The sequence below is a fragment of the Protopterus annectens genome, chromosome 2.part2 (assembly GCF_019279795.1).
Source record: "Protopterus annectens isolate FY-2018-M chromosome 2.part2, PAN1.0, whole genome shotgun sequence".
Lineage (NCBI taxonomy): Eukaryota > Metazoa > Chordata > Ceratodontiformes > Protopteridae > Protopterus > Protopterus annectens.
The window spans coordinates 536932719-537004807 of NC_056730.1; positions in this window are offsets into that span (position 1 = coordinate 536932719).

The window sequence follows — 72089 nt, forward strand, 5'->3', positions numbered from 1 at the left end:
TATGTAGAAGAAGTGTCACTGGTAATCAGGATATCTTTGTGAAAACACCAGTCATTCTCCAGAGCTGAGTTGGCCTAGTGGTGAATTGCACTGAACTATAGTTCAGAAAGTCCTGACTTCAATACTTGGGAGGGGTGTGTTTTTTCCTAAAGTTGCACTGTACTGCATGATATAGTTACAAAACACCAGTAAGTCCCCAGAGTTGAGCTGGCCTATTGGTGTATTGCACTAAACTATAGTCCAAAGGGCCCTGGGTTCACTACTTGGCAGAGATGTAACATTTTCCAAATGTTACATCACTGTACTCATAATATATTTACAAAAACACCAGTCACTCCCCAGAGCTGAGTTGGCTTAGTGGGCTAATGCATTATGCTATGGCTCATGGAGTCTGGGTTCAAGACTTGGCAGGATTGTTTATTTTATTGATTTGCAGAACAATGTCAGAAGGACAGAAGGTGATTAAAGCAGCTTTAAGTAGTTTTAAGTGGGTTTGCATGATGCACCGTAATGCTAAGTGGCACTTACTCTGGCTTAAACCCATGCTATTTCCAAAAAAAGAAAAGAAAAAAATGGGTGATGGGAAAGTGGTGAAATGGGGCAAGCAGGGGGAAAAACAATATGAAAGGCAGCTAGGGATGTGCTGAATGGGTGTGCGAAGGGACCATAGCTCTTCATTTCTTGTGTAGCAATAGCTGTGCATGATGTGTACAGGAAGTTGGAGCCTCACACTCCACAGGGAGAGGTCTGGGTGACATAACTTTGTTGATTAAATTGATGGGATGATTGATTCATTGGCAGTGCACGTGGGGGCTAAATGGAGAGCTATGTATGGGACAAATTGTTTTTTGGGACAGATGCCCATTTTTTTAAGGTGAGAGTGGGATGTTGGGGAAGGGTTGTATGTACTTTTGGGGAGGTAAGTTGGGTAGGAGAGGTTGCTTTTGCAAACAGACAAGACAGCAGACAGGGGCGGTGTATGACACATGAGGGGGATAAACACCTTGGACAGGGTGGATGGTTGGGAATCGGAAGAACAAGTGCCACCAGATGGCAACAGTGGGACTGAGATCCCCACCCATGGGCAGTCACCATTGCCCCTTCATGGCCCTGAAGGTGGCTGTGCTGGGGGCTGGGCACAGGGGCCAGCCTGCTCCTTGAGGTGTGCCAGTCTGCCCTCATCTGGTGCAGCCTATCATCCAAGCAATGTTGGATGATCTGTGCATCATACCTGAAGCCTGAGTCTGGGTGACAACCTTTTTTCTGCACTCGAGGTGGATGGGCCCTGTCCCCTGAGGTGGTTACACCCATGGGTGGTGCAGGACCAGTAGAAGGAGCAGCTCCAGGTTGGGTCCCAAATGTGCTGGGACCCAGTGCCATGGCCAGATGAGGTGGAATAGGCAAATCCACAAGAACCAGCCTACTCAATTGTGCTATGGTGTTGAGGTTTGCCAAGGTGTATAGGTTAGTCATGAACAGAACATTTAAACATTAGTTGTAACAGCATGCACAGGTGTTCCAATTAACCCAGAACAATATGGCATAAAGAACACAGGCATAATTGGAATAACAGTCAGTATTGTAACAGCATGCCAGTAACAGTTATGGCAGAAAGACAACAATAGTGGAATTTCAACAATGTTTGTTAATATGCAACCATTGTAATATATAACCAATAATACAACACAATGCCTAACATTAGTTTTTGAGAAAAAAACATATGTGGAAATGAAACCATACCCATAGTATAAGAATAAATATTTGTGATACAGATAAGGGGTGGGGGGAGAGAAAGATATTCCATTACCAATTGTATAGACTATATTTTCATAATAGTACTGATGAATACTCTACAGGTCTGCCCTTACTTTACATCTACTTGTGCACTATAGCTGGTGTAGCGTGTGCATACCTCTCAAGCTGTCCACATGGGATGGTATGGGCCAAGCTGTAAGAACTATAGGTAGATAACTACAGGGGACTATGACATGTCAGGGGAACATATATGACTAACAAGGTGTAGCCTGCACTGATGTTGTGTGAGTGTGCTACTGGCATATTTCAACTGGATTTATATATGTGTCCAAGATTATTGGCAACAGTGATCACTAGCTGGGACAGCGTGACACTTGAGCAACATGTATTGTGCACAGTGCAGGGGCGTTTATACCTATGCTGCTGCTATTTGTAGACATGGGGTTAGATATTCATCACACATTCACAGATGCACCAGGCATACAGCCATACCAATAGAAGAACATTTCAATTGTCTTATTCAGTTGGAATAGTAGTGTACTTTATGACATTTTATTTAATGGAGCCTTATCACCTGGATGAGCAATGCTGTTTACACACTAGTACATCTGGACACAGACATTAGTATACCCTTCATACAGCTACTACAGACATTTCTTTACCTGTAAGTCCTGTGTGGAGAATATCTGTTGACAATACATGACTGTTTCTATAAACAGTCAGTACTACTTGTCTCTTACTATAAATAAATCTTACTACTGGTCCCTGGATTCAAACCGTAGTCTGTGTGTGGAAAACCTGTCCCTGGATTCAAACTCTGGTCTGTGTGTGGCAAAAACATATGTATTGCTTATCACACTGAACTACTAGACCACTGCTGTTTGTTGGTTGACTGATATGTGCCTATAGCTCACCTGCTGACAAAGTCTGTCATGATAATATTGGTAGAATGTCACAGAAGACTGCTGTGACAGTTGAACATATATGCATGAGATTCAGGTATGACAGAGATAGTAGGTGAACTGTGTATTAATACTTGGAATGTAGGTGCACACAATTAACCCCTAGTCGATGCGAATATGTGTGATCTGTACAGACCATAGCAGGGTGCTGGGATGCATAACTGATTCACATACATTTGCAGATGATATATTTGCAGTCTACAGCTACTACTGTGTCATACTTGCCTGCATCAGTGTACCTACATTCAGGAATGCATATAGCTGAAATGCAAAGGTTAACACAAGACAATCCTGAGGGAATCACACTATAATACCTTACATATTACTATTCAAGGCTCACATGTAAGTGCATAACATATATCAAATTGCATTCTATCTTGTAGTACAGCTCCACATTTACACTTTAGCATAACAGTTCTTTAGCAGCCAGGCTTCAGTCACTTCATGGTATTATACCCATATTTGCTTTATAGCATCTGTAAAATTGGATTTTTTCAACAACAGACCAGACAACACTCAACATTTGACAGAATAAAGCTTTATTGAGGGTGACATGACACAGTCATTGGTATACATTTAACAAATGTTATTGTTCTCCAGTTTAAATAATGCATGCATTGAATGTATGCTGTTATTACAGAATCTATGAAATACTAACTTTATTTCCTTCACAATTCTGAATGCAGTTGTACTGTATTTCCTGTAGATCATGAATTAATGTCATTTATTCCTTCACATTTATAATGGCAGTACACTTTATTACCAGATCATCGGTATTAATACTGTATAGACATGTCATTCCTACACATCAATAATGTTATTGCAGTACACTCAGAACAGAATATAACTACTGGCAGTTACTACTGTACTCTTTCTTATTTATATGACTATATATTGCAAGATATATCTTTACTCACCACACTCTTGGCACATCCTCATCAGTTGCCCTGCATGGACCTCCAAGTTGAGAGCCCTCTCCTCTGCAGCTGTGGGAAGAGAAACACACCATTATGAATACCTGTCTATCAGATATTCATGCTAGAATTTGGTAAAGCAATGGTTTCTATACTTACAAACTTCTGGGGCATTACTACCCTGAGTGTCTTGGATACATTGGGCCAAGAGTTCCCCCTTCCTCTGCTTCAGGTGATCATAATAATGATGCACCTACTCACCAGTGCAGGGGATTCCAGTAGCATTGGTGAGGTCACATGCCAGATGGTCCTAGGCCTTGGACTTGTATTCAGAGCCCTGGTACCGGCCCTGCAGCAGTCTGTCAACATGGTCTTTGACAAGGAGCACAACCATGACCCTGGACTCCAACATGCCCCAACACTGTGCCTGAAAGTGTGCTCCCTCTCTAACTCCAGCCATAGCTCCTGCAGTGATTAAACTCCAATAGATTCTGGCTGTATACCCTTCTGTGCAGCTTCAATAAGGCTATTTTCACACCCTTTGCCACCATTGGACCATTTTTAAAAATGCTAAGCTCCACTTAGCAGTGCACAAACCCGCTAAGCTTAGTTGAGCAGAGTTTAAAGTGGCAAATGCTTAGCAATGTTTAGTGGTAGGCAAACCCGCTTATCTGAGCTGAGGACTGCTTAAACTTAGAGTGCTAAGCACTTCCCAAACCAGCTAAGCAGAGCTGTGCATTGCTAAGTACTACTAAACAGTTTCTGTTTGAGCATTGCTTGGTTTTGCTTTGTAGTGCTTAGCTACGGGCAAATCAGAGTTTAAAAAAAAAAACAATTAGTGAAAGTATTTGTTCATTAATGATAATTTATTATGTGTATCTATTTTACTTTATATCCCCTAAACATATGCCTTTCAGTACATTATCTGGTAGTGTAACTTTAATGCAATGGGCACTTGTGTGTAACTGGAGCTTTTATACTTGGGTCTTCCCTGACAAAGACCTTCTGGTTAAGCTGGACTAACCCGATTGACAAATTTCAATATATACATAAAAAAAATCACAACATTTCCCTATCGCATATAAAAAGCTGAATGGCCGGTACTTGAACTGTGCATCTACTGCAAATGAGGCCATCACTCTAACCATTCAGCTACCAAAGACAGGTATGTTTATCAGAGCTATACTGCTCTATATGGCTCTCAGTTACGTTTAAGCACTGCTGAGGTCTGTACCACATCATGCAAACCCAGTCAGCTATGCCTAAACTTGACCTTTTCTATTAAAATTAAAAGCATCCAGTTTCTATTTTTAGATGTCTGGCACAAGTTTCTTGCTAAGCACCATACCATGCAAACACAAAAATAGTAAATAAAAAATAAATACATAAATACATAAATAATAGGGGACACTACTTTTAAAATGTAATTTCACTGCCATACGGCACTCTGACAGTACACGGGGTGTGTTATGGACACTGTAACACACCCCCTACATATAACTTTTACAGCTGTCTGGGAAACACTTTTCAATTTAATATTTTAGTGCCATATGGCACTTTGACAGTGCAGGGTGTGTGTTACGGACACTGTAACACACTCTCTACATATCACTCTTACAACTGGCCTGGAAGACTTCAATTTAATATTTTAGTGCTGCCTGGTACTATGATAGTGCAGGGGGTGAGTTACACATCTCCAAGCACTGTAACCCACCCCTACATTGATTCAGTAATCATGTACATGGCTCTCCTTCAGTAGTGTGCCTTCATTAATATGAAAGGCATGCTGCTGAGGGGGAGCTGCAGACACGGCCATGGTACACTCTGTGTAGTGCTTGTACTATTCCTACATACAGTTTATTAAATCTGGGGGGTGACGTAGATGTAATTATAGTAGAAGACACAAGATTTTTAACAAATGAACAATTACAAACAGAGAAACTATTGGGAAGAAAGATAATCTGGAATTTGGGAAATGAGAGATGTTCTAGAATAGCTGTTTTCTGTAGAAATACAGTAAATATATTAGATGTAACTTTAGCAAAAATGGGAAGATTAATAATTATAGATTTAAAATTAAAAGAACAAGAATTATAACATGATATGCTTATACTAATTGTAAAGAAGGAGAAAACTTATTACATCAGATTTTAGACTATGTAGTGATAAATATGAATATTAGAATAACAGGACACGACTATTATAATAACAGGAGACTTTAACTGTGATTTAAGAGATAAGTTTAAAAAAAAGGACATGATAAGACAAATGTTACAAGTTGTAAGATAAGGTAAGTTAACACTTTGGGACAAAAATTCATGGACTTACAAAAGTGATAAATTATTTTATAGTATCAGAAGTTTTAGTTATAGGAAAAGAAAAGGTAGTGGAAACAGGATTTTCTGATCATTTTGCAATGTGGCTAACAATAAAGGAAAACAAGGAATATATAAAATGTAGGCACATGTATAAAAAGGATACACAAGAAAGCATGGAATGAAGAAGGAAGGAGATTAGTAATACAGTTATGGAAATATCATATTACTATGAGAAAATTTTACAAATTAATGGTGGATAATATTTAAAAAAATAAAAAAAAATGTTTTTTATAGTGGCAATATGATGTCAGAAAAGTAGAAAAAGAAAAATATAAAAGAATATGTTCCAATGCATTGGAAGATTTACATCATAATGATAGAAAGTGCTTTGACAAAGAAAACGTATTATATGAAAGAAATAAAAAAATACAAAAATTGTTATATAAGCAAATATTTTTTACAAGGAAAAAGAGAAGTATTGAATTAATTAAGAAGATTAGTAAAGGAAACTGTAGTGCAATAGGAGAAATAAAAATGTAAAAGATGAAATAGAAAGAATTCAGGAAAAGATTGTGAATAGTGTATAGTGTATATGTACAAGAAATGTTTAAAGAAAAAAAGAAAGTAGTGATAAAAACATGGAAAGTAAAAAGTTAACAGATAAAGAGAAGAAAGAGTTGGAAAATGAGATTTCTTTAAATTAGCTAGGTAGATAAAGTTTTAGGACAAGTAAATTTAGATTTGGTTTGATGACCAGATGGGATAGGGTATGAAATGTATAAAAATGTAAGGGACTGGCAATAAAAAAAAAAAAATATATATATATATATATATATATATATATATATATATAAAGATTTTGAATGAATGGTTAAATGAAGGTTCTATGTATAAAGAATTATGTAGTAGAGTACATAAATTCATATGGAAGAAGGAAGATAAAAGACAATTAAAAAACTGGAGACTGATAATATTGAATAATAATGATTATATGACTTTTATAAAAATAATACGAAAGAGATTTCAAACTAAAATGGAAAAAATATTATAGAAGATAGGATGTATAATATAAAGGGGAAGGGTTGTCAGGAATTATTAATGATAATTAGAAAAGTTGTTGATGATACGAAGAAATAAAAACCATGATTACAGAACTTAATAAGGCATTTGAAAAATTGGACATGAAATAGTATAGGTAATAATGAAAGAATGTAATATAAATGAGAAAGTTAAGCAATTATCATTGTCAGTGTATAGTAATAATAAAGTAAAAGTACTTATAAAGAACTGGTTAAGCTAAGAGGTACATATGAAGAGTGGTGTAAGACAAGGGTGTCCAGTGAGTTGTATACTCTTTGCATTAGTTATGAATGTCATAGTATGTGGAATAAATTATAAAATAAGAAGGCAGGGTATATAACACCTGAAGGGTTAAGCATTCCAGTTCTGTTAACATATGCAGATGACATTATAATAATTGCAAAAAAAAATGTGGATAAAGGAAGTAGTAAGGATGGCTTTAAATAAAAAGAAAGGTAAAGGTTTAGGTGATCAGGGGTATATAGGTTCATAGGTAGGTACTAGGCTATAAGCCCTAGGGCCTATATAAGCCTAGCCAAAAACGTACCCTGGCTTTCGCCATCCAAGAAAATTATTTTCCTGTGCCCCTGTCGAGCAGAGCCACAGAAGTGATCCCTGGGATGAATTTCCTATTTCTCATCCAATCATCAAGATTTTTCTTGAAGAGTGCTAATCAGCAGCTCTGTTTGACATAGATAGGTAGTCTGTTCCAGAGTATGGGAAGTCTCTGGGACAAGAATCTATCCCTCCAGCATGTTCTGTTTATTGTGTTGACAAGGTTTAGGTCCCTAGAGTGTGTAGCTTGCAGGGCTTGGGATTTCTTTAAGTGGAGCATGTCCAACAGCTCTGGGTTTGACATAGCTTTGTATGTCAGGCAGAGATCGCCTCAGAGTAGGCGATATGCGACGGAGTAAAGCTGGAGTTTTTTGAGACAGTCTGCATAGGGCATCTGTTTGAGGCCAGTAATCCTCTTTGTGAGGTATTTCTGTGGCCTTTCCAGTTGTTGTAGATGTCTTGTGAGGTACATATCAAAAGGGGCGTTGTACTCTATAATGGGTCTAATGAGTGATGAGTAGAGGGGAACAATGACCTCTTTTTTTCTGGATGAGAAACCTTTTGTGATGAGGTGAGCCATATAGAAGGATTTTCTGACCACTGTGGTGATGTGATTATCAAAGGAGAGACTACTGTCAACCTGTGTCCCAAGGTCTCTTATCACACTTTCAGTGTTAAGTAGACTACCACTTATGTGGTAGTTCATGGGTACAGAGTTTTTACCAAAGGGGATGACAATACACTTTTTGGCATTGAGCTTCAGGCCATGGCTTTGACACCAGGCATCTGTCTCAGTGAGGCCCTTTTGTAGTATGTCCACATTGTTAGAGTTTCGATTATGGCTTCTAGTTTTCAGTCATCTGCAAACTTTGTTAGCCAAAGACCTTCTGTGTTAGCCTGTACTTCAGAGACGTAGATACCAAACAGGAGAGTACCCAGGACTGAACCCTGTGGTACTCCACTTATCACTGGTCTGAAGTCAGATTTGGAGTCTGCTACTTTCACAGTGTGGGTTCTGTCTGTGAGCCAGTTGGCAACCCATCTTGTGACACAGGGATTTATATCTAGTTTAGTGAGCTTATCTATAATTCCAGAGTGGGGGATGGTGTTGAAAGCCTTGGTGAGATCTAGATAAGCTGTGTGAACCACCTTACCCTCATCTATGGCTTTGGTGACTGCTTCAAATAAGTCAGTCAGGTTTAGGAGACATGATCTGCCTTTTACAAACCCGAACTGGGTAGGGTCCAGAGTTTGGAGATTACCAATGTCTTTGTTTATGAGTTCCATGATGATACGTTCCATGGCCTTGCAGACCAGGCTCGTCAGGCTAATGGGGTGGTAGTTTCCAGGGTCTGTCGTGGCTCCCCCTTTGTGGAGTGGGATAACTGTCGCGGTGCGCCATTCAGTGGGAAGAAAGCCTGAGGTGAGGCTATGACTGAACATGGTACTTAGGTAGGGTGCCAGTTCATATTTTTTAATGAATGAAATTTATCTGTTAGTTATCAAATTTGGCAATAATGATGTAAGCATAATTTAATGGGATAAACAATAGAAGAAATAAAACAAACATCTTTTTCTGGAGAGCATAGAAATTATCATTCAGAAAAATTGTTTAATTGATAAATTCAGTTCTAATGGGAAAATAGAATGCTTAGCAAGTGTATTTATGTTGCCAACAGTACTTAAAAAGGAATTATTGTAGATATGTTTTATTTATGTGGGATTCTAGATTAAAACCAGTAAAAAGAGGAGTTTTGTATAAAGATGAAGGAGGTTTGGGGTTAATTATCCCAGTGGTATATGCTGCTTCATTAAATTTGAACAAAGTGTTAAAGTGAATAAATGAGAAAGATGAGAGATTATTAGTAAAACTGTATAAATATAAGTATGTTAAATTTTGGGGTATGGTAAAAAGAGTAAAGAAAAAAAAGTAGTGTATAAATGAGGAAAAATATTACCAAGAAAAATATTTTTGAGGAAATAAAAATTGATAATATAGAAAAAGATAGCAAAGTATGGTATAATAATGTAGTGATGAAACATTACTATGAAAAATCATGTGAAATCTAACAGGTGAAAAGAATTAAAGCTATAAAAATAAGCAAATGCTGTAATCAGAAAGCAGAATGTCAAGATTTTTTGTGGAGATAAATTAACAAAAAAGAAAAAAAAGCAAGAAATGTATAGTTATCCCTTTTGGGAAAAAACATGTACCCATGAATTACCACAAAGGTGGCAGTACACTAAACACCAAAATTGTGATGACAGACTTGGGGAAACAGGTGGACAGTGATCGCACCTTTGATAACCACATTGCCACAACAGTCAGGAAATCCTTCTATGTGGCACACCTCATCACTAAGGGCTTTTCATCCAGAAAAAAGGAGGTCATTGTCCCACTGTACTCATCCCTCACTAGACCCATTATAGAGTACAATGCCGCATTTGGTATGTACCTCACACGACATCTGCAACAGCTGGAAAGGCCACAGAAATACCTCAATAAAAGAATCACAGGCCTAAAACAGATGCCCTATGCTGACCATTTAAAAAAACTCCAGTTATACTCTGTGGCATATCGTCTACTCAGAGGTGATCTCTGCTTAACATACAATGCCATGTCAAACCCTGAGCTGTTGGACATGCCCCACTTAAAGAAATCCCAATCCCTCAGAGGCACATGCTCCAGGGATATAAACCTTGTCATCACAATGAACAAAACATGCTGGAGGGATAGGTGCCTAATCCAGAGATTCCCCATACTCTGGAAGAGACTGCCCATACCTGTCAAGCAGAGCACCTCCTTGGCCCTCTTCAAAAGGAACCTTGACGATTGGATGGGAGATAGGAAATTCACCCTGGGGATCACGTCAGTCGCCCTACTAGACAGGTGTCCAGGGAAGTAAATAATGTGGGAAGAAATATCCAGGGAATTGTTATGGCTAGGCTTGTATGGGCCCTAGAGCCGATAGCCTAGTACCAACCTATGAACTTATGAACCTATGAACCTATTAAAAGAAAACTCTTTAATCAGATAATGTGGTACCACATTATCCAATTAAAGAAGTTTCTTTTAAGCTGCTCTACTTTCTTTTTTGTTTGTGTTTAGTATCAGTTTTTAGTTAATTTATTTTTGTGGAGATAAATTGCCAGTAAAAGGAAATATGCTATATAAGAAGAAAAGTGCTAGAATATGTTTACATTGTCAAGAAGAAGAAACTACGGAATATGTGCTTTTGAAATGTAAAAGGGTAATACAGTTATGGAGAAAACTATGTAAAGAAGATTTTTTGAAGATATAAAAGAAGTGGATAAAATAAACATGGATATGAAGAGAAGTAAAGACTATATTAAAAGAATAGATAAAAAATAATTTTATGTTATATGAGTTATATGGAATGAAAGAATAAATGAAATTATTTTTATTGGTAAATGGATGTTAATTAAAATTAGATGGTTGTTATGGAAAAAGAAGTGTGTGGGGGGGGTGACAGGAATGAAAAATTAATATGATTGTGTAAACAGATTTGTGTGTGTGTGTGTGTGTGTGTGTGTGTGTGTGTGTGTGTGTGTGTGTGTGTGTGTATATATATATATATATATATATATATATATAGATAGGGTCTATATTATAAGATCAATGGTTAAAAACATTGAACAACATGGTCGACACCATATGGTCGGTGTCTTCAAATGTCGACCTTATAAAAAGACAACAAAAAAAATAAAAAAGTACCCTAATGGGTTTAAGCAGGGGGGGGGCAAGCCCCCCTGCACTCCCCACACCCCACCTGCTACTTAAATATATCAACTCCGAGACTGTACTACACTGCAGTAAATGGAAATCTCCCCTTACAGAGATTTCTGTTTACATGCTTGAGATTCTGACCATTTGATATTCTCGTATTGACAATGTCCGATTCGACATTGTCAGCTTTTGAGAATATAATATAGACCATACATATATATATATATATACACACACGCACACGTACATACATATTATACATTTATATATATATATATATATATATATGTGTGTGTGTGTGTGTGTGTGTGTGTGTGTGTGTGTGTGTATGTACATTTGTAAATATGTAAATACTTTGTAAACAAGAGTTATTTTTAAAGGACTCCAACTCTTTTCAATGGGTGCTGTGGGATCTTTTTCATCCTCCTGATGTATTGCCTACTCAAGCAGATAGTTCCTCAGTTTAGCATCTCATTTAAAGGAAGGCACTCTCAGGAGTACAGCACCCTTCTTATGCTGCACTGCAACGTCACTAATTCACCTACCTGGTGGGGAAACAGAACCCACAGCCTTCTGCATCAAAGGTGACTATGCTACCTATTGAGACACTGAGACAATTAAAACTGGCTCTTTAAAATGAATACTATTCTTTATAATAAGGTCCACTTGAGGAGTATGATGTGGTAGTCAGCAGCAGTGGAAACAGTACTTTACAGCACACCCCATCTGAAGTCATTTAATACCTCACTGGTATTTGAGGGTAGGACATAGCCTGTTAGCTTGCTCTTGCCTAATTATATATTTTTAACATACTACTGACTGCTCTCTTGAGTCTTCTGTCATCACCACAGTTGAGGCTGTCAAAATTTTACACTAGTGTAGCCTTACTGCCTGAAAGGTGTATTTTCTTCCCCTCCTACTTTCTTTGGGGGGACACTGCATACAACCCAGAATCTAAGGGAACTTACCTTCCAACATGTCATATGCAAGTTCCAAAATAAAAATTAAACAAACAAACAAACAAACAAAAAGAAAACAACCAATAATTAATGTAGCTTGAAATGGGCACTGCTAAACAGACATAACATTACCTTGGCTTCCTTACCATCACAGAATATTCATTAAACACAGAAATGTCCTTTCTCCTGCATCTCTTAGAAGGTAATTCATGCCTCAGAAAATGCACACCATATTCATAAATATGGAGTGTCTACTTCTTATTGTGCAATTCTTACCAGTCAGTGCAATCAGTGAATTTGCATTGATACTGCATCTTAAACCCATACAGAGTAATATATTCATGTATAACTGAACGACTACTGCATCTTCAACCCACACAGAGTAATATCTTCATGTATAACTGAACGACTAATGCATCTTCAACCCACATAGAGTAATATCTTCACGTATAACTGAGAAACTACTGCTTCTTAAACCCACACAGAGTAATGTCTTCATGTATAACTGAGAGACTACTCCATCTTAAACCCACACAGAGTAATGTCTTCATGTATAACTGAGACTACTATGTCTTAAACCCACACAGAGTAATGTCTTCATGTATAACCGAGAGACTAATACGTCTTAAACCCACACATAGTAATGTCTTCATGTATAACCAAGAGACTACTGCTTCTTAAACCCACACAGAGTAATGTCTTCATGTATAACTGAAAGACTACTGCATCTTAAACCCACCCAGAGTAACGTATTCATGTATAACTGAGTGACTACTGCTTCTCAAACCCACACAGTGCAATGTCTTCATGTATAACTGAGAGACTACTGCTTCTTAAACCAACACAGAGTAATGTATTCATGTATAACTGAGAGACTACTGCTTCTTAAACCCACACAGAGTAATGTCTTCATGCATAACTGAGAGACTACTGCTTCTTAAACCAACACAGAGTAATGTCTTCATGTATAACCAAGAGACTACTGTTTCTTAAACCCACACATATTAATGTCTTCATGTCTAACTGAGAGACTACTGCATCTTAAACCCACACAGAGTCATGTAGTCATGTATAACTGAGAGACTACTGCTTCTTAAACCCACACATAGTAATATCTTTATAGAGACCAAAGATGTGATCATGCTCTGAGGGCTAAAATGTGCAATCAGTGTACCTTAAATCTAACAGATTTAAGAGATTACCTGTTACACACATGTGCTTGCATAATTGCACAAACACAGACACACACACACACACACACACACACACACACACACACACACACACACACACACACACACACACACACACACATATCTATATTGTATCTATCTATCTATCTATCTATCTATCTATCTATCTATCTATCTATCTATCTGTCAATATGTCTATCTATCTAGCTAGGTATAGGTGATGGTAGATGCATTTGTGTGTGTGCGCGTGTGCGCGTGCACATGTGTGTGTGTGTGTGTGTGTGTGTGTGTGTGTGTGTGTGTGTGTGTAATCACTAAAAACTGTTCCTATATGTTCCTCTGCTTCAGATATGTTAGGAGACAGCTCTTTCAAGTAAATCTTCCAGTACAGTAGAAATAAAAGATATGTATATATGATGAACACAGGTTGACAGCAACCTCTCTTTTGACCACCACATTGCCACTGTGGCTCAGAAAGTCCTTCTATGTGGCACATCTCATTACTAAGGGTCTTGCATCCATGAAGAAAGAGGTCATTGTTTCCCTATAATCTTCCCTCATTTGGCCAATCATTGAGTACAATGCCCCATTTGGCACGTACCTCACTAAACACCTTCAACAACTGGAGAGGCTGCAAAAGTACCTCACAAAGAGGATCCTAGGCCTTAAACATTTGTCCTATATGGACAGACTCAAAATACTCCAACTATTCTCTATCTCATATTGCCTACTTAGAGGCGATCTCTGCTTGGCTTACAAAGCTATGTCTGACCCAGCCCTGTTAGAAATGCTGCATCTAAAGAAATCCCAGTCCCACCACACCACTCACTCCAGAGACCTCAACCTCATTACCACAATCAACAGAACATGCTGGAGGGACAGGTTCATAACCCAGAGACTACCCATGCTATGGAATAGACTTCCCATACATGTCAAGTAGAGCACCTCACTGGCCCTCTTCAAGAGAAATATTCATGAGTGGATGGGAAATAGAAAATTCACCCCAGGGATCACTCCAGTGACTTTACTTGACAGAGGCACTGGGAACTAAGGTCGGGTGGCACAATGCCAGGGTAATCCTATGGCTAGGCTTGTAAAGGCTCCAGGGCCATTAGCCTAGTACACACCTATGAACCTGTGAACCTATGACCACAACAAGTATTGGCTATCTAATCAGAATGGACAACTTAATAACACAACCTCACTCAGCCTATTACAAAACATATTAGACCTAACCTTGTGTCAGGAAAAAAAAAACACTATTAGATAATAAAACCACCAACATCCCAGACACGTTCCCTTAGATCAATACCCAAACAAAAGCACTTGGCTATCATTACTCCATTCTAGCTGTAGTAGAAGCTTATTAGTCTGATTTGCTCATTTACATGGTATACAAGTCATCAGATGAACGAGGCTAAAATAATGACCACACAGAAGGAGGTATGGCTAGTCAGACCCTAGAACCTGTCCTGATCTCCTTTGCATTCACTCTAAAGCTAAATGACATTCATAAGGATCCTCACCAGGACTTCTCCAGAATGAAGAAAACACTTTTTTTCGGTCTGAAAAATTTCTAGTGATTGTAGAATACATTTGTTGTAACCATAACTTGAAGACATTGTTTGATCTTTGCAATATTATTTTTTTTATTTTCAAGGAATGGCAGTCATGTTTTTATTTGTTTTGATACATCTATCTATATGTAAATGTGCACACACACACAACCATCATGCATTCATCTGTGATCTTTATTTATTTACTCACTCATTTACATATTTATTTATTTCCCTAGTCAGAAGAGAGCACTGAACCACTGGACCATTTTAAGGTTCAACGTAGAAGATGACAACCAGAAAAAAAGGTTCCCTATTAGCTGATCGAAGATGCATTCTTTTGAATGCATCTTGATCTAACTTTATAGCGCGAAATGGCAAAATACTGAAGTGGCATATAAGTGAATTCTTTCCCTGGGAAAGAAATCGCTTGGCCGCCTTCGGTATTTTGCCTTCTTTGTTACTGTACTGCAGTCTAGGAGTTGGTATATTTAAGTAGGGGGGTATGGGGAGCTTGGCCCCCCACATTAGAAATAGTTTGTGGTGTGTGTGTGCTGTGTGTGTGTTTCTTGGAAGAGTGATTTTTTTTCCTTGGAAAAAAGTTGCTTCTCTGAGTGTTCGAGATTGTAAGCTTTCGCTTACATGGGGTCAGTGAATCAGCGTTCACTTTTCTAAGCGTTCAGTGATTCAATATAGACCTGGAAAAAATACATAAAATGTCTTGGCAAACATAACAAACCAGTAAAGAGAGGTTTGCAGTTTAATACAGTAAATTATTATTTGCATTTACATTTTACAAATAGGTTAATTCTGTGAAAGGATATAATACAAAAAATATCTAAATGTTGAGAATGATATATATGCATTATTTAATTTATACTCAGATACTTTAAGCACTATAACCTTATGCTTCACATGTAAGGACGAGATAAGAATATGAAGTGACAAACATGTTTGATGAGTATACTAGGAGAACAGAAGGTGGAGGAGAGGGGAGAAAGTGGATGATGATAGCGCAGGAAAATACTACCAAGTACCTAAGGTTATTTTATTTCATGACTTTTGAACTTCACCCATGAAGCACAGGCTCCCTTCTCTAGCTCTGACTCTTATTCTATTTCTGTCATCCCTTACCTTCCTATTTTCCGGGAAAGGCTAGCATATTATCAGTTCTACCTTAATAAATATGTCTGTCTGTCATCAGCACAACATGGCTTTAGGGAAGCAGTGAGCACAATGGCCATCTAGCTGCTGACTGATGCAATCTTAATTACAGGGATGGTCTATCTAAAGGCACTTAATTCTGTTCATAACATCACTGTATTACAAACCTTAAAAGACTGTAATATGATAACTCATCAATTTCCTATTTCTTGTTTCACTTTTACTTTAAAGGATACAATGGTCAGAGTCAAGTTAGGCACCACTTTTTTTCAAAAGAAGCACCCATCCTTACAGGTTTGCCTCAAGGCTCTATTTTCATTAGGTCATTTCCCTGGGATCTTCCTAAATTAAAGCCTTACTACCCACTAATGCTATTTCTGATCTCTATCTCAGCTTCTTTCACTACCATCAGGACTGGCCTACAAAACTGCCTTGTAGCCCTCATTACCTGGTTCCTCTCTAAAGTCTTCTGCAAGAAAAAAAAATAAGACTTAAATTAGTATCTAGAGTGTTGGTCTCTTTAAGCATCATGTTCAGCAACACTTACTCATTCTTGTATTTCAGGATGTGGCTAAACTGTGAACCATATAAACCTCACAAAACTCAAGATTTTTATTTTCATCTTATTCTTCAGTCCCAGCAGTACACTGATTAATATTTATACCTCATGGCTCCACTCCCACATCTCACACACCTGGTTTATTCCCTTGACTGAGGCCCCACCCCCAGGAAGTGGAAAACCTGTGACTAGAGAACCCACATTCAATGGGCCAGGCAAGGAAGTGAGGGATGGATCTATTATGCATCATCCTTATCAGCTGCTGTGAGCTAGTCTTGCAATCCTCCCCCTGTTGGTCAGTAACTGTAGTACAATTCCTGTTCTACCAAGCCTAGAATAGCAGCATACCTGCATGTACCCACAATGTTAAACTGGAGTGTAAGCATTTTTGGATGGCCCACATGCATGAGTTATTTTCCATATAGTGTGCATTTCTTGGTTCTTATCATAGTGCTGCTGTGGTCTTAGCAAACACATTCCATCTGGGCTGTATGAGCTGGCATTGCCCTGTCTCTCCCAGCCATCTTGGCTGACTTTATTAGCATCCATACTACCACCAGAAGTGAGATTATCTGGTCTGCAGTATGGGGATTTTGCATTGTGTACCATAGAGCCAGCAAAGGACTGACCATAGTTGTCCTGGTGCCATAGGCAAAGAGCTCCACAGCACCCTCTGTTGCCTGCTACCTCTCCATATACATATCGTCCAGTGCCCCCATCCTGACTTTTCCATACGATCCAGGTTGCTTTTTTCTTCCTTTTCTCAGTTTGTCCACCTCTTCAGGTTTTTTCCTGCATTCATTCGTTCAACCCATTCTAACTAGCCAGGTCTGCAATTTGATAACTGTGGAGAAAATAGCTTTATTATTCTGTGAGATTTGGGGGGTTCTAGATGCTCTGAGGTCCATTTTGGAGTTTTATTTAACAGACAGTTAAGGAAAGAAATTCAGTCCCGTTCCTTATATTTCCTGTTGCCTCCACTAACCCACCAATACTTGCTATGTAAATTCTAAATTCTGGAGGTGCATTTTAGACCTTTTATTCCAAACTTTTGATCAACCATGGCCCAAACAAGAATCTTAAGGAAAGAACTTCAGTGTTATTCTTGGACTTTGCTTTTTCCTGTATCCTTTCAACAGACTCTAGGTGGCCAATGCTACACTTGCAGGAAATAATTGAATTAAGCTAGTTCCTAGATGCCCTGAGGTGCATTTCAGAGTGTTTTAACAACTTTTGACCCAATGATGGTCTGAACAATAGTTGTGAGAAAAGAAATTCAGTCTTATTTATTTATTTATGCATTTGTTTATTCATTCAAGTAAGAAGGAAGTTGCAATCAAAGCATAATGCTAAAAAATGACAAAATAGCAGTTGATAATAAATCAAAAAACAAATGTTTGTGAAGATACATAAATGATATTTGAGAATAGTCCCTGACTTCATACCCTCCACCCCCCCTAAAAAAAAAAACAATCACCTTCTGCGTTTCCCCTCTGGTGTTGGGCCTGGTTGAAAGTGCAGACACAGATAATGGCACTCATATATATTTCAACTTGTTGTGTCACATGTATAAACATATGCCTCCTTACATTCCCTGAAAAGATAGTCACCTGTACATGCATCTGGTGTTTGAGAGGAAAGTGGAAAGAAATTAATTAGTAATGCTTCTAGCTTGTTATTCTTAGCACACTGCTCCTATACATACTATAATGACCCTGTATGCATACCTCTGAACTTGGTGAGGAATGTTAAAGAAATAAAGGAATTGTCACCACCCCTACAGTAGACACTACAATGACCTTATGTTTACATCTCTGATCAGGGCTGGTTTTAGACAAGGTGAGGTTCAGGAAAGAAGACACTACTAATATTGTGTCAAATTTCACTCATTCACCCTTGAGTGCATGGGCCAAAAATGACCCCAGAGGCATAGAAGGTCTTGATGCACTGCAATGCATTTATTCCTTAGTTTTTACAAGATGGTTTAAACTGAACAAATCTCAAGTAGGTTGCTTAGTTTCACCCATACAGTCCCCACTCCCACAAAGCAGTTATAGCCACTTATGTGTACAATTCAGACATCTGACTATGATAGAAGAGGATATTTGTGTAATGTATTTCACCTTTTCTGCACATAGTTGCTACACATTAATGTATTCCAAGTTGCTTCAAACATTTCACATTAGTCATACAAAGTCAGAATAATGAGCAAGTAACAGCAGGCAGTGTGCAATTTTTCTTTACAGAGTGCCACAACAACTGTAGCTACCTTGTGCATCTCAGATGTTCAGTTAAATAGGCCATCTTACTTTGCAAAAATGTATACAGACCTTGAAAGCCAGATAGTGAATGTTTAAACTGCACAAAAAACAGAGATCAGTTGCTTTCAAAAGACAGCTCCAATCCTACTTAGAAGTTATAGCTACTTCTGTATGCACTTCAGACAATTGTGATAAAAATGGTGGCCATATATTATATTTCAGCTCTGTGAAATTCTACACAAACACTAGATACTCATTAAAAGTATTCCAAGTTGCTTCACATAAATCACATTAATCCAGCAAATTCATACTAGCCGTGCAAAGGTGGAGAGTGACTGCTTAAACAAACAAAAAAAAAACAACAACAAGGTCAGTTACTTTCTACAGACAGAACCCACCCCTAGACAGCAGTTACAGCTAAGGTGATGGTTGTGTATTGTATTTAAGCTTTGTTCCATGAATATAGTACTCACACATTAAAGTAATCCAAGTTGCTTCACATAAATCATAGTAATCCTGCAAATGCAAAGTACTCCTACAAAGCCAGATACTGACTGTTTAAAATGAGAAAACAAGAGAGTCAGTTACTTTAGCCAGACTGCTCATCAAAACGTACTTTAAACACTCCACAAGGTGAGTTGCAGCAAACTCCCCCCACCCTCTACTCAGTAATGCCTGCTCTTCCTTTTCCAGATGGACAGCATCAGGGGGTTGTTGATCACATGCACATCCCTACTACGGAAATTCAAGGATTTTAAAAGTGTGTTAATAACAGCTGATATATATATATATATATATATATATATATATATATATATATATATATATATATATATATATATATATATATACCCTCTTGCTGCATATAGGCATTCTTCTTTCACTGTCGGTCATTCAGATACATGCCCAAGTGTGGTGGAAATGGTGTACGATTTTTAAAGTAAGTCGTTACAATAGCTCCCTCTTTTACCTAACAGTTATAGCTACTTCTGTGTGCATTTCAGATGTTTGTGAAAAAAATGACAGCCATGAATTTTGTATCAGCTCTATTCCATGCAAAATGTAGCTACACATTAAATTATTCCAAGATGCTTGTACAAGTCACATTAATCCTGCAAATGTACACTAGTTCTGCAAATACAGCTACGGACTGTTTGAACTGAGAAAAACAGCAACAGGGACAGTTATTTTCAACAGAGAGTACCCATCTCCATCCAGTAGTCACAGCTAAAATGATAACTGTGTATTGCATTTCAGCTTTGTTCCATAGAAACATAAGCTACTCATTAAAGTACTTCAAGTTGCTTTACAGAAATCATAGTAATCGTATAAATGCACACCAGTTCTGCAAAGCCAGATAATGACTCTTTAAGACGAGAAAACAACAAGAGGGTTATTTACTTTCTGCATACAGGCCCTACTCTTTCACATCAGTTATTGCTAAAAAATTACAGCAATGGATTGTATTTCAGCTTTTCTCCTTGGAAGCAGCAGTCACACATTAAAATATTCCAAGTTACTTTATACAAATCACAGTAATCCTACAAGGTTAGAATAAAGACCAAAAATTAGGCCTTATTCATATTCACCCAAAGACAAGCCAGCATTTTTCTTGTTGTCAGTTTCATTTTTGTTACTAGAGCTGCAGGTTTTGCATCAACAAACATTGTCCGAAGTAAAAGAAGCAAATAATTCATGTGTCTTGCACTTTTGACTGACTGTGATACTCATTAGTTTACCAGGAAGTAAAAAAAAAAATGTGAGGGGAATACCTCAACCTCACAACATAAGAATATGGACAAAGTCAAAATTAACAGAGAGATAAAGGCTCAAAATCAGCGGCAGATTTTAACCATTGTTCTTATAAATTTGGCAAGTTTTTGAACAACACATTTTAGCATGCATTTTCTGAAGGATATGAACTCTCAAACTTAAATTTTGTCATTATTTAGTGACCTCAGTATTCAGCGATTTGTCAGAAAACTGCAAATTTTGTGGAACAGACCAAAAATACCAAGCAAAAATCCAGACAGTTGAGAGGTATGCCAAGCTGTGGCTAAGGACATGGTAAGCAAAATGCAGCACATTCTGCAAAACTGGGGACAGCTGGGGACTAGCAAAAAGATTTGGTTGTCTGCAAATAACTTTGTTTGAATTTGTTGATTTCTTGCTCAGCCTTACCTACTGTCTACCCAAATCATTCTCAAGGTGAAACATGAGTGGGACAAACAGACAGCCAACAGATCAAATGGCCAAATCTGAAGGACTTTCTCTCTTAGCTGCCACTTTCTTGTCTACTTTTGGGCTGCATTTTAGGTATTTATTTATTTTTATTAAATAAATGCCATTTTCCTTTACTATAAAAAATAAATAAATAAGACATGAAAAGTACCCCTACAGAGGTGCCTGCCCTAAGCAGTTGCCTAGTTGGTCGAAGGTTAAGGCCAGCCACAAGCCAGCACATTAATCAGCTGTGTTACTGCTGGAAATTACCTCAATTTTTTTTTTTTTGCTGTTAGAAGGTTAAAACTTGAACTGAATCCTGTGGCCATAAATACAATTTGTATTGCATTTACCAATAATTTGCAGAATCTACAAACTGCCCAAATGAATCTGTAGATTCATACTAGTTACTAGCCTCCAACAAAAAAGAAAAAAAAAACATTACTGCCTTTCTTTCTTTAAAAAACGATGGCTACTAGTAAACATGGGTGTAGAGTAACTTCTGTGCACACAACTTCAACGTTTGCATGCTAGTTCACTGTCCTATCCTTGTTCTTATGCTGACACTCAGTCACACTGCGTCCTAAAAGGAATTTCCAGTGTTAAAATCACTTCAGCTAAGCCAGTAGCTGGGCCATAAACCAAACTAATGTCTACTGTGATCGATTTTTCCATTCTCGGGCAGTAATTGTGGGTCACAGGCCATACTATATCAAAAATATTAACATCATAAAATAATTTCCAGTCAGCTGTAACATATAAACTGCAATCAACAGTGACATGGAATTAATTTGCAGTACCCACTATTCACATTAGACAAGCACAGTGGGTCATCCTCAGCACTGAGCTTTATAGTGGCCTTTGTGTGATCCTTGATTGTTTCTATTTGTGATAACACAAGATGCATCTTGTGCAGCATTCCATTCAGTCTCATCACCCAAAAGTATGCCATCACGTCCCACATTGATTTCTCATGGAGACTGTCATAAATGTTCTAGGAGAAATTGTAATGTGCGATTATAGAAACAATATTATAAGTAGTGGCACATCACCCAGACACTGGGATGCGACAGCTATTTGACAACTCTTCCTCTGAGCTCTAGTACTGTGAGATGACATCACTGAAAGCCACTTTCAGTGAACATGACATTTCCCCTTTTCTCCACAGTTGTGCTACATGAAGTTGGCAGATGACATATAAAAGTTAAGGGTTATTGGCAGTCACCCCTCACTTGTGATTGGCAGTCATCACTGACCCGCTCAAAACAGTTACAGCAGTAGAGATTAGACAATGTGATGGGAAAGGTGCCACAGTCATGGCATCTTTACCACAGAAATAGACACGGAATTCTCATTGCACAGGCCATTTATTTTTCTACAGTAATTATAGCCATGTTGTGCTTTAATGCTTCTTATGAATACACAGTGTCCTTTGAGTAAATTGGTGTGAAAAAAATCACATCTGCTGTTCTAAAGTGTCACTATAGCAAGCGTTTTAAAATGTAATGTCATGGTTTGTCCATGTAGACAGTATAGTCTGTATATAGAAATAATTTAACAGGTAGAGAGGTAGCTATGGTGGGGCAAAGTGGATGGCTGCCCTGGGTGCAAGGTGTCAGGGGACATGATTGGCAGATGTTAATGGTGCTGCAGTGTGATACTGGCATTTGGGGTCAGAACTGCAGTACTTTGTGTGTGACATTTAAACTGAGCTAGTGTCTAGCTAGGGTCTATATCAAAACATCAAAGTTTTAAAACTTTGAATGTTCTAATATCGACCCATTTTGAGTGAACGCTAAAAATAGCGAAGCTGCACAACACCAAATTCTTTCCTAGGGAAGGAATTCGGTTGAATAGTTCTGTGGCTTTGCTATTTTCAGCGCTGTGGTGGAAATTTATGGGTCGGGTTCAGGTAAGTGTGCGATTGTGTGGTCGTTAGGGTTAGGGCACAGATTAGGTGAGTTAGGGTTAGGGCATGGGTTAGGTGAGTTAGGGTTAGGGTGCAGGTTAGGTGAATTAGTGTTAGGGGCGGGTTAAGTGAGTTAGGGTTAGGGCATGGGTTAAGTGAGTGTGCGATAGTGATGGACCTTAGGATTAGGGATTGGGTTAAGGTAAGTGGATAGATAGTGTGTGTACAGTTTAGTGTAGGGTTAGTTGTACGATTACAAGTGTATGTGTGTGGATTGATGTTTTTTAAGTGTGCTTGTGTTGTGTGTATGTGTTTTGGAATAGCGAATTGTTTCCCAAGGAAAAAATTTGCTGTTCTGAATGTTTGATATTATGTGGTTTAGATATTTTAGGTTAGATGAAACAGAGTTCGCTATTTTCATCTTTCGATAGTGTGATAGAAACGCTCTTGTTACATTATAGCAAGGATTTCTTTTTTTTGTCTTCAACTTTGACAGGACTTTTTTTCTTTTGTTCTCAACTTTTAGAGGACCTTAAGGACCTTTTCTGTTTCTCAACTTACAGTTGAGGGGGAAGCAAGAGTGGGGAACTGCACATGGCACCACACAACGTAGCTACATTTCTGTCAACAGCCATCCCGACAGCAGTGAAGCATGTCTGTTATACTTTGCATGGCGGTATAACTGGAGGCCCTGTTGTTTGACTTGATCACTGACATAAGTGGCAAGTAACACTTGAGCTTATGGGTCTGACTGCGTCTGACTGCTCAGCACTGGCATCTCCTCCAAGAGGTTATAGACTAGTAACCAAACCCTGCATCTCATGTAACTGTTAAGGGCTAGTATTTGCATCTCTTTCCAAGTGTCATGGTAAACCACCCCCAAATGAGATGCGCTCTGCTATGTCATATAGAATACTGAGTTCTACCCATACCTCTCAGCCTGCTGACATTGAAAATAGGTTTAAAGGCCCTTGAAAAGTAGGTACATCCAGCCCAAAATCTAGATAACTAATTAGCATAAAATGTGAATATCAAATAGCACATAACTCTTCCCAATTCCAGTAAGAATGTGGGATACTTCTCAGAAACACATTTAAAAAACAGATAGTGTCAAAAATAATGGAAAAAATATACGCACATTAGCAAATAGGCAGTATAAAATCTATAGAATTTAAAGAACTGCATTACACAATTTTGTCACTCAAGGTTATTTATTTTTGCTTCTGAAAAAGGTAGATGCATGATATGTGCCCTCTTTCTTTAAAGTATTAGTTCGATGATATAAGCTTCCATTATGCGGAGTAATACAAGAAGTTCCCTGCAGGCAGAACCAGACCTCTCAACTGTCCCTGGTCATGTAGTGTAATTTTCTATACACTAGACATATTCAAAAATCACACGTGATGAGGGAATTCAGAAAATTTTGTGAAGGGGGTAAATTAATCCTGAAAATAATGAAATATCTCCACAGATAGGTACATCACATGCAGGGGGTAAATCAAGGCTGAAAAAAGCACATTCCTCCAAAATAGGGACACTTGAGAGGTCTGGTTCCACCTGCAGGGAACTTCCTGTATTACTCAGCATAGTGGAAGCTTATTCTCTGTTTGATTCTCATATCATAACCTTCTAGATCTGATTTCATGGTTACAATGAGGCAGACTTATAGGCAAGAGAAAATAAATTCAGCACATGTCAATTTTCATTTACAATGTCTTTTGGAATAAAATTTAGAATAGATGTATAGCAGTATACATGAGCCGGGTCTGCATCTGCAGGACTTTCACAACAGCTAAAGCATAGGTTCATAGCTTCATAGGTTTGGCCAAAAAGGTCCAGGCCTATTGGTCATAAAGGAAGATGATATCTTGGATTCAATGTTACAACTTGCAAGTATTCATGCATTTCACCCAGTTCCTTTATAGAAATTAATTGATGGCCTGGGGGGAGTTTATTCAGTTAATAGTTGGAGTTTTGAGATAGAGTATGAGTGATATTAATTTTTATCGAGAATGAACATTTTCTTGAGTTCAGGTCATTTGAAGCAAAGGGTTTCAAACAGAAATCATCATCAACCCCCTTTTTCCAATTTTTCTACATTGGGTTAGGGTGTTGTGTTAACTGTTGCCATCTCTTTCGATTCAATACTATACTCCTGCCTTCTTCAACACTCATGCCTGACTGTCACAGATCTTCTGTCGCACAATCCATCCACCTCTTTAATGGATCCCCTCATTTCCTCTTACCTTCTTCTTGTCTGTCCCAAATCTTCTTCACCAGATCGTGTTCTGCTTTTCTGCACATGTGCCCAAACTACCGTAATCTGTTCACGTTGATCTTTTCTGCAATTGGAGCTACTTTGGCTTCTGCTCTTATGTCCTCATTTCTTCATCTGGCCCACAGTGTGTAACCTACCACCCATCTCAGGCACTTCATTTCCATCACCTCCAGCTTCCTCATCTGCTCTGCCTTTACTGCCCAGGTTTCTGTACCATACACTGACAAACCACTGTTTTGTACACCTTACTTTTTAGATTTTTTGGCATTCTCATGTCATACACTACATCTGAGACTCTATGCCAGTTGGCTGAAGCCCCTCTGATTCTTGCTTTGACCTCTTCATTCTGACTTCTCTTCTCCTTTACCACCCCTTCCAGATACTTGAAGCTGTTAAACTGTTTCACTGTCTTCCCTTCTATCTCAATTCTCAGCTTCTGATTTCCCCAATTTGCTGCCATTACCTCTGTCTTATCTGTACTTTCATCCCATGTGCCATCAGTTTTGCATTGCATTCTCCCTATCTTTTGCTGAAGGTAGGTTTTGGCAATACATTTGTCTCTCCTGCATATTTTGTTTGTGTGCTGATGGAGTCTTAACAGAAAGAGGTCTTTTAATATGCAGTATGTCTCTCCTAAGAAAGTGCAAAGATACAGAGACATGAGAATGTTGCAACAGTCTTTGTCTATAAAACAATTGTGTTTCATGTTTGCAGTGACTGATGAGCAAACCCGTCGGCACTCTTCTCCTCAAGCCTCTCAGGACAATAGCTCACTGGTCTTTTTTAAAGCACAGAATATGGAATGCTTCTTGCTTGCGAGCTCTGAATGATGCTTTCCTGCAATGGATGCTGTCACTGCTAGTATTGACATTTATTTTATTTATTTAATATTTGCTGACTGGGAACATCCAACTAGGACAGAGCCCATTTTCAGCAGAGGCCCAGGGAGAAACACTCCAGATATATGTCTTTGGAATATGGGAGGAAACTGGAGTACCTGAAGAAAACCCATGCAAATGTTGGGAGGACATGCAGACTCAGCAGAGAAGGCACTGCAGTCACGAATCGAACTGGAGAACCTTTTGTTGTGAGGCGACGATGTTAACCACTTTACCACTGCACTACCCATTAGAATTGGCAGTATTTATTTTATTTATTTATTTTAAATTTGTTTACTGAGAAAGTCCAACTTGGAACAAAGCCAATTTTCAGTGGCGGCCTGGAGAGAAACACTCCAGACACATGCCATTGAAATGTGGGAGGAATGCCTTTGAAATGTGAGAGGAAACCAGAGCACCCAGAGGAAACCCACATGAGTGCAGAGAGGACAAGCAGACTCCACAGAGAAGGCACTCCAGCTGAGAATCAAACCAGAGAACCTCTTGCTGTATGTAATGATGATGATGATGATAACAATCATGAAATACGTGGGTCAGGTGTTATGAAGGTGATCCATAAACATATAATCTGTAATTTGCCTACTGGTGTATTTCATTTGTGATGTGTACCTTTCTACAATGAAGTTCTCAGGGACTCAGTTATACTGGTATCAGTAGCACTGTAGAGGTACAGATGGCAAGAAAAGAAAAATAATTTCTGCTAGGAACTTGATACTTTGTGGCACTAAGTTTTCTCTCAGAGTTTGTAGGCCAGCATCTGACATAAGGAAAAATTGGAAAGTGGCAACAGGTCCTTATCTAGCATCAGTGTAGTGACTCCAGTTATGCACTGAGCCTCAGAAATACTGTGGATCATGAAATACAAGGCAATAGAGATGTAAGAACATTTATGCCTTGCCGATACCCACCATTGTGTTGTACCCCCTTCTCAAGATGGGTAAAACAGGACAGTCCTGGAGTAAATTTATGGGTACCTAGTCATCATCCAGGTTTAAGTTTAAGGATGCTAGAATGTCACTTTGTTTAGCTTGCAGGAGAAATTTGCTCCAGAGGCATGGTAGGTGTTTGATAATAAATGTCTGTCCTGCATATTTTGTGTGTGTACTGATGGAGATTTAAGTCTCTCATTCTGGTATTAGTGGAGCTATTGGACTTGTATGATGCAGGAGATCAGGGAGGATGGGGTCCCTAATGGTAAACATAAAACATCGATACCATACAACAGCTTATTCAAAACCAAATAAAGGCATAACACTTCAAACTTTTCCTGGTACAGCAGGGAGTTTAGACCAACAATATTCATGGATTGAAACCTCTGAGGCCTTTCCAGTTGCATAATATTTCCAGAAAGGTACATCCTGAAGGGGACATTGTACTTTACAACTGGGCTGCATAAACAGGGATAATAAGTTCTTTTGACCTTGATGATACGCCTTTAGATATTAATTGTGCTAAATAGAAAGATTCTTCTCACTACTACTGTTACATGCTGATCAAAGGAAAGAGAATTATCAGACTAGGTTCCAAGATCCCTGACTACATTATAATTTTAAAGAGAGGTACTGGCTATACCGAACAATTTACCAAATGTAACAATACAAAACTTTTTCTCATTTAATTTTAGCCCCTTTTATGAGGAAGATTTAAACACTAATACCCAGTTTGTAGTCAAATTCATGATTCCAAGTTTGGAGATTGGGTTTACCAAAGTTCCTGATTCTTGATCTGAAGTACTAGGTTAACTAATCAACATTCCCAATTCCAGGTCTAGAGTTTGGGTTAACTAACCAGAGATCCCGATTCCTGGTCTGCACATCAGGTTAGCCAAAGTTCTTGATTCCTTCTCTAAAGCATTGTATTAACTAAACAAAGTTTCTAATTCATGTTCTGGAAAATATGGTAACTAACCAAATATCCTGATTCTTGGTCTGGATATTGGATTGATCAAAGTTCCTGATTCCTCTTTTGGAGTTTGAGTTAACCAAAGATCCTGACTTTTGGTCTCGAGAATGGGTTAATCGATGTTCCTGATTCTTGTTCTGCACATCAGGTTAACCAAACATTCTGATTCCAGGTCTGGAGATTGGGTCAGACAAAGTTCCTGATTCTTTGTCTGCAGATTGGGTTAACCAAAGGCCTTGATTCCTGGTCTAAAGATTAATTTGACCAACTGTTCTGATTCCAGGTCTGAAATTTGAGTTTACCAAAGTTCCTAACTCTTGGTCTGGAGAATAGGCTAACCAAAGTTCCCGATTCCTGGTCTGGTGTTTGGGTTAATCAAAGGTCCTGATTCCTGGTCTGGAGTTTGGGTTAACTAAAGGTCCTGAGTCTTGGTGTGGAGACTGTGAAAACTTTTGCATAACTGAAATTTGATGACTGTTAGGGATGTAAGATGTTTTGTAAGAATTTCCACATTTTGTAAGCAGTGTCATCAGAACAAGTGGGTGGTGATGTGAACTGAGTTCTGCAAATTACAGAAAGACTAGCCTACCTCTCCATAGTGGGTATAATGCTATAATTCCAAAGTGAAAAGAATCTAGATATTAATGAATTATATGTGCTTTGGCTTGAGAGTGGTACACTATCAACAGTAAATTACTCACTTGCCACATCGGCTTCCAACTGTGTAATATGTGTACCATGTTGTAAATAATTGTCCTTATTATTACATATTATGAGAAGAGGAGGAGGGTGTTAGAGGTTTGGCATAATGATTAAAATGTCTGCTTCCGAAACTCAAAGTACAGGGCTAGAACCTCACCTTTGAGGAAAATTAGCTATTTTTTTCTTTTGGTTTGGTTGTTGGCATAATGGTTACAGTATCTACCACACAATCTCAAGGTACAGGGTTTGATCCTCACCTTTTAGGGGAAATTGTCTAATCTTAAAATGGCCCTCAAGGGAAGCTATCCTAGTATTTACCAATGAACCTATATATTCCAGATAAAAATGAGACGTACATTTTAATCTCATCATTATGAGCATTTATCACTGGCTACATACATCAATCAATATAACTTAGCTCTGTTCATGTTAAAAATAAAAACACAATTTCACACACCATATACACCCTAAAACATCCCCAATTTCCTAAAACAACCCCTAGTGAAATCTAATACTTTTGAAATAGAAAAAGAAAAAAAAAAACAGAAAAGAAGTAAAATAAAAAAGAACCACATCTATCAGTTATAGAAAGTGCATTACTAGCAAATCAGAGCCAGTATAAATAAAATATACTAAATACATAAAAGTTAACTAAAAGACATAACTAAAGTCAGGTATCAAAGAGATTAACTCACACTAACAACAGCTATGCAAAAGCCATAAAAAGATAAAAAATTTACTCAGGATTACTCCAGAAATCCAACCATGAGAAAGTATTGATAAAAATATGTGAATAAACCCTAGTCAATAGAGAACTGCAAAATTATAAAATCTCATTAACATACATTTAAAATACTAAATAAAACTGAACAAAAAATGAATAAAATGAATGTGAGATGTCTGGTTTGTCTGATGGAAAATATCGTACACTGTAGGTTTTGAGAATTTAGTTGGTAATGAGTGCTTTTTAGGTTTGCCATTCATCACAACATTTATTCTCTAACTAAGGAGCACAAGATGTTTCAAATATCATACACAAGACCCCCATGTATTCCATACACATTGTATGGGAGTGGGAAGACAAGCTATCAAGGCTATTGTATTGTCCTAGTATAGCACCATGCTGATGGCATTACACTGAAGATACAGAAATCCTGCTACCAATACATAATATACTTAGACTAGACAGAAGTAAGAAAAGGCAGGTGGAGTTGCTGTACTTTACAGAAATGTCCTTGATCTTTACCCTTAGTATAACAACATCCCCACCTTCAGCAATATTGAACTTCTTAGCTCTCTTCACAAATTCAATAATCGCAAAACCTTGGCCATCATAACTCTATATATATATACCAGCGAGTAACACCATACCCATACTGGAAGATATCCTCTCCTGGGTCTCTGCCAACATATACCTAGAAACCATCATGATAGGGGATATCACTATGGACTGGTAAAAACAGCATCTGTTAACTCCACAAATGCAGTCCATCTTTATGGCTTCTCTCAATTGATCAGCACCTCAACTAGAACTAAGAAACCTACATGTAGAGAATCCATTCTAGGCCAGATTCTAACATCCACACCTAGCAATACTGCCACATGCAACACCTTACCTGATACCTTAAGTGACCATCGATTACGCTATATAATCAGACTACCCAAACAGGCCCTTAAAACCCATCAGTATAATGCAGTCAGGAATCTCAGTAACTTCAATAAAGATTCTTTTCTTCTAGCCTCCAGCAGATCAAATGGATTGTACCTAAAAATCTTCCACTTGATGAAGCTGTAGATAAATTCATCCCAATATTCCTAAAGAACCTAGCGGACCAGGCACAAGGGTAACAAGCAATCCAGACCCCTGGATAGCAAAAAAAAAAATACATCTTATGAAACTCAAAGATAAGACTTGGAAGTCCTGGTTACAAATTCTCTGTCATCCCTGCAACATCACAGTAAGCAATGCATAAAATCAGGACAAAAAAAATTCTATTATAGCAATATTCAGAACTCACCAACAAATGATCCAGAAACTTTCTGGAAATCCATTAATACAATACTCAGCCCTCGAAAATCAACCCAACCTAGAACTTTCCCTACAAATGACTGGGCAAGTATTGCTTCCCATTTCAATTCACATTTCATTAACGCAATTGCATCCTTAATACAAAAAACTACCATCAGTCCTGTTATTCCATCCCAGTTAATGAATCAACAACATACCTTTACACTCAGTTCAGTGCCCATAGCAGCAATTAAAAATACCTAAACAAGCTTAAGATAACAAGTACTGTCCCTATTCATCTTCTATCTGAATAGCTTAAAATAGCTGTAGATACTCTTGTAGCTATCCATCCATCCAACTATCCATCCAGTCACAACCCCATTTTCCCATTTTTGCACATGTTATCTTTATTATGATTGACTGCTCTATCCAGGAAAAATATCTCATTGTATTTTGGAAAAAAATCCTATATCATACTCCTCCACAAAGGCAGATCATAGATTCATAGGTTTATACTAGGTTAACGACCACCAGGGCCTTTATATGCCTAGCTGTGCAGTCCAAATGTGTCTCACAAATTATATATTTTAGACATTTATAAGGAGTGTGATTGCTGGTAATGACATGATTTACTGACTGCTTCAGTCCATCAGAGAGGCAAGTGCCAGTCCAGGAGTGAATTTTCGATTTTTTCACCCAATGGTTCAAGTTACACTTAAATAGAGCACACGCACTGTAGACCAATTGCCATTTTCTGTACCTTACCTAAACTCTTGGAAATATGTATTCACTCCCAGCTTACCACCTATATTACTACAAACAACCTTCTCTCTCTCTCTCTCTCTCTCTCTCTCTGACATAGCATGGCTTCAGGCCCAATCATAGTGTAATCACTGCCTTATTAAGTTTCACAGACATGATAAATTGCAACAGAAATTCAGGCCAATTAACTTCAGCACTGTTTTTGGATCTATCAAAAGTGTTTGACATAGTCAACCAACAAATTCTGTCACCCAAAAATTCTCCTGTTTTACCATATCAACCTCCACACTTAACTACTTTCTTAGTTAGCTCTTCACCTTCCTTCCTTACTTACTTCTTGTATCCATTTTAGTCTCACAAGGCTCCATTCTATGACCTCACCTGCTTGACCTGTTTATTAATGCCCACTAAATGAGGCCACTGTAGTACAGTACACAGACAAATCTATTCTAATTACTACTGCAAAGTTATTACCAACACTCAAAAACTCACCCAGATCTTATTCTCTATAGAAGTTTGAATGGATGACTCATAACTCCACCTCTATATATATTACTGTTCACTCCCAACTCTCTTTCCCCACAAAAAACAATAGTTTAATATCCTGCCATCTAGTAAGACCAAAATAGAAGTGGAATCCTACACCAAAATTACAATGCGTGGCTATAGAAATTCATATGAAATTTAACCCTCATCTTCAACAAGCTATAAAAAAGACAGACCAAAAGCTATGCTGTTTCTTTAGAGTAAAACCTTACCTCACTGACACAGTTTGGCACAAAATTGCTACAACTTTTCTGCTTTCCACATTATTATATGCCTCTCCTATATTTACCAATCTTAGCTCTACACTATCAGCCAAACTAGTACAATATTAAATTCATAGCCAGCCAGCAATATAGATCCAAGCTGTCCAGGTTTTGGAGGAACATTCCTACTTTTGGGCCTGATTTTCCTCTGCACATAATGTCCCTATTTTCAGGCTTGCTTTACTCCTTCACATCATTTTCTGAATCTTCCATCATCATTACATATAATTTTTGAAGTTGTCTGCTACACATGAAACCACACTACGTGATCAACATACTAATGGCAATAATAACTTAATTAAAGAGGACACACATCTTACGCCTCCCTTTTCTGAAGCAAAAATAATGACCTTGTGTGGAAGAATTTTTCAGTACAGTCCATTAATGTGTGCAGTTTTTTTTTTGCACTTTCTTTGGTAATGTGCTTATATTTTTCCATCATTTTTTGTCACTGTTTGTTTTAAATGTATTTCTGAGTAGTATCCCACAATCCTACTAGAAGCAGGAAATGTTATGAGGTAGTATCCCACATTAATATTGGAATCAGGAAGAGTTATGAACTATTTGGTATTCAAATATTATGCTAATTAGATGTCTAGATTTTTAGCTTGTTACAGTTTTCAGACTACTACACAACCCTGAAAAATTACCTTCCCTTAAATCCATCATTGATCCCTATGCTCCAGTGAGACCTCTAGGGTTTACTATCAACATATCGAAGTTCAGAACACTGAATGTTTGATACTGCAAAAATGACATCAGACTACTGGCATACTAAGTAGGATAAAATGTCGAATCTGTTGAATGCGATCAACAGATTTGACATTTATGTCGATATTTGACCATGATGGCAGTGTAGATGCAAATGTAAGTTAAACACCTACACTGTCACTCATGTTTTAGCAGGGGGGCAAGCCCCCATGCAACCCCCTGTGGAGAAATACGCCCCCCACACCCCCTGCAAATTAAATATTCTAACTCCCAGATCACACTACAGTGAGGAAAGGGATACATTTCCCTTTCCGCACTGTTCCACAACTCTACTCATGACATTGAGTGCATATCAGTGAATGCACACTTGCATTTACTGATATGTACTCTTGATCTCCTAATGTTCATCAACTTGGGAGTCGACTACCTGCTGTTCAGCTTCCCGCATTCGCCAGACCAGCATTCAGCTTATTGATAGTAAACTGACCTCTACATTCCACTGATAAATCCTTAATCCCCATTACAAAACTCAACAACAAAGTGCAACACTTCCTATATTCACACCGCATTGCCTGCTGCTGGAATAATATTCCTTCCACTACTGTCTGCAACTTGAATGACTTTAAACACTAGCTGGAGTAGCACCTGATGGACAAATGACTCTGCAGCTGTATCAACCCTGCTTAATTCGGCACCAGTATGGCAGTAAGAATACTGCCACATTCTGAGATTTAACCTCCCTGCTTCACAGAACTTATTGTCATTCCTCTTACTGTTTTACCCTCCTCCTTTATCTTATCTTCTACAGCTACCTTCTAACTTTTCTATATCTTTACTAATGCTGTGGCATTTGTTTCCCTTACCTGCTCAGGTCTTAGACCTTTAACAAGTCTGCTTGGTATCAGTGCTTAATGGAAAATCTGATATAATACATATACTGCTGGAATTGTATTGTATACATCTTAATGTAGTAATGTCTGCAGAAAACAAACATACAACCTCCACATTAGCATACAACTTATGCAACTGTCTGACAATGAAAACAGTATGATTTTTGAGATTCAAAGATGGCTGCCATTCTGTGAACACTGCTGAACTACATCTCTGTATATACCCTGCGGAAATCTAAACTTTAAATTGATACTAGGAACTTTTTAACACTAAATCTTTGATAAAACAACTACAACTTCATCTAACTACCTTGTAGGAAGAAGAAAATCTGAAAAATAATACATTATTCAACAGGATTATAATAGATTAGCTGGCTCTGACAAGGAAATCCAACAAAGGTACCATGTGCTCTATATACGTTATACTTCTGTACTGGACAAAGATGTCGAAAGAGGAAAAAAATATGGACACAACCACTACCAAAACAAAACTTTCAGAACTACGGTCACCGGAAAAAGATGTGATCTCTAAAAGGCAAAAAGTTACTAAACTACATGAACAACAAAAGCCAAAGACTAAAACTAAATTATATCAAGCACTAAATATGGAAGACATCAAAACTGCCTTATTACCCATTCAAGAGGCTCAGAAAGAATTAACTAGCCAAATACAAACATTTGGAAACTCTTGCAACCAACTACTTGAAAGAATGGAAAAATCTGAAGCTCGGATTTCTGAAAATGAAGACAAACTAAATCTACTAGCAAAGAAAACAAGTATACATGATTTGGATATTCAGGCTATTCAAAGCAAAATCACTGACTTAGAAGCAAGATCCAGGAGAAATAACATCATTATTAGAGGAATTCCAGAATCGGTGCAATATAATGACTTAATCCCATCTATAACACAAATATTTACAGTGATTTTAAATGACTCTGACATGGTAAAGCAAATCATTATTGAAAGGGCACACAGAGCTTTGAGAGAACAACAAGCTTCTAATACTCCAAGACCTGTATGTGTTAAAATACTCAACTACCAGGATGTTAACAGAATACTGGTAACTGTTAAAAAAAGTGGTGGAAGTATCATGTGGAAAAACAACAAAATCTCTCTGGGTCAAGATTTACCTGTGCAAATCAGACAAGCAAGACAGTCCTTATCTCCTTACTGCAGATTTCTCATTGATAAACAGGTTAAATTTCAAATGAAATATCCTAATTCATTAACATTCACAGTAGATGGGATTAAATATTCTGTTTCTGCAAAAAATGAAGCAAAAATTACTTTTCTGAAGGTTTTTAAATGTGTACCTGCTTCTGAGACTTGAACTGCATTTCCATTGGGACTATCAGGCTGCCTGAGGTCGGATTTGCTGATTAGTGTGGCTCGAGGTCTGGGTAATCCTTTGTCTTCTTTTGAAATGCTTTAGGCCTCTTCTGGATTAATAGGATTGCTGTTTTCAGCTGCCTGTGATCGTTTTCCAAAGTTTTATGGCTTCCATGAGCTGTCTGCGTTGATGAGAAGACAGGAAATGCCTTTAGGACTGTCAAGGGGGCAGATTTCGATGTGGCACTTCTGGAAGTCCATCTGTAATAGCGGTCCCCCATCACGAGTATTCTGCATGATTTCTAGACTTAGAAACCAGACAGGACTGTTTTTTAACCTTGTAAGGACATTGTAACATCAAGTAATGTCCTGTTTTGTTAATTTAAGTACATAGGGACATTTTTAAACACTGGTTAGTTAGTTACTAATATAAACCCTGTCATATATGGTAGATTAAAAGGCTGTATGCAGTACTGTTAAATACAGAGGTTTTAGTACATTTTGCAACTTTATAATATATAATTTAACCTTTATACTTTTACTCAGGGGTGATAGCTATATATTACATTATTTACATATTAGTTTATATGAGTAGAAAATAGCAATAGTTTATAATATATAAATAAGGAAAATGTTTATTTAAAGGTATGTGCATTTTTATATGTGGTTATAACTTAGCTTTTTTCTATAATAGAAGGAAAACTTGTCCATTTGTTAAACTTGTATTTTTTCAAATGTTATTTTATGAGTATATAGGTGAGGTTTAGTATGTATATATAGCGTGCTAATCATAATTACTAAAGTTTTGTTACAGTAATTTATATCTTTAATATGATTTCTTTTTTCAATAACAACTAATCCAAGATGTAGACTACAGTAGCGTTTGTTAGGGAATGTTTAGAATAGACTTTGTAATAGTTAGGTTAGTTAATATAGGTCTTTACTATAGGATGTGTTTAAGGTTTTATAAATTAAGATTTTTTTGTTTCTGTGTTTCTTTGACCCTTTCAGTCTTCTATGTTATGCAAGACCTATGTATGTCCTGGTCCAGGGTTAGAGTGGATAGGCACTGGTATAGGATGGGATGTCAAGAATGCTTCCAAATTATGTATGTTTTTCAAGCTATTTTACCTTTCCTTTTTGTTTTCCCTTTTAAGCTTTTACTTTATAACAACTATTTGAATGTGGGAGGTGGACTCATGGAACGTTATAGGACTCCAGAGCTTAAAGAAGAGGAAGTTAATTTTACACTTATTGTTGCAGGCTAAGGCAATGTTTATATTACTTCAAGAAATGCATTTAACTAATGATCAATGGGTTGATATCCAAAAAAGAAAATGGATTAGGGAAGTAATAGCCTCAGAAGGTAAAACTAACAGTGCTGGGGTAGCTATAATTATTAAAAATAATTATAAGGGAAATATTTTAGACTCTAAGGCAGATAAAGATGGAAGATGGTGTTATGTTGTTCTTTTAGCTACCCAGTTTGATAAACCTATTTTATTGTTAAATGTTTATGCACCCTGTAATGACCAGCATCTATTCATAACATCGTTATATCCAATTTTGACGCAATATGATAAATATTATATAATTATTGAAGGAGACTGGAATTCTTATCAGAATCCGAAGTTGGATAGATCTTGTCCACAAAGAGCATTTAATAAACAAGTGGTATCAGTATTAAGTAATGTTAAGGAAGACTTTCCAACTATATGATCCTACTCAGTATTTAAATACTGGTAATAGTATAAATAATTATACCTTTTATTCCACGTGTCATAAAATGTGGGCCAGAATAGATTTATTTTTGATTTCAAGAATAATGGTTAACCTGGGACCCTTAGTTGTTACACATGCATGTTACTTGTCAGATCATTCAAAAATGTCATTAAGTTTTGCTAAATATCCAATGGAGGCCCAGCGGCAAAGAGGTTTTAACTGGTCTCTTAACCCAAATTTGTTGAATAAGGAGGAAATACTGCATGAAATTATAGGTCATCTTAAAGAGTTATTAGATAGATTAATGAAACAACAAGGTGTACCTGACATTGATTGGGCGACAGTTAAAGCACAAATAAGAGGGATCTTTTTGCAAAAAGCTTCATACTATAAAAAAATACAAAATAGAGATATTCAAAAATTGGAAGCTAAAATTAAGACACTTGATCAAGAATTGATTCAAAATTTTAACACTCAAACAGAGGTGGAATTACTTAAATGTCAAAAAGATCTCTTCTTAATACAAAATAGCAGCTTGACATTTCAGGAACATAGGATGTTAGTGAGGTATGCCAATCATGTGCAAACACCATCAAGGGCATTAGCTAGGATAATTAATCAGTCGAGAACAGCAGTACAAATTTTGGAAATACATTTTAGAAATACAACTTATTTTAAAACTGAAGATATCATAAATGTTTTTGAGCAGATATATACTAGTATATATGGTGAGCACAGTGATTTATCCCCCTATAGAACTAGCAAGGAATTTTTACAAAATATTAAATTTCCGAGAATAGAGGACAGTATTCAAAGAGATTTGATTAAACCGATATCTGAAGAAGAAGTGATATATACAATTCAATATATGAAATTGCATAAGTCACCAGGTCCTGAAGGTATGACGGTGGAATTCTATAAGAAATTTGACAATATCTTTGGCAAAATACTCTCACGTGTATTTAATTATATAATGAAGAAAAAAATTAATGATCTCCATCTCAATGCTTCAAAAAATATTTTTATACCTAAACCTAATTCTGATTCTCAAAACCCTGACAATTATAGACCAATTTCATTAATAAATGTAGATATGAAAATGTTAACCTCTATTATAGCTAATAGATTAAAAAAAGTTATGCATCATATCGTACCTAGGGAACAGGCTGGTTTTATGGCAAATAGACAAACTAGTGATAATACACTTATATTACATACTTTAATAGCTTATGCTAAACAGAAGAACCTTAACATGTATGCACTTATAGTTGATGCACAGAAAGCTTTTGACAGGGTTGATATAGACTTTTTGTTTGAAATTTTACCATATTTTAATATATCTCATGAGTTTGTTGAAGTCTTAAAAATTCTATATAGTAATCCTTACACCACGTTGTATATAAATAGAAATTTCTCTGAAAGAATACCAATAAAAAATGGAACACTTCAGGGTTGTCCTCTGTCGCCTTTATTATTTAATATATACATCGAACCATTATTCCTATACATTAAACCGAATATATACCACAATGCCCCACTAGTTTACGGAACAAAAATATCAATGGCAGCATTCGCAGACGACCTGAATATTTATTGTACAACTCCAGTTTCAGACACTAAAAAGTTACTAAAAGCGATAGAGAATTTTTCAGAAGTTTCCAATTATAAAATTAATCTAAAAAAAAATAGTATTTTCCCATTGAGAACTCCCAAACCCTTTTCACTGTTGCCTCTGGTGGGACAAATAATGTGTAAAGATAATATTAAATACTTGGGTATTGGCTTCGCTACGGATGATAAGGATTTTTATGTTACCAATATTAAAACAGTTTGGGATCAAATAATATCTGATTTGGGGAGATGGAAGAATCTACGACTACCAGTATTATCAAAGGTATCAGTTATCAAAATGAATATATTACCACTATTATTATATATTTTCAGATCTGCTCAGGTAGTAATTTCAAAAACATTTTTTAAACAAATTCACAAAGAATTAGCTACATTTATTTGGAGCCGAAGAAAACAAGGATCTCATATGGAAAATTAATGACTCCAAAACATAGAGGTGGATTGGAGTTACCAAATTTTGAAACTTACTATTTTATAGTAAATTCAAACAGGCTTCTAAGAATCTCTAATTATAATATAACTAGCACTGAATGGATTCCTACCTGGGTAGTTCTGAATTATAAATATATTTTACATTTGAATATTAATCCTAAAGCCATACCCTTTTTAGTTAAAGAAACTTTGAAACTATATGGGTTAATGGATCATATTAAACTATATGTAACGTCCCTACAAACCTTATTTCAATCATTAGATCTTGCTCAATATATGATGGCTTATCAACCCTTTCATAGAAACCCTAACCTGAAATTAAATAATAAATTAATTGATCTTAAAGAATTCCCCTTAATAATCAATTTAACTTTAATAGATATTTATACACTTCTTAAACTCTCGGCTAATCAGATAAGAAAATAATTAAATTTACCTAAAAATTATCTCGTTATTGTAAGACAAATTAGGGAACTTTCTATAAGTTACTTTAAAAATTTTAAACCCAGAGAAGAGAATATAATTAAATGCTCGAATTTGTGGCAAGCTCTCCAACAAGATATTAAATTTATAACAGCAGCAAATAATTTAATAAAGGAGTTTAAATTCCAAGATAAAGTTCTTGTGCCAAAATATTGGAAAGAGAAAATGCCAGAGATAGAAGACAGTCATATGATAAAAGCAATCGACTTGACTATAAAATCTATTCTCTTCAAAAACTGATGTATACCCAGTTGATGATATGGAATAATGCGTATTACACACGCCTTAGCCTGAATAAATTTAATTCCAAAATTCACCAGTTTCTCCATACTGCAAGGATCAATCGGCTGATCTTCTTCATATGTTCTGGAGTTGCAAATGCATATACAAACTTTGGAACTCACTTAAGATACAACTTCAGAAGATGGGTTACCAAAGTTCAACATTGTCATGGGAATTCATGATTTTACATATTCCCCCAAAAGAACTTTCTAAATGTCAATGTATTGTATTAATCAATATTTTCTTGTTAATGAAGCTATACATAGCTACTAATTGGTTAGACCCATCTAAAACATCATGGAATCATTTTAGAGTATTAGCAATAAGGCATATAGTAGCTCACAAACTACTTTTGAACCAACATATTAAAAATATTAACAATCCAAAAATATGGGAACAAGTATTTAATATTGTATTAGCGTAACATCTTATATTTGAATTTAGCAAGAATTTCTACACTTTTAAGAGACTCTGTAAGAGCAACTTTTCATTACTCAAATTGATCTTAACCTCTTTTATACTCTTTGTGTATAATTCAATGTGTTACTTGGAAGCATTTATGTAAATATTGTATATATGTTATGGAGTTAGTGTTAGTTACATTAGTTGGTAGTTTTTTCTTAATTTTCTGTATTGTTTTAATTTTGTATGGAATATAAGAAAACTATAAAAATTATTATTGAAAACAAAGAAAACGGTATGATTTTATTGTAAAAGATGTAACTATGTACTTGATATTAATATGTCTGTACAATGATGAAAATATGTACTTGATGTTAATATATATGTACAATGGAGTTTTTCTCCTTGTGTCTCCACTGAAAAGGGGCACAGCCCATACTGACTTTCTTGGTAAACAAATGTCAATAAATAAACAAATAAATTATGAGTGAGAGAGAAACATGCTGATATGTCTAAAGTGTAACCATTTTAACCTTGAATGTATGCCACCAGACATTCCTGTTATTTACACAGAACATAGAATGATTAGCATTTGCATACCAGTTGATAGTTTTAGCATCACTGGGTAATGTTACTGAGCCAGCCCACAAATGTAGGTGAAAATCTGTCTGTAATACTCATGAAAAATATTCAGTTATCAAATTTGGTGCAGGAAAGTCAGCAGGGATAGAGGAGGACTGAGAAGTTCTTCTTAGCTGTCCATCTCTTGAGGGGGAAGAAGAAATCTCTCTGCTTGGTTGCAACATTTGGTGGAAGCCAGAGTTTCTACCGCAAGGAAAGTAATAGAACAATAATAATACAACAGGACTGTATGCAGATGTGTGCTAGCATCACATCTGATGCCCCTGAATAGCTTTAACATGACTGGATGCCCTGCTTGAGGGGAAAAGAAGGTAAAGGAAAATATACCTGCACCTGCCATCATCCTGGTCCCATACCAGGACACAATGGCAACCCTGATATTTTGTTTATCCACTCCCTTTGATGGTTGGGGAGGGAAGCCTGGTACTTACAAGGAGACACAGGAAGAGGAGTGGGACATAGCAGGTGTTAGGAGGGTCATCAAAAACAGAAGTGAAAAAAACATAAATGTACTGCAATATAAACCTCTATGACAGTCACAAAATAGACTTGATACCTAACCAATGTACATGTTAAAATGCCAAAGGTAAACAGTTTGTACAAGCTGTGATATACTGTGCTGACATCTGATTACGTTATATAATTTGTAACTGCATGATTAAGAATGAGTAACTCTCAGTATATTGATGTATTGAGGAATTTCACCTTAATCACTTGTAGATCAACTACAATTAATAAATAAAACCACCAATTTTCTTATACTCCTGAGTGCCTCTGTTCTTTGCATGCCGTGTCAGCCTCCTCCAAAATATGGGGGAGGTTGGCATAATCGTTAAGGTATTTACCTTGCAGACACAAATTGTTGATTCTCGCATGGGCTAATTTGATAGGCTTAAAATGCCCACAATGGCAGTTAGCCTAGTATTAACCTATGAACTGTATGTTTTTGGAGCAGAACTTCAGATTTGTGTCACATCTCTTTTTTTTAAAATGTGATCTTGAGCTGATGTAGAACTGCTATCTGTACTTAACTGTATGTTTTCTAACCAGGATTCAGGATCCCTGTCACAAATACTAGAAATGTCTACCCCATTTGTGATCCTGTGATTGTAATTTTTCTGCTTCATCAATATCTGCTTGCAACTGATCTGTATGTCATCATTATTTCTGAATTAAGTTAATGACTTACTTATTCTAATTATGATAAGTACCTTATTCGATAATCTTGGAAGGCACTGTGTAATGTAGCAGTCATTTTTTCCATTACTAATATTTAGTTTGTAGTATTTTGTTTCTATATCTAGTGTAAGCATGTCCAGTGGCACATTACAGGCATAGACTTTCAAACAGGACTAGATGGGACACTGCATGAAATATCAGACAGAAGTTATTTTTCTCAGTAACCTGTAAGAAACAGATTAAAGTGAAAATTTCTGAAGCCTTCTTCTGGAATAGACTGAGTTTTCAAGCTTTACAATTTTTCTAGTAAGGAATCAATGTTTTCAAGTTGTTTCTGGTGGATTGGTAGAAGGCTACAAAACATTGAAATATATTCAATAATTTTCAATGCTAATTAAGTTCAGTGAAGCATATAATGTAGTAATCTTATTGTAGTGAATAGTCAAGCCTTTTAGACTTAGGTGAGATGCATTCATATGCTTTCCTTATTTTGGCACATAAATGAGGATCAGAGTATAAATTGTAATTGATCATTGCCCAGGATGTTTAATGCTGCTGCACTTTTTAGGATCTGATTCCTTATTTTGCAATCATCATTTATATCATTTATGTTAAGTCTCATAATGTCACATTTATTGAAACTGAGCGAGATCATTACTGCACTAGACAAAGTATTTTATATAGCATTTTGGAGAATTTTTGGCATCTTTTATTAAATCAGTTATGTCATACAATTTGATTTGCAGTCATTAAGATATTTGGCTATCCGGATCCCATATCCTATCTTAACTTCTGAAAATAGTCTAAAAAGAAATGGACTTAGGACTGAGCCCTATGAGACACCACTTTTGACTTTCATTCAGACAACAATGTAATCCTCTACCCTGACATTTTTGTGTCTCATTGCTTAGTTAGTATTTTCCTTTCAAACTTCATATGAATTAATATTTAATACTCTTATTTTGTCGGTCTTCTATGTGAATGCTAAAGTAAATTGTAGGTAGAAACCATGAATTCTCAGTCCTTTATCCAGTGCTGGTGTTGCTTCTTCTAACAGTGTACAGGATCCCTAAAGTCAAATAACTCTTAACAAACCCATCATGATTCTAATAAAATAGGCCCAATGTGTCATTTTGTCTAAGTTATGTTGACTCTCTCTATGGATTTATATAGAATACCAGGCAGGTTGCTTGGTCTAAAATTGTTTTGGCCTAATCTCATCCTCTCCCTGTTGTGAACTGGTGCCACTATAGCCTATCATCATAGATTAGGGATATGCTCATATGTTACAACATTTTCTTTGACATGATTGCTCATTTACATTTTATCTTTATATAACATCACCAGGCATGTTGTCTGGTCCTACAGAACCCAATATCTTAATTTTATTTGTGGCAGCAGTTATCATATTCATAGTTATGTAAGGACTGTCTCTTCTTGTGTTTGTACCACTTTCTGGTATTTGTTTATACTCATGTTAGAGTCTGAACAATTTTTTTTTTTTATTTGCTGGGTGAGCTCTTCATTGGTCATTGGTAATGTTACATTCATATTTTTCCCTTGTAATTTTTTGATATAATTAAATATTAGTTATTATTATTTTCAACCTCTAATATCAAGCTGAGTCTACAGTTACAGCTGGAAGAATTGATAAGAAAATTAAACAATTTTGGTTCTTTATTTAATAAATAGACATGCTTTTATGACTAATGCAATATCTGTAAAGTAAGTAGTACGCTTTTCTGTTGCGCTTATTTATAATTTTGTGACTCCATCAAATATATTTTTGCTAAATGTGTCTGTATACTTTTGTATTAACAATTTGTGTTCTTACATTTATAAGCTGATAATTTAATAAAATGGATGGCTAGTATCCTCAGCAATTTTATTTTGTTGTTTGATAACAGTATCCAAGTCTGTTTTTATAAGTACGTAATTTATTGCTTTATAGTTTCTATTGATTGGTAGGAAGGATGACTTACTTATGAGTGAATTTCAAGTTAAAGATAATGAATGGTATCATTATCTGTGTTATTGCATAGGACAAAGTTTGAGTAGAAAGTACAAAGGTGGTAGGTATGATGCCTAAGATACTGACATCCCTGGTTGGATTTCAGAGTATTGTTGGAACTGTGCAATTTGCTCAGTCCATTCTAGACCATTGTTATTATCTTCTTTCATAGCTCTAAATGATCCACTTAAAATCACAGTGAAATAATATGTTAGGGCAAGATGATTGGAATAATTAGCATCTTCATACCTTGCATATGTTTAAAACAGAAACACTAGGTGGATTACTTATTATGTAATAGCAGCTGCAAATATGCAAAATCTTGAATTACACTCAATAACCCAGTTAACCACTGCTTTGCAGAGTGGTATTAATGCCTCTGAATGCCTAATAATGTTAACTGTAAGTATAAAAGAAAATGCCCAAAAGGACATGTCACGAAAGAAAATATTGCCAGCCCAGCTATTTGGAATTTTGTAAATAATTATATTTTGTAAATAATTATATGTCATTTGTGAATATCAACATGATTCATATGCTTGTGTTACAAATTATTTAAAACTGTATGTTATGTGTATTTCAAACTGCTGGTACAGAAGTATGTGTTGAAAAGGGTTTACAAAGTACTGAGCTTACAGGCATCTATATTATGTTGCTGAAGTAGCAAAACAGCGAATGCCATTTCAGTGACACATAAACAGCGAAATACCAATAATGCGAACGTCCAGGTCACCGATTTGTTTTCTTAGAGAATAAAATCGGTAGACCAACCAGACATGACACACCATCTAAATCATTACAAAGGTGAGCCCCCCACATCCTCCCTAACTAAATATACCAACTCCAAGATCGCACTACAGTGGTGTAAAGGACACTTTCATGGAAATGGCCAAATTATTTTTTTTCCTAGGAAAAAAATCGGTGATCTGGCTATTCGCATTAGTGGTATTTCACTGTTTATGTGTCGCTGAAATGGCATTCACTGTTTTCCTGTTTCAGCAACATAATATAGACCCAGCTTAAAGATATATCCATAGTGTACCCTATTGGTAAATAACAGAAATGTATATACACTATTGTAACTGTTTAAATGTATATATGTTAACAGGGGAAACTGAAAAACAAGAGGTTGACTTCAGAAAAATAGCTTAAATTAAATTACTTTATGATCACATAATAAAAGGATGTTACCTTTCAGTTTCAGTGCAGTAACAGACACAATGTCTAGAACTAGAATTTTTTGTATTGTCTTGGAAGTGTTTATTGTTTTATGACTTCCATGATCTGCCTTAGATCTAAGCAAAGCCCTCTCTTTGTATTTTTACAGGTAGATTCTAAATGCTACCAGCTGCATGAATGGGGGTTTTACCTGGGATAGAGTCAGGTGAGAAGAAGTGATGTCATTCTGCAAGCTATCCCAGCAGTAATATTTCAGATATTAATTTTAGAACTCTCTGAGAGATTGAGTATTCTGTAATCTGTCTTGGACCTGATCAGAAGACCCATTCACCACACATTTGCCTTGCTTGCTCTCTAAGTAAGTTAACTAGGATATAGTAGTTCTCTAGATATAGGGGGTAATTCATTAATACTTACACAGAGCTAATCTCCATGTAAGCATAGTGCTGCAGCCCAAACAGGGAGTTCGGAGGCAGAGAGATCCAGGAAGCAAGGCTGGGGACATGCACGAGCCTCCCAGCACTATGCTGCCACAGATGCGATCGTGGAATGTAAATCAACTCATTTGCTGGTGAAAAACATGCAAATGAGGTGATGTACCAATCCAGGAAGCAGATTCAGATCTGTGCAGCAGCTGTGCCTTCATTACAAATGTATGCAGACAGTAACCGTGTACAGGAGTGTAAAAAAATGGGGCTGTGACAACTAAAAGTAAAGCATGTATTAGGTGCATTACACATGCCACTTGCCAAAACTATGACCATTGGCATGTTTAACTGATGCAAAATGTAGAAAATCAAAAGTTTTTTTGGGTACATATGCCATATTTAAAGTAGAGTGCAGCTGCACCCAAACATGCGATCTTGCAAAGAATAAAATAAAATTAGTAAAAGGGGAGTAGTAAAGGTAAAGTGAATTTCCCCATTATACTGGCCAGCATGCAGACTCATACAATGGCAGGTTATAGTGGTTGCTAAGGACATGGGCTCTTGTGTAATGCTGTAACTAGGGTATACGGAATTAGGTGTATGCAAATTAGCTATGTTTACTGAATAGAAAAATGGGCCATCATGTCTGCAGGTACCTAACCATGTAGGGGGTACAACATGGTGGTGTAGCAGAAGAAGCAGCTGACATGAAAAGGGGGTATGTCATGCTTTGTGTAAGCACATTGGAGCTCCATGGCCTCTGCACTCAGTTTAGCAGGGGTGTGTGTCTGAGGCTGCTTAGCTGTGCTTAACTGGTGAGAGAAATGCTGAGCATGCTCGTGTATAGGGGATGGCCCTTTCTGCTCAACATTGTTTAAACTAGCTCCATGGGTTAAAACTGGAGAAAACTGGAAAAAAAATTAAAAAAAGGAAATAGCAGACAAAAGGCAATCAACTATAAATGACTAATAAGGCCTCTGCCACTCACAGTGGGCCATTCAAACCCCTCAATAATGTAACTGGCATGTAGAATATATCATAGTTAGCCAATCACACAGGCTACATCTGCAGCACACCAGTATAAAGTATGCATACACCCTTTAATCTGATTTTTCCCACATACTCAGCACCATTGGAGTGCGCACTTGGGAATTTTAACTGACAAAATTATAGGAGCTGCTGCTACTTTGCTACATCTCTATGTGATACAGACTGAGGGCGATGACGAGGGTGATGCTGACAGCTGGCCCAGACTGAGGAGGAGAAGAGTGTTCAGACCCATGGTAATCTTTCAGAGGCTATATGTGCTAGGGATAGAGCGCTACAGGGTGGACAGAGACATGCTATAGCAACTCACCAAGCTCTGCTGGCCTCTCCTCAGACCCAGAGCCAACAGAGGGGAACCTATCCCAGTGGAAACAAAGGTATATGTAGCATTAAGAATACTAGCTACAGGTACTTTCCAAAGACCTTCTGGGGACATCATGGGGATCTCACAGGCATCCACATCCAGGGTACTCTGCCAATTCCTGGATGTCATGCTAACACATGCCAGTGAGCACATTTATTTCCCCCACACCCCTGAGGAGAAGGCCACCAATATACATCTCTTCCACCATGTAGTACACTATGCAGGGGTACTGGGTGTGATAGACTGCACTCATGTGCACATCAAAGCAACACTCGGTGAGGAGAGTAGAATCTACATCAACCGCAAGAGATATCACTCCATCAACTGCCAGGTCATGTGCAATGCCCAGGGCATTATCATCAATATGTGTGCTGGCAGCCCTGGCAGTTATCAAGACTCGCACATGTGGCACTCCTCACAGTTGTACCAGGCATTTGCCAAGGGGGCTTCCTGTACGGCCATCTAGTGGGTGATGCTGGTTATGCACTGGAACTGTGGATGATTACACCCATCATAAATGCACACACACACACGCACACACACACACACACACACACACACACACACACACACACACACACACACACACACACACACACACACACACACACACACACACACACACACACACGCGCGCACACACACACACACTTTGAAGAATGCCATAATGAGGCACATGCACAAACTAGGAACATCGTAGAGCATGTGTTTGGGATGTTCAAGTCACGGCTTCGCTGCCTTGACATGTCTGGTGGAGCCCTGCAGTACTGACCAGATATATCTGCACACATGTTCATAGTATCTGTCATGCTACAGAATATGTTCCTGTGGAAACAGCTGCGGCAGGAACATCACAGGGAAGGGGGGTACAGCCCCCCACTATTGCCAAGGTCACCACAGGCACAGGGGGACTTTGGGGGATGATCTCCCTCAGCCTGTCCATGTAGAAAGAAGTAGGCATGCCCAGTATGCTCTGGCCTTGGCAAAGATGCAACGTATAGCACATACACTGACACCCTAGGGTCCCAGGGACTGATACTTCACTCTGACTTGCATACACAGTAAAAAGGATGCCACACATATCACACTACCTGTACCTTACCGTGTATAGGCTGTGTACTGAATGCATCCCACAGAGCCAGCCCTGAAGCACTGTCCTTCCAGCTGCTGCAGGCACAAAGTAAGTCACTCTTCTTAACAACAAATGAATGGAGTAGTAGACTGTGAGGCATATCCATAGTATTGCTGCATGTATGCAAGGGAATCGGGTGGGATACCAGGATAGCAGCAGACCACTGATAGTTATGTGGTACAACAGGAAATGTCCGCCAAATACTGGCTGCCCTAGAATATGCAGTAGTCCCCAAGGTGCCAAACGTCACTGCAGTATATGTGGGGGACTAAGACACTGCAGGGTCATAGGTCACATACATGGATGTGATTGTTGGAATCCCATACACATCTCTCAGCCTCTCACAGCAAGTGATCTGTACAAAGCCATAAATAAAAAATATGTGGCAAAGGCCCACAAATGGGGACAGTTATGAAATATTGCTCAGACAAACTTAGACAGTGATATTACAACAGGTTTTGCTGTTGCATTATGTGTTTGAAGGATAAGAAGTCTGAAACTCACAGTTCTGTCATTACTTTCTAACTTTGATCTGTAATGATATGCCAGCATTTTCCAAGTCAACCACAATACTGTGCTAAATGGAACCGAAATATGAAGCAAACATCTGGACAGTCTGTGGTAATTTGTACAAATGAGAGGTATGCCCCCCATCCCCTAACACACCTGTGTTCCCACAAAAATGCAGTAACATTTATGTTTGTAGGGTAATAGCAGCTGACCACACATTCCCATGGCTGTCCCAATTAACTTGCTATCTTGTTCCATGCCAACAATATGCAGAGGTCAATGTGTTATGTCTGTGCATGGTTAATACTATCAGGAAGTAGACAACACTTACTGTTGGCTATTGTGGTTTAGTGGTATAAGTACAGTACTGTGGTTGACAGGGTCTGTGGTTCCAGACTGGCCATGTCAGATACACCTATGGTAGGAGTTGTACACACTGTCCAGAAGGCAATATTTGTTACTGTAGGAAAGCCAGACAATGGAGGGACAGGGGGGCACACACACAACAGGGACAAGTCATAAATATTGCACCTACAAAACATAAAAAGTTGATAGAATAATGGCTTTTGCAATAGCATGAATTCTCTGAAGGTCAAGACATCTAAATCTCACATCTGTCATTACTTTCTAACTTCAGTCTGTAATGTATTCACCATTATTTGCCAGACCATCATAATATTATGACAAATGGGCCCAAATTATGAGCTAAACATTTGGACAGTCTGTGAAGATGTGTACCCTTGAGAGATATCCCCCCTCCCCTCAGCACACCTGTGTTAACATAGAACTGCAGTAACATCTTGTCTGTAAGGTGACAGCATCAAGCCACACATTGCCAGCACTGTCACAATCAACCTGATAACTTGTTCCATTTCTGCAATATGCAGAAGCCAATGTGCTATGTATGTTTGTGGTTAATAGTGTCAGAATGTCACCACCACTTACTGGTGGCTGTTGTGGCTTAGTGGTCTAAGTATAATACTGTAGTTATCATGGCTCATGGTTTGAGACTGACTGTGGCAGCTATTCTGCATGTCAGCTATGCCAATGGAAGGTGTTATACACACTGGCCAGAATCAATATTTTTTACTGCAGGAAAGCTGGACAATGGAGGGACAGTGGGCTACACATACAACAGGGAAAAGTTGTAAGTATTTCACTTCTAAACATAGAAAGTTGATAGAAGAACAGCTGTTGCAGTAACAGGTATTCTCTGAAGCTCAAGAAGTCTGGAACTTACATGCCTGTCATTACTTTTTAACTTCAAGTCTGTAATGAATTCACCAGTATTTGCCACACAACCACAGTATTATTACAAATGGGCCCAAATTATGAGCTAAGCATCTGCACAGTCTGTGAAGATGTGTACACTTGAGAGGTATGCCCCCCTCCCCTCAACACACCTGTGTTCATATAGAACTGCAGTAACATCTATGTCTGTAAGGTGATAGGAGCAGGCCACACATTGCCAGGGCTGTCACAATACACTTTATAACTTGCTCCATTTCTGCAATATGCAGGGGTCAATGTGCCATGTATGTTTGTAGTTAATAGTGTCAGCAAGTAGATGCCTCTTACTGGTGGCTGTTGTAGCTTAGTGATCTAAATATAGTACTGTAGTTGTTAGGGTCCATGGTTCAGGACTGGCCATGGCAACTCTTTTGCATGTCAGCTATGCCAAAGGTAGTAGTCCTACACACTGGCCAGAATCTAATATTTGTTACTGCAGAAAAGCTGGACAATGGAGGGACAGGGCACCACACATATGGACAGCACAGAGGTCTGAGTAACCTACACAGTGCCTACTACAACAGCAGGTTTTGACAAGTCAACTGCCAGGATATAAAGGGTGCCACATCACTGTGTCAGTACTGACAATAAGTAAGTGGGCAACATCCATACCTGTGGAATGATAGGGTGTCACAGAATGTCCACGTGTATGCTTCATATATCTGTTCTGCTTGTCATAACATTGCATTTGTCTGATAAACTGTTGGCAAACCAATAAAGGTTGATCTGACAACAGCAATGACAGATAGTAGAGATGCAGATGTCATCCGTAAAATTAATTGCAAGCTAATACAAAATTGTTCCACCAACTGTGTAAGTTTAGAAGAGCAATATTAAAAGTCTGCTCCCATGTCTGGGCCTGTGTCTGACTCTTATATATGGGCCTGTCCAGATGTCTGTCTGTAAGAGTCTGACAGCTATAGCCAACCTGTAGCCTGACAATAACAGTGCAACACAAACCATCTGAGGACCACAGCAGATCTATGGGGCACAATGATGCACAACCACTAAACACGTCCATGAGAGGTATGAGGTCTGTAACCCTGTGTGTGATGTTTCAACTTCTACTCCACTCACACCATAACTACAAATATATAACAGCAGCAACTGTGGACAAAGGCCGTGACTGCTCTACAGAAGGACAAAGAGACACATATTTATTTATTTATTTATTTATTTATTTCCAGTTTGATTACTGGGGAAGTCCACTGGGCCCTGAGACCCATTTTCAGTGGAGGCCCAGGGAGAAAAGCTCCAGATGTACAAATATAAAATACAGAAATATAAAATATGAATGATACATTGAGGTAATCAGTTTGTACAATAGAAACATTCATTATTGCAACAAAGTCAAATACTACTTCACTAAGGTTATTCTAAAAGGTTATACAATCATAAGCTGTTCTTATGGGGTAATTTAAGACAAAGCATTATTTGAGCACATGAGCACATTCTTAGAAGGTTATGCATTTGTAAAGGAATTCTTATAGAGTAGTTTGAGAAAATGCAATTATATAAGCACATAGAGAAGAGAGTTAAGAAATCTATTTACAATATTTACATGAAGCAGAATGAAGATAAGTCTTTGGGACATTTTGAGTGCAATGGAGCACTCCATGTGGTATGAATATGTACTTGGATAGTTTTTAGTTGAGGTGGACTAAAGGGCAGCCTCACCTTTTTGCACTCTAGGTAGGATATTTAAGAGTTTTTGAATAGTTTTAGGTAGGGTGAAAGCAGGTGCATTTCCATTTAGTGGACAGATGTTTGAAAAGCAGAGTTTTGAAATTTTCAGTGCTTGATATAGTTCTTAGAGAGGAAGGGAGAGAGTTCCAAGCCTTACCGATAGTGAAGGAGAGGAGAAGCTGGCCAGCAGGACTTTTAGGTTTGTAGATATCAATCATATTTTGATGTTCAGATCTGAGAGATCTCTTAGGGGTGTAGGGAGGAAGGATATTAGCTAGAGCAGGACAGCTAGATGGCTGAAATATAAGTTTGTGTGCTGTTGTGAGCTGCAGATAGGTTAGGTAGTTTGGTAGTTCTAGCCAATTTAGGGATTGAAGGGAAAGGCAATGGTGGGTGGAGTGTTTACAGTTTGACGCAAATTTAGAGATTTTGTTATAGCAGCTTTCTAGTTTGGAGCTGCTGGAGTATGACAAGTTGGTTAAGAGAGGGGCTCCATAAAGTAAAGAGGGCAAAAGGTAGGTAGTGGCCAGAGTGTGCCTTGTGGTGAGAGAGAGAAAGTGATTATTCCTGTATAGCATGCCTAGTTTTTGATGTTTTTTTTTAATGTTTTGTTGAATGTGTATGTCGAACTTTAGGAATTCGTCAATTGTAACACCGAGGAGTTTTGCAGAGGGAACAACTTCAATAGTGGATTTAGAGTTGCTAAGGACTTTGAAAGTATCTTTATTGAAGGAGTAAGATTTTCTAGGGGAGAAGAGGAGAATTTTGGATTTGTTAGCATTAAGGGAGAGGTGTTTTTTATGCATCCAGTTTTCAGTGGTTGAGAAGGCAGCTTTGGGTACCACTGGCCAGACAAGCATAGAATGTGCACACTAGAACAATTTCTGCTGTAACATAGTTCCCTGCAGTGTATGGGGTCAGTAAACAAATGTCTGTCAGTGCGCCCTCACATAACTCTATACTGATCTGCCACTCACATACCAGGAAATCACAGTGCTATGTAGAATATACCACACATATTATGGAAAACTCTGCTCAGTCCAATGCACTCTGTACCCACACCAGGATATGACTCAGTTAATAAGGATAGCACACAGCCAGGAGATTCCTCACACAGTATATCACTGAGGTGCTGGACTGTTTATATAGCTTCATCAACCATTCAACTTTAACACACAAAATCCTAGACTGGACTATAGCTACTTCTGGAATGGAGTCCAACTCTTACTATTGAAGGTCTTACTGGGCATGCTCTTACACTTTGAGAATTACAGCCCATGTAGAAACCCACATCTGACTATACAACTCTATTGTCCAGATATGTATTCACATGCAGACAGCTAGGCACACCTTAACTGTGTCTCATCACTCCATCAGACAGGATTACCTGCAACTACCTGGAGGTGGCATATATGTGATACATCTGCATCTGTTCAGTGTGATAGGCATACATGTATAAAAGTAACATGTACAAATATATCAATTATAGACAGGCAGAGACAGGGAGAGGGAGAGACAGACAGAGATGGATAGAAAGAGAGAGAGAGACAGACAGAGATAGAGGCATACAGAGAGAGACACTCTGAAAGGTATAGAATGATGTCCTCATGCAGGCAGTTGCACACTGATAACAACCACTGGCACATGCCAGTATGAAGGTGACTTCCATTGAGTAAGAGTAGTCAGGTAGGAGTTGTAATCTCATCTCACCTGCCTTGTGTGTGTTTGTGTGTGTGTGTGTGTGTGTGTGTGTGTGTGTGTGTGTGTGTGTGTGTGTGTGTGTGTGTGTGTGTGTGTGTGTGTATTTGTTTGTAGGTTAAATTATCTTGATGCCTTTTCCACCAAGTAGACTTTAAAACTGCCCTACTTTATAAGCCTTGCTGATATCATCCACCTTACAAGTACTTTTGGGCACTCTTTAGCCCTATAAGCTCTGTGGCACACGTTATAAATGCATAGTATTTAAGTGCAAATAAGTAGATAGGTAGGGGTACCAATCTCAGCACTGCCAAGTGTGTTTGTAGATTAAAGTATTTTACGGCCTTTTCTACACAGTAAACTTCAAAACCACTCTACTTTACAAAGCTTGCTGATGTCATCCACCTTAGAAGGACCTTTGGATACTCTTCAACCCGCTGAGCTCTGTGGCGCACGCAATTAATATGTAGTATTATAGTACATGTATCTAGATTGTCAGGGGTTCTAATCAGAGCAATGACAACTATGTGTGTGTTTGTATGTTAAAGTATTTTGAGGCCTTTTCCACCCAGTAAACTTTAAAACTGCCCTACTTTACAAGCCTTGCTGATGTCATCCACCATACAAGTACCTTTGGATACTCATGACCCCTGTAAGCTCTTTGGTGCTATGACAAATATGTTGCACTATATTACATATATCTAGGTAGATTGGGATTCTAATCCCAGCACTGGCAACTGTTTGTGTGGACGTGTTTTTTAGGTTAAAGAACTTAAGCCTTTCCCACTCAATACACTTCCCATTGCCCTATCTTACAAGGCCTGCTGATGTCATTCACCTTAGAAGTACCTTTGGACACTTTGCAGCCCTATAAGCTCTGTGGTGCATACAATTATGATATAGCACTATAGTACAAATAACTAAAAAGAGTTAGGGGTTCTAATCTCAGCACAGACAACTGTGTGTGTTGGTTATACCATTTTGAGGCCTGTTCCACCCTGGTGCCCCCTCCCATTGCATTACTTTACAAGGCCTGATAATGTCATCAACCTTAGCGCCACTGTTAGACACTTTCTAGATATATAAGCTCAGTGGCGCATGCGATAGTAGGCAGTACTATAGTATGTACAAGCAGGTAGGTAGGGGGTTTAATTTCAATATGGCCAACTATACTACTGTATGTGTTTGTGTGTGAAGCATATCCACTGTGGGTGTTGCTTATACCATTTTAAGGTGTGTTGACCCTCTCCCCATGTCAGTATGTGATGGACCTTCACTTAATACACATTGCACCCGTGTACACAGTACTAATGTACCCATGTATAGCACAGTGGCAACAGCTATATAACAGTATGTGCCAATATGTTACAGCTCCTCCGAATAGGCTCCTGTGATGACCAATGTGATGCATGGCAGTTAACCCACAGTACATGAACATGCACATATTGCAGTATGGCTAAATGTAACAGTTGTGTGCATGGAAAACTGGCTGCCCTCAACATGCCTAGGATATTGATGAGCCACAACAACACTGCTCCATACTCACTGGCTTCAGGTTGCTGTTCACCTGTCACACCAGATGACCTATGTAGTTGTGGGGAAGAGGTATTGTCAGCACATACACATATGGCATTGGTACAGGATAATATGTGCAATCATGAACATGTACAGTACAAGCTGTTATACTATCCAAATTACTGAAATTCACAATAGGTGTGCACTTTGTGCATTACAAACCCCCACCCTCAAATGCAGTTACAAAGGCTGCGACAATGAATGCTACAGTATTGCCGTGATTCACACTGGGGCCTTACTTACTTACTTGGCTGTTGAGTCTGTGCCACCCACCTCCATGACATATGTAGTGATGGTTTCCTGGGAGGTGGTGGTGCACCAAGGTTTGCGAGGAACTCCTGAAAGGCTGTGAGTGGTGCTTGAGTAGCAGGCCCTCCATCTTTGCCAGCATGATCCCTGGCCACAGCTGCAGTCCTTTGCTGTGCATTGTGTAACAGGTCTGTGGCATGGTGTTGGACCTGTTCGTAGGTCCTGTCCTGGTGTCTTACATTGTTGATTGTCACTACCAGTTCTGCCCACAGAGCAGTGAATTCCTTCAGGTTTTGCCAGCTCCTTCCCAACAGTACCCAGTGATGGAGTCTGAGAACATCGGTGATTGCCGCAGTCTCTGCGTCTGAGAAGGGTGGGTTCCATCTGAGGTACATCCCACCTGAAAGATATGAACAGGGGAACACATCACAGAACCACATACATTGGCTACCATTATGTACAGACCTTGCACATCCACGTTTGCTAGCACTATTCACCGCTAACACCCTCATCATACCCGTGCCACCATCTGTCAGTGCAGTATGTGTGGGTATTGTCAACATACTGGCATTACAGCATGCATTGCCCCCCCTGAGCCTGATGTTTCATGTACCCCCCAGTGAGGACCATTAATGTGCATAATCCTCCATTCATCATTCACATCACACAGCACATGCAGCAGCTAGGGACATAACAGAGGTTCCTCACCAGGGAATACCAGGCCAGCAAACATCTACCATACACCTATAGGCTATAAGGCTAACTATCTACCTGGTGTCATACATACCCTTCAGGAGTGACCTCACTGTGGCATGCAAGGCAGTCACGGACTCCACATTGCTGGGACTGCTGCAGAAGTGCAAGTCATGCTCCACTGTGTTAACATGCACACAAACACACACACACACACACACACACACACACACACACACACATGCATTCGTGCACACACACACACACACACACACATACAATCATGCGCACGTGCACACACACACACACACACACACACACACACACACACACACACACACACACACACACATACACACACACACACACGCACACACGCACACACACACACACACACACACACACACACACACACACACACACACACACACACACACACACACACACACACCCTCAACCTGGTGAGTGACCTGGACTGGCCTTGTTGGCAGCTCACATGTGTGTCACACACAGTCACCCTGTGGTGGAATGGGCAGTCTGTCTACATCAGGCAGGGTAGCTACCTAAACCTTTGCAGGCATAACCTGGTCAAATGGATGGTTAACAGCACATATACTCTTGGGATACCAACTGTGTCCCTGTTTGATGGGGACATCAACTGCTGCCTTGCATCACATGGGGTAACATGTGGCCTAGCCATATGACTGCTCAGGGCCCTTAGCCTAGTAACCCGGGATGGTACCAGGACTACCAGAAATGGCCTGACTGCTGTTACAGACTGTGTTGTTATGTGTCCATATACATCACTGCCATCGACTGCTGGGTGTCCCCTATGGGTAACATTACAGTACCATGTCATCCAGCCTACATTCAACAAATAGGTGGGGGCTACTACAGGTGCATGTGAATGTTCCAGGAACATCTGGGGTACACAATAACAGAGAGCGATGCATATGTGGTGTAGGGTGACCTCCTCATAGGTGTCTGACATCTGCAGTATCCAGATGTTTGCAGAATGGGTACATGTGCCAGATAGATGTAGACCCCCCCCCTGCCAGGCAAATGTGCACACCAGTTACACAATATGTGATGGTTGTCCACAGAGTTTGGGGAATGTGTCTATGACATGCCAGACCCCTGAGGACACAGTAATGGTACATGAATATCTGGTACTGTATCCATTCCCTTATGTTGGATGCTTAGTATGTATGCACTGATGCTGACCCTGAGCCAGCAGCCTCCCACTACTAGCATCTAAAACCTGCTGTCCTGCTGCAGGGGCACACCAGGTATGCTAGCCATAGGTATCAGGCAATCAGATACAGGTGTGGAGTATACACTGACCTAGCCAGAGTATGTCAGGAATGGTCAGGGAGATCTGGACAATCTGTGAAATAATCCTGTATGACATTGGCAGATGGAGAGGGGCTCAAGGATGGTACATGATGTGATATGCCAGCTGTATCCACCAGTATGTACTGTCAGTGTGATGCCCCTGCACTGGCTCAGTAATCAAGGAGCCTCAATCCTCACCACTACCACCAGTGAGGGACGTATACAATGGGAGGATGACAAGAACACACATAGTAAAGTACAATTATCTTTCAGAGCATACAGAGATCACAGTCAGTCTGGGGCTGGTTTCTCCATGTCTCTCCAGATCACCAATAAGACTCCCCACTGACACAGCCATATGGTTAACATCTCAGCAGAGTGCCCAAGCCAAAACATCCATCACCCTCTCTGTCCAACCACTGATTTGTGTCCCTGCCCAAGTAGCTGACACACATATTTTGAGATTTGATTCATGCATCACACACACACACTCCTTGGAAAGGCTGGCACAGGTTTACCATCTATGGCCCCTTTTGCCCACACTTACAGGTAGTTCTGACTGCCACAATCCAGCTCTTTATCAGCTACTGTAAGGCCCTTACCAAATGGTGACAAATCCTACTGTGTGATGTGCCTATTAGCCAAATGGTAAGTGTGATCAAGACTGAGACTATTGGAGTGGGCTATACAGTGTCACCGAATACATATGCAAGTACTCTAAGAGCTTACTAAGTTCTATACAGACCAGACACAATTACAAGGTTTACCTATATTTAATTCTTCTTCTTCTTTTGGCTGCTCCCATTAGGGGTCGCCACAGCAGATGAACTGTTTCCATTTCTTCCTGTCCTCTGCATCTTGCTCTGTCACACCAACCACCTGCATGTCCTCTCTCAACACATCCATAAACCTTATCTTAGGCCTTCCTCTTTTCTTGTTACCTGGCAGCTTCATCCTTAGCATCTTTTTCCCAATATACTCTGCATTCCTCCTCAGCACATGTCCAAACCAATGTAATCTTGCCTCTCTGGCTTTGTCTCCAAACCTTCCAACCTGGGCTGACCCTCTAATATACTTATTCCTAATCCTGTCCATCCTGGTCACACCCAGTGTGACCATTAACATCTTCAACTCTGCCGCATCAAGTTCTGACTCCTGCCTTTTGTTTATCTATATTTATTTATTTTATTTTATTTATTTATTTGCAGTTGTTTAACCAGGATAGTCCATTGGGCCTAAGGAACCCATTTTCAATGGAGTCCTGAGGAGAAAAGCTCCACATACAAATCATACAAAGATTCTATTCTACATACAGACTATACAAAGCTTATGTTACACACATAGTTTTCATGAGGATTAAAAAAAAAACATTGTAGAATTACAATTATAAGTTAGTCAAAAATGAAAACAAAAAAATTTTTTTTTTGCTAAAAGTTGCAGGGAACAAACAAGGAGTTGTATGTTAGAAGCAAGCATGAAGTTGCTAGCTGGGATTTGAGGAAAGGAAAGAGGAAAAGTGTTGGGAGAGGAGAGTAGGTTAGGAGGGATGTGCACAGGAGCATTCCCAGGAGGATGTTAAATGAGAGTGTAATGATTTTTTAAAGGATGTCAGGTTAGCAATAGTACGAATGAAGGGGGGAAGGGTGTTCCATAGGTGTGCTAGTGAGAAGGACAGGAGGTTTTGTCCGGAGGGTGTAGTGGTCTATAAACTTCTATGAGGTTTTGATTATTAGATCTTAGGAGTCTGTGAGTTTTATGCATTTTGACGGTATTTGAGAGAGAGGGACAGAAGGAAGGCTGGAAAATGAGTTTATGTGCATAGGTGAGCTGAGTTTTTAATAATAACTAATAAAGGAGCAAGAAAATACTGTATCAGTTCAGTAACTACAGAGTTCAGACTCACAGGGAATCATTTCAGACAACATTGCAGGACAGTATGAAATAAATACAGCAAACATCTACGGTAATAAGTTCATATGTTCATAGGATGATACTAGGATACTGACTTGGAGGCTCTTATAGGCCTAGCCAAGACTTTTTTCCATATTCCTTCAAAGTCAGCACCTGTTTCCCCTGCCCAGCAGTGACACAGGTGGGATCCCAGGGGTGTAGGTTTTGTTTCCCATCCAGTCATCTAGGTTCCTCTTAAAGAGGGCTAGAGAGGTACTCTTCCATGACATGGAGAGGGAGTCTATTCCACAGATGGCTGAGTCATTGGGACACAAATCTATCCATCCAACAAGTTCTATTCATGTCACAGACCAGGTTAAGGCTTTGCGTGTGGGTTGCGTGAGTTTAGATTGTCTTATAGGTATGCAGCAACTCCATCAAGGCTGGGTCAGATATGGTCTTGTATGCCAGACACGTCACCTCTGAGCAATCTGTATGAGACTGAGTAGAGGGACATGGATTTTAGCCTATCTGTATAGGATAGGTGTTTGAAACCCTGGATTTTCCTGATCAGGAACCTCTGTGGTCTCTCCAACTGCTGCATGTGCATGGCAAAGTGCATGCCAAAGGGGGCATTGTACTTGATAATGGGTCTGATAAGGGCGGAGTACATGGATGTTATAACCTTCTTGTTCCTAGATGACATACCCTGATTTATGAAATAGACCATGTAGACAGCCTTCTGTGCAATGGAGGCAACATGGTAGTCAAAAGTCAGGTTGCTATCAACCTGGGTGCCCATGACCCTCACGACTGATTGCATGCTTAGTATATTGTTATTAATGTTGTAAGTAGTGGGGATGGAAGTTTCCTCAAAGGGGATAATGATGCATTTTTTGGCATTTATTTTGAGGCCATGCTTCTGGCAGCAGTCATTAGTTTGGGTAAGGCCCTCTTGGAAGATGTTCACAACACTAGGGGAATTTAAGGCAGCTCCCAGCTTGCAGTCATCTGCAAACTTGGTCAGCCACAGACCACTAGTTGTGACTCACACCTCAGACAAGTATATGCCAAACAGTAGAGGCCCCAAGACTGATCCTTGGGGTACACTGCTCATTATGGGTCTACTACTAGAGAGGGCTTCCCCTACTTTAACTGAGTGGGTTTTATCAGTGAGCCAGTTAGTTACCCATCTGGTAACATATGGACTGATACCTAGCTGGGAGGGTTTATGTATTATGCCTGAGTGTGGAATAGTGTCAAAGACTTTGGCTAGGTCAAGGTAGGCACTGTGCACTGTCTTCTCCTCATCCATGGCTTTGGTGACTGTTTCGAAGAAGTCAACCACATTTAACAGGCATGATCTCTCTTTGACAAAACCAAACTGTGTGAGGTGCAGCATTTGGAGGTTGCTAATGTCCTTGTTTATAAGGTCCATGATAACGCATTCCATGGCCTTGCAGATCAGGCTAGTTAGGCTGATGGGCCTATAATTGCCTGGGTCAGTGGCTGCTCCACCTTTGTGTAGAAGGATGACAGTGGCTGTCCTCCATGCAGCTGGTATAAAGCCAGTGCTCAGGCTGTGGTTGAAGATGGTGTCTAATGAAGCTGAGAGCTCATGCCTGAGTTTATGTAGGATGCAGACCTGGATGTTATCAGGTCCCATGGAGACTTTTGTTTTTTGCCTTTGAGAGGGCATTAAGGACCTGCTCCATGGTGATGAGAAGAGGGGGACAGGTGCTGAAGATGTCCTGGTGTACTGATTGGGAGACAGGGTGGTAAAGTTTTCACTGAACCTGTCTAACGGCAAGTTGACTATATCTATGGTATTTGTGTATGTGGTGTTATTGGCCACCAGTTTCGAGCGGGTTTGTGTGTTGCCTTTGAGATTGCAGACATATGTGAAGAAGGTCTTGTAATTGTCCTTGGTGGATGTAGCCAATTTGGACTTGAAGATAGCCTTAGAGGATTTCACCAGTGGCCTTATTTGCTTGTTCAGACAAAGGAGAGATTGCTTCAAACTTGGTACTGCTCCTTCTTGACCCTGGACATCAATTTCCTCCTCCTATTATACACTTTGTTTATTGCTGCTGTCCACCAGACAGGTTTACTCTTCCTTGAGGAAGATGATTTGGTCCTGTCAGGTATTGCTGAGTCCATACAGTTATGTAGGTGCTCATATATTTTCCTGGTGTAGGTCTGGACATTAGTGCTAGTTCCAGCTGAAGGGACGGTGGCTGTGCACCTCCATATTCCTGCTCTGAGCAGACTGTAGTCAGCTTCAGGCATGTTTTTCATGTGACCCTGACGGGGGTGGGGGGAGGGGGCAGAGGAGTTGGTGACTTCAAAAGTGATCGCTTTATGGTCAGATCTTACCAAGGAGGATGACACTGTAGGAGTGCTACAGTGGCTACTCATTTTGGATAGGACCAGGTATAGGATATTTTCACCTCTCTTAGGGGTGTCAAACAGCTGATCCAATGTAATCTCTGACTGTTCATCTTTGGGCTAGAATAGATCTTGCACTCTATGGTTGGGTAGTTAAGGTCACCCAGGATCAGGTTGGAGGGTTGAATCTTGATGGATTGAAATAAATCCAGATAGGTGGAGTTGGTGTCCTGAGTCAAGGTTGAGAGTCTTTAGCTAGCTATGATTTGAATATTTGTTTTGTCAACAATTAACTGCACTTGCAGTGTCTCCTGTGCACCATACTGTTTGACAATCCCAGAGATGTGTATGTCTTTGATAAATATTGAAACTCCACCTCCTTTGGGTTTGTAGCCCTCCATTAGGTGTCTGAAAGTATGGCAGGATGAGTAACCTGGTAAGGTTGGGGTGCTCTCCACAACTTTGAACCAGGTTCCAGTGACTGCACAAATGTTAGCATCCTCCAGGGCAAGGAATGCTTGCAATGAGTGCAGTTTCATGCTAAAACTCCTAGCGTTTAGCAGCAGGACCTTTAATTTTGTTTATATGAATTATTCATGATGGTAATATTGTGCTCATGACTTTGCCTAAAAAAGCCACTATGGGGAAGGCAGGAGTCTTTGCCAGAAGCCTAAAGCCCAGGGGAGACAGATGAAGGCTATCTGTGGCAAAGCATCATGGCCTGTCAATCACGTACTGGCTTTTGACTGAGACAGCAAGAATCCTATGTTCTTATTGTGATTGCATCTCTCACATATTGTGTTCTTAGGTGGTAGTAGCAGAGGGTTGTCTGTGTACATAAGGCAGTTGCTACACTGTTTCACATTGTCCCTCCATGGTTATCAGAATCTGTGGAACAGAGGTCAGACACTGTAGAGTGTTTACTGAGGAGAGTACCTATAGATGTGAGTATGGCTGGATGAAATTAATACAGTAGCTGCAGGTGAGGGCCTCACTCACACAAGGTGTTCTGGTAAGGAGAAATAAATGCAACTGAGATACCTCACAAAGGGTTAAAACAGCACAGTGGCAGTGTACAACAGCCAAACAAGCACAGACCCACACAGATGCTGGGTTTAAATACCATAAAAACAAAGGGAAAATAGGGACACTGGAACTGACCAACCAACCCTTACTAACAAGCAGTAATGAAAGCAGCAGAATAAGTGCAATTGAGTACTTTTAAGAACAGGCAGCTAAAGCAAAATAAACTAATAAAGTAGGAAGCAACACAAATACAGTAGAATTATTTTTTACATTAAGTGGGAAGGGATGAAACATGATAATTTAAGTTTGGGAAACCAAGGTGGGGGGGGGGGGCTTCTCAAATGATCTCTCTCTACTCAGTAGAATAAGCTGATGGTATTATGGGACTGGGAGGAGTGTCCGAAAGGAGATATATATATATATATATATATATATATATATATATATATATATATAGTAGGGGTGGGCAACTCATAAGCCACCAAATTTCAGAACACAACAAGGACTGGGTGAGTGGGATGAGGAACTCTTAAATCTCCAACAGAACAGAAAACTTAAAACAAAGCAAATGTAATGCTAGAATAAGATACAAAATAGAAGTGATCAAATCTTAAATAAAGTGCTTCAAATCAACATTAAATATAGATACTTGATACTCAGAGCACTGCAGACCACACAAACATCAGATAGATATACTATATTCTCATCTGTATGTAAACTATTTTACATTTCCCTAGTTCCTTAGTATTAGCAAGACAAATGCAGATGGGTGGATGTTGTCAGATACACAGACACATACAACATGCAAAGGTTTTTCTCTGAGATAGGACTGAAAGTAATAATCAACATTAATGCTGGGTTAGGTCAGATTACATCAGTGTGTTTCATCTGCATTCACTTCCCAGGCTAACAGCAACTAACATTTATGTTTCAAGACTATACAAAAATCACTAGCTGTAGACATTTATGTCAGCTTGCTGCACTGATACGGAGATAACACATCCATAAAACAAGTTCAGCTTATTTACTTGAGGTTTTGCAACTTAGGTCTGTATGTTCAAGGCTTCCAACTTCTACTATTAATGCATACATTTGCACAGGTAATACTTTATATACATTTCTGTTCTTTGCCAGTAGAGTACATTGTGGTTACACTCCTGAAGCTCAGTCATACCTGTCAACCTCTTACAGCAAGACATCTGGGCAAAGGCAGAAATAAAGGAGGAACAAAGGCCAGAAAATAGTGACACTTTATAAATATTGCTGTTACACACTTAGGCAGTTGATGGGATACCAGGTTTTGCGTTTGCATGAATTTTCTAAAGGATATGACATCTGACATTCAAATGTGGGCTATTATTTTATGACCTCAGTCTTTAATGACTTTCCAGGGATTTGCCACACAAAACACAAATGTATGAGTACATGACTTAATATATGAGGCAAACATGTGGTCAGTCTGCAAAACTCTGGACAGTTAAGAGGTATGAGCTCAGTACATAAGATGCAGTTCAACACACACTTCTGCATGAGTTGTTTAATATCCACATAACATGTAGGTCCTTTACATTTGTAAGACAAGCATGTGTATCATATTAATATCCACAAATGACATGATTATTTACAACATTCTAGTTAACTGGGCTGGCAGTGTCACAGTCAGTATTGTACAACAGACAGTTCAGTAGTAGTCATATGTGAGCTGAGCCTTGTTGGGGTGACTCGGTGCCAGAGCTGTGATCTACGTCACTGCAGACAGAGCCATCAGGGATGGCCATAGGTGCTGGACAGCAGACCAACACCAACATGTCAGTCCAGGAAGTGTTGTCGAGACCTACTGTTTAAAATCCTATTTCCCATGACTGCATCCCGCCCCATCTGCATTCCATTACATGCTTAATTGCATGGCATACCTGGTATAGTGATGTACTCCTTTGTAATATGAAATCCACAAGTAGTGTTTTAATGAATCGCAGTCTGTCATCATGAAGAAAGTATCAGACCTGTTTAGCATAGGTAGCAGCTTGCCTTTTGAAGGTAATGCTCATGAACAGGTGATGGCTCGTGCACCAGTCTGTGTCTCCCACTTGCTAATTGCATCCAGAACAGCTGTGTTGCCTTTCCATTAGCCAATGGTATGGCAACACAGTGCTACAATTAAGGGCTTCATGTGGGCCTTGCCTCTTTTTCTGGCCTGTGAGGAGGACGTTATTGATATGTGTGGGAGCAACAGCATTACAGAGGGTAGGTGGAAATACTGTCCACTGTTTGAATTGATGTGCTATGTCCACAGTTTTGCATGCTATATCTGTATACCTCTCAACCTTTTAGCACAAGAAATCTGGACAAAGCATGACAAAATGGGGGATAAAGGGCCATAACTAGGGACAGATATTAAATATTACTTTTATAAACCTAGAAATTTGCTAGAGTAACAGGGTTTGTTTTGACATACATTTTCTTTTTTTTTTAAAACAAGTTTATTGTTTTTAACATACAAAATAAATATCATAACAATTTAATACAAGTAATTAAAATAGAAATGGTTATAACATTCAATAAAATAACCAAAGTATTTACAAAGACATCCACTACAATCAAATCAATTAATTAAACTAAAATACCATGCTATTGAAGCTAAGATTTTTTTAACAGATTTTGTAAAGTATCCCATATAATATAGTAAGATGTTTTTCTAGTAGTTCTTGATTCTATTGTCATCACTTCCATATGGCACACTACAGTCATAACATTTTTAAATTCATTAAACGAAGGAGGAGTATCTGAAATCCAATTTCTGGTTATTATTTTTCTAGCCACTGCTAGAATAGACCATAACAAGGGAAGCTTAACCTTTTTAACACTTTGAGGAACAGGAGTGTTGAATAATATAAGAGATTTAGAAATAATGAAATTATCTGTAAAAAGAGCCTGCAAAAAATCATTGATTGACTTCCAATATTCTTTCAATTTTATACAGTCATAAAACATATGTGCCCAATCAGCATTAATTTCTACATTACATCTTTTACATAGATTGTCTTTATTATTTATTTTATTCATCGTCAAAGGTGTATAAAAGGATCTATGTAAAAATTCCAAGTAAAAAGTCTCCAAATAATGGAAGAAGTAGTTTTATAAGCAGATTCCAATATATATTGTTTATCTTGTTGATTTGGTGATTCACCATTAATGGAAGTGAAATAATTCCAATAGGTATCTACACTGTAATAAGTTTCTTCTCTGATAATTTTATGTATGTATGAAAGCTTACCTTTATCAGAAACTTTATGTTGTAAATTTAATATCAAGTAATCAATCAGTATTGGAATAGATTCTTTAACTGTTATAGACATTAAATCAATTTTATTAATAAGATGTTGTCTAAAGGTCTGAACTTCTAACTAACAAGTTTCTCTCAGATCAAATTCTTGTTTTAAGAAGTCTAAATTTTTAACTTTATTATCAGATAGCAACTGATACCAGTACTTTAGATCATTTTCTGTGACTAAATGAGTTCTTTCAGAAGTGGATGACAAAAGCATACCTTGTGTATACATAAAATTCCATTCCTTATACTTAGGATGCATGAATATAAAATTACGATAACTAATAATAATGTTTAATGGATAACTAACTATATATTTTGGTGTAATAGGTGAAGTACAAAATTCTTTTAGTAACCATAACATGGAGTTATTTACAATCATATTTTTATGTGTTAAAGAGATTTTCATGAAGTGAATACTAATTAGTTCCCAGTAATCTTTCCATTTTGCAACATATGACTGATCTATTAACAAAGTAATAACTTTTATAATAGAAGAGATAGCATATAAGTTAAAGTCTGGAAAAGAAATGCCCCCTTGAGACCAGCTATTAGTATGTTTCTTTAATGCAATCCTAGGTCTATTAGGTGCCCATAAGAAATTTAACATTAGTGTATTCAATTTCTTGATAATTATTTTTGTAGGTGGGAGTATTATTGATTGTATTAAGTATAATATCTTAAGGAACATTATTATTTTAATAATTGTAAGTCTCTCTTCCATAGTAAAAAACATATTATTCCAGCTATTGAAAAGATTTTGTATATTAAGAAGACAAGTATTATAATTATTATGCATAATAGATTTGATATCCTTAGTTAATATTATACCTAAGTAAGTTATCTGACCTGAATTGGGTATATATTTACTAAAATCACTAATGAGGACATTTTTTCGTGTATATATAGGTAATATTTTAGTTTTTTCTTCATTGAATATTAAACCAGAAATATTTTTAAAATTCATCATTTTATCAAATAGGGACTGCATAGAATAATTAGATCATGCTGTTGTAATTAGAACATCATCTGCAAAAAGATGAATTTTAGATGTTGTATTTTCATCTATATCAAATCCTTCTATATCAGTACTGTTTCTGATCAGATTAGCCCAAGGCTCCATTATTAAAGTAAATAATAATGGAGAGAGTGGACACCCTTGTTTTGTACCTTTAAAATGGGTATTTTGGTGTAATAGGTGAAGTACAAAATTCTTTTAGTAACCATAACATGGAGTTATTTACAATCATATTTTTATGTGTTAAAGAGATTTTCATGAAGTGAATACTAATTAGTTCCCAGTAATCTTTCCATTTTGCAACATATGACTGATCTATTAACAAAGTAATAACTTTTATAATAGAAGAGATAGCATATAAGTTAAAGTCTGGAAAAGAAATGCCCCCTTGAGACCAGCTATTAGTATGTTTCTTTAATGCAATCCTAGGTCTATTAGGTGCCCATAAGAAATTTAACATTAGTGTATTCAATTTCTTGATAATTATTTTTGTAGGTGGGAGTATTATTGATTGTATTAAGTATAATATCTTAAGGAACATTATTATTTTAATAATTGTAAGTCTCTCTTCCATAGTAAAAAACATATTATTCCAGCTATTGAAAAGATTTTGTATATTAAGAAGACAAGTATTATAATTATTATGCATAATAGATTTGATATCCTTAGTTAATATTATACCTAAGTAAGTTATCTGACCTGAATTGGGTATATATTTACTAAAATCACTAATGAGGACATTTTTTTCTTGTATATATAGGTAATATTTTAGTTTTTTCTTCATTGAATATTAAACCAGAAATATTTTTAAAATTCATCATTTTATCAAATAGGGACTGCATAGAATAATTAGATCATGCTGTTGTAATTAGAACATCATCTGCAAAAAGATGAATTTTAGATGTTGTATTTTCATCTATATCAAATCCTTCTATATCAGTACTGTTTCTGATCAGATTAGCCCAAGGCTCCATTATTAAAGTAAATAATAATGGAGAGAGTGGACACCCTTGTTTTGTACCTTTTAAAATGGGTATTTTTTGTGAGACATATGTTCCTATCTTAATGTAAGCCAATGCTCTTTTATATAAATGTTCAATTAGATTTACAAATGCATCTGAAAAGTTTGTGCACTTCAGTAAGATAAACAAGTAGTCCCAACTTACTGAATCAAATGCTGAACTTATGTCGAGACTAATAAGTGTTAAATCATTCTTTCTCCTATTTGCAAAATCAATTAATGTTAGAGTTCTCCTTATATTATCAAAAGTATTTCTATTTACAATGAAGCCTGTCTGATCTATATCTATAATGCCTGGGATGATTGTCTTCAATCTATCAGCAAAAATACTCATAAACATTTTATAATCAACATTAAGTAATGAAATAGGTCTATATGAAGTGCATCTAGTTGGATCTTTATTGGGTTTTAAAATTGGCGAAATAAATGTGTATTGCCAAGATGGGGGAGTTATTAACTCATTTTGGGCCAAAATAAAAACCTATGAGTATGTACTTTTAGAAAGAATTTTATATATCTCTGGTATAATACCATCATTACCTGGTGCTTTGTTTGATTTACGCTTGTTTATTTGTGTAACAACCTCTGTATATGAAATATTTTTATCCAATAGTTTAGTTTGTTGTTTATTAAGTTTTTTATTCATGTTTGTAGTTATAAATTTCTTTATTTTATCTTTGGGTTCCATGTTAATGTTATTATGATTAATTTTGTGAAAGTGATTTCTAAATTCATCTAATATTTCTGGTAGACTAGAAACATTCTTCTTTTTCCTTAGAGAGAAAATTTCTTTGATATGATTTTGCTTATTCAAACTTTTTGTTTTATTTTTAAGTCTATGTAAGTATTTGGGACTTATTGAGTAAGACAAAAACTTGTATTTCTCTAAAGTTATTTTAACTTTATGAGTTAAAATTTCTTTGTATTTCTCATTTAGTTTGTTTATTTCTTCAATGACTTTTTTGTCCATAATATTTTCTTTATTATTATGCTTATAAGAGTCTAATTTACTTTGAATATCTAATAATTCCTTATCACAAGATTTCCTTTTATTATTATACCATCTGATACTTTGTCCATATAGATATGATTTTAAAGCATCCCAAACATAAACAATGGAGACTTCAGGGGTATTATTTATGTCTAAAAAATGTTGCACTTATGAAAGTATATAATCTTTATAGTCTTTTAGTTGAGTTAAGTATGCTGGTATCCCTTTGATCTGAACATTGTAAGTACTTTTTATTATGAACTCAAAGACAATTGAATTATGATCTGATATAGGACACAAAATGATTTTAGAATTAATTAATTCTGTTACCATCTGGTTAGAAATAAAGACTCTGGGCCAGATTCAGGAAGGCTTACACGGAGTTTAAGAGTAGTGTAAGCCTCCGTGTAAGCCTCCTGATTCAGCAACAGCCCAAATCTCCGTGTAAGAGACAGCTAACACGTCTCTTACACGGAGTGGGCGTGGAAATGCTCAATACCTCATTTGCAGCTCCAAGATATGCAAATGAGGTATGTGAGCGATCCACAAGCCAAACCAGTCCGTGTAGCAAGTGTTAGCAGAAATGTACTCAGCTGACAACTGAGTACATTTCTGCAAAATTAAAACGGAGCTATGTCAGCTCCAAATAAAGGGTGCATTTGTTACAGTAAGCATGCCAATGGCCAAATATGTGGCCATTGGCATGAAAGTGTTGCAAAAAAGTTATATAACTTTTTTTTCACGGATTTATGTGTTTAACTGAAGCGCACACCAGCAAACGGGTGCGCTACCTAAAACTGAAAACCGAAGCTTATAAGGCCACAATTGTGGGATTTATGTATTACATGAAATGTCAATGGAGGGACTTGCAGAGCAAAACAATATGGCCTCCGTTTAGTGGTTGTCAAGGGGAAGCTCCGTGTAAGATATGTAACTAAGCATTACTAGGCAATCCTATGTAAATGAGGGTTACAATACTGAATCACACTGCCACATAGGTAATGAGCACTTTCTGAGTAGTGTAAGAGTTAGAGATGGTGGAGGAACAGAGTAAGAGGTAGGTGACATCATGGGGGAAGGATAGAAAGAAATGTACCAGATTGGAGGGCAATGTAAGGTAAGAGATGACAGACAGACATCAGGGAGGGAGGTGTGTCCCAACAGAACACTAGGAAAGTCAAGAAATTGAGGGCATACGCTATCCCTACACTTTAAGTTTCTTGATATACGTGCATGCGCGCTGCAGCGTGTAAGGCAGGTTCTACATGTGGGGCGTGTTGCAAACTGTTTACAACGGTTTCTTGGCGCTGCGTGTGTAAGGCAGTGTGCGCGCATTTTAGCATGAATCAGCCTAGCTAACACCGTGTAAGGATGTGTGCGCACGTGTAACACCGTGTAGGGATGTGTACGCGGGTTTAAGTGACTGTGAGCATGTTTAAGCTGGTGTGCACATTGCTCCCCCTCAGGAAACAGAGAGGAAGCAGGAAACAACCAAAATACAGGGAAACTGCCAGGGAATACTGCTGGAGTTAATTGGTGGAAACAATTGGAAGCAGGCAATTACACAGGCAGACTAGAAACCCAACCCAGCACTTAAAACACAACAGAGAGCAGTGCAGGCTGTTTCTCACAAGAGATACTGCCAGAAACTAAGCTATCAGAATTGAAAACTGAAAAAAGCTGAACTCAGAGCAGAAATGCTAGGGGCTGCCATAGCTGTTATAATCAGACATAGGCGAATTGCTGAGGGTGGTGATAATGCAGATGCTGACAGACAACCCAGAGTGAGGAGAAGGAGAAGAGTATACAGGCCCAGGGTCACCTACCATGGGTTACATGAGCTGGAGATAGTAGAGCGCTATAGAGTGGACAGAGAGCTCCTGCAGCAGATTGTTGAGCTGTGCAGGCCACGCCTCACACACAGAACCAACAGAGGGGAACCCATCCCAGTGGAAACCAAGGTATGTGTTGGCCTAAGAATACTAGCAACAGGTACCTTCCAGAGACCAACTGGCGATATGATGGGGATATCACAGGCATCAGCCTTCAGGGTACTGCACCAGTTCCTGGATGCCATGTCACCACATGTCAGTGATCATATATATGTCCCTAATGACCGTGAGGTTGTGGCCAGCAATATGTCTCTTCCAGCAAATAGCGGGATACCCTGAGGTGCTGGGTGCAATAGACTGCACGCACATACGCATCAAGGCACCAGCCGGTGAGCGGGTAGAGTCTACATTAACCGCAAGGGATACCCCTCCATCAACTGCCAGGTCGTGTGTGATGCCCAGGGCATAATAATGAATGTGTGTGCTGGCTGCCCTGGGAGCTACCACGATTCCCACATCTGGCATCTGGCGCAGCTGTACCAATCATTTGCCAATGGGGACTTCCCACACGGACACCTAGTGGGGGATGCTGGTTATGCACTTGAGCCGTGGCTGATGACACCCATCAGAAATGCACACACACCCGAACAGGAACGCCATAATGAGGCACACGCACAAACACGTAATATCATAGAGCGTGTGTTTGGGCTGCTCAAGTCACGGTTCCGGTGTCTGGACACGCCTGGTGGAGCTTTGCAGTACACACCAACTACATGTACCCAAATGATCATGATATGTGCTATGCTACATAATATGATCCTGCGGAAACAGCTGCAGCAGGACCAGCACAGGGCTGGGCCAAACATCCCCACCATTGCCAAGGCCACCACAGGCAGGGGTGACTTGGAGGAGGAACAACCTGACCTTGTCCCAGTAGGCAGAAGGAGGCGTGCCCAGTATGCCCTGGCCTTGGCAAAGAGGCAACGATAGCACATATGCTTGGTCAGTAGGAACACTGGGACTGATACCCGCTCTGACTCACTCATACAGTAACAGGGATGCCTAACATGACACAACCTGCTTCCAAACGTACAGGGAGTGTAGTATGTGCATCCGACAGAGGCAGCCCTGCAGCACCACCCGAGGCATGAATGCCATGTGTTAAGTAATGTAA